The sequence below is a fragment of the Vipera ursinii genome (genome assembly GCF_947247035.1).
Source record: "Vipera ursinii genome assembly, chromosome: 1".
Classification (NCBI taxonomy): Eukaryota; Metazoa; Chordata; class Lepidosauria; order Squamata; family Viperidae; genus Vipera; species Vipera ursinii.
Window position 1 is genome coordinate 26,804,787 of NC_139512.1, and position 56,771 is coordinate 26,861,557.

Consider the following 56,771-nt stretch of genomic DNA (forward strand, 5'->3'; position numbering starts at 1 on the left):
GATTGCTGGGCTGTCAGTCACTCTTAGTTTGCTGAAAAATTGTGGGGCAGGCAAAAATAGCTATACCTAAGTTTGCCTGTTTGTTTCTAAGATCGCTATTGCTACTTCATTCTAGACTGGTTTTGGGTGATGGGCAGTCAATGACTGTTTTCTCCAGGGAAAGTTGATTAAGCAGGTTAAGATGTTTCCCCATTTTGTACTCCTGATTTCCACAATACTCTTTTGACTACGATTACAGAAAACAAGACTGATGCTCTGATTTGGTATCAAATAGTAAATTTGAACTCTTATAATTTCAAGTGTAAGCAATACTGAGTTAAGTGCTCTGATCTGGATATGCAGTCTATGCTCTAAGTACCAAAAAAGGCAGAATACCTTGGATTATTATGGATCAGAAGCAGAATGCCTATTTCTAGTTTTGCCCTAGAAGAGCTCTGGCCAAACCAATATGAATTACATTGTGATCTGAAGAAACTTCATTTTGGAATAGATTAGTCTTTTTTAGTATCAATGCATCCTCTGTATTTCTGGAAAAGAGTTCTTTATAATGTGAAATATTTGACTAAATAATTATTTGGGATGGTTTTTTTTATTAAATTACAACTTTGCAGTATTTAGCAGTACTTTGATTTTCTAAGGATTTTCTCTTAGATTCAGGCCTGATTTTTCAGAATAAAAATTATCTGTTCATCCCTAAATCATTTCCCCTTTCCTTTCCTTTCTCTAAAGTTATAAAAGTACTTCAAAAACAATGGCTATAGCAGTTATTATTACTGAGAAAAAGTCTTTCTAAATAAAAAGCGACACTATCTGCAGAATGGACTGGGAATTTTACTGTGGTGCATTTTGAAAGTGCTATGGTTTTACTTAAGAATTTTTATCTTTGCCAACAAAACTTGCATAACAATTATATGATTTTTTTCCCCTCACACATACAAAATAATGTCATACTCACAAAACCTGAAGAAACACATTTAAGCTTATCCATGTAGGGCCTCTTTTGAGAACAGTTATATTCACTGTATGTGACTCAAAGACTGCAAGCTAACATTGGCAATAAAATTTTCCCACATCTAACATTGGCAATAAAATTTTCCCACATCATCCAGATATTATATTTAAAACTGTAGCACCAAGTTGTAAACTGCCATTGTGTGCATATGTCATCAAACTGAATAAAAAATGTTTAAAAAATCATTTTTCCCTATATATTTAATTCAATTTAATGAAGGTGGGTTTAATTTTAAATTTTCTTTGTTAAAGAACAAACCAGCACTGTGGTAATTGGCATAAGAGGAGTTTGGTGTGCCGAAGGGGTATATGTGAATAGCTTGTCTTTCATTTTACAATTATCCGTCTAGGGCAGACATGTCAAACTCACAACGTCACGTGACGTTGCGCGACGTATCGGAGCTTTTTCCCCATTGCCGGCAATGGGGTGGGTGTGGTTTTGTTGTGACGTGTCCAGCCCGCGGGCCGGCAGTTTGACACCCCTGGTCTAGGGTTTGCAGCCTACCTTACTTCTAATGTAACCAAAATGAACTCCATCCAGTCTTTCAGATCAAGAACTTCAGGCAGCCATGAAAATTACAGAAGTAATAGAAAGATACATAACAGAAAATACCAAACTAAGCTGTTTTTCTTAAATGAAGTTCAAATACATTGAGGAAAAATCCAAAATAGAGCTCTCAAGCAATAAGGTAGAGAAAGATTTCAGTGTTTTATTAATTTAATCTTATTTCAGTGGTTTTCTTTTTCCAAACAATTTAGTAAAACTGATTTCCCGACAAACTACCCAAAGAAAGAGGAGACCCTTAACTCAGTGGGGGGAAAAACAGAGTTGCAAAGTTGTGTGCACACAACTGATCAAGTACAGCCCATTTATAGATTTATTTGTGTGTCAGGTCCTGTAGCAATCAATTCCTGCCTCCAGTGTTGCACAGATAAAATCTTTTCCATGCTTTTGGCAAGGCACCTTTTTAAACAGCTGTCCAATTTATCTCAATGGAAGAAGCAGATTGGTGAATCATTTGCTGAACTGAGGATCCCTCTGCAAAAAAAAACCCCAGGTCAAACCAACATCATTCCCCAACTCTGCTCAAAAATGTACGTATGTGCCACCCTATATAATTATAGTTTGTCTGCCCGGCAGTAAATCTGAAAAAGTCAGAAACAGGAATTTGCTTTTTTATCGAGTTCTTAAAAATCACAGCATTACAGGTCTGGATTTACTTTTAGAGATTAGTCCAATATTCATTAACTCCCTCATTCATTCATTCATTTATCTGACTTAGATGACGCCAGACTCCAACACACACTGACTTGTTATCAGCAGTACAAGAGTTCAAGGAAAGCACTCTGAACATGGCATCGTCCACATAAGCAATTTATTTATTTATTTTATTTTAATCCCATTTATATCCGCCCTTCTCCGAAGACTCAGGGCGGCTTACAATTTAAAGCACAAATCAATGTGCTTAGCAATAGCCTTCATTCTATGTATATGCCTGCTTATTAGGGCTTTCGCCCCCCCCCCAAGCGGCATTATTACAAAGTCAGCTTATTGCCCCCAACAATCTGGATCCTCACTGATTTCAGGCCCCACTGATTTCAATGGGAATTAATACACATATGGCTTTTGAGGAAACATGCACAGAATTCTGCTGCAAATGCCTCCTATTGAAATCACTGGAACCTTAATTGGTGTTAAAAATTTTGGTGGATAGTCATATTTATTTTTAATTGTACAAAATATTTTCTGAAAGTACACTAGCAATAAATTATCGCAATAAATTGTCAAAAAAGCACACTATAAACGAGTAAAATTTAGAAGAGCATTTTTTCTGTACTTAAGCTGTGATATTTCATTACTGCGAATGCTACTTCATCAACAGACCAGCTTACTCAACAGGGCTTGTGACAGCAGGCCTAATGATGAGTAATATTTTCTTTCACATATCCAGTCTAGTAGTATGATCCTGAAATGCTCATCTTTCCTCAAGCGATTCACCTCTTTTTTGTTATTATTATCTATTATCTATTATCTCTAATTTCTCTAGAATTCTTGATTTATCCTTTAGCTCAGTGCTAGTTAACCGGTCCCTCAGTTTATGTTTGCCCAGCATATTAAGCCATGATTTTCTCAATCCAATTTTCTAATTCACACAACACACTAGGTTAACATGTGCTTGGCTAGTGTGCAAGTCAGTATGTCATGGATACAGCTATAGCATTGTTAAATCATCACCTAATAAATGTTCAAATCTAACCTTATAGCTTTTAACTCTTGCTCTCAAGGAGGCCTTATATAGCAAAAATGAAACTGCCGTAAACCACTAAAAAGCAGATATGAGATTCATAAGTCTAGGAGTTAATTTGATCCCTTTGCTTCACATGCCCATTTTCCAAGTTCTATTATTCTCCCTATCAGGTAATATATATCTGATTAACGTTGCCATGTATCTTCCCAACAAACTAATTCCAATTCATGTAGCCATTTTGATTCAAAGGCAAGTATCAACATTGCCTGATTTGTGTGGCAAGCCCACGTCAGATGCTGAACCCGGTTGCGCATCACGGCAGAAAAGAACAGCTGGGTTCTTAAAAGCCCACATAGCCACTTCTCTACCAGTGCCTGGACTGGAGCAGGTCAGAGTATTCTTTACATTGCCGCCATTGCCATGCCCATAGCTGGCATAGCGTTCTGCCCGGCTCTTGCTCTCCAGCCGATGACCCTGAACAGCCGCCAAATAGGCAGCTACAGGTTTTTGAGTCCGATAGCCTCCTTCCCGGTTGCGCCCAAGAAGAAGAGAAATGTTAGGGTTGCGGGTGGCATAGATGAGAGGGTTAATGGCACCGTTGGCCCAGGCCATCCAGCTTACCACAGTGTCTACGGTGGGGGAAAAGGAGAAGCGTCCCGTTGCAGCAGCCAAGCCTAATATACAATAAGGGCCCCAGCAGCAGATGATGGAGATAATCATGATTAGAACAGTGGTGGCCGTGCGCATCTCACCATAGAAACGCAGGAGGTGCCCATAAGTGGTGAGTGGGCGCACCCTGCTCTCGCTCAGCCGCACTGCCCGGCAGATGTTGTAGTGGCAGAAGCACATGAGGGCAAAGGGCAACAGGTAGCAAAGGACAATTAGGGTTGCACTATAAGGGGGCCCCAAATGGGAAGAGCCCCAAGGCAGCACATACATACAATGGTAGGGGGTAGGGGGGCCTGGACCGACAGGCTGCTCCTCCTCTTCCTCCTCCTCCTGGGCCAGCAGGTACCAAGGCCCTGAGAAGCCCAGGGCGGCCAACCACACAGCAGCCAGGAGCTGCGAGGCTCTTCGGCGGCCCATTTTACGCAGTGGCTGGCGGACAATGGCACAGTAGCGGTCAAAGGAGAGCAGGGCCATGGTCAGGGTGGCAGCGATGCCCAAGCCAGCGTGGAGGGTGGCGCTGGCCAAGCAGAGGCGGCGCCCGAAGAGCCAGGCCCCGTGTGGGCGCCCGCTGAGGAGGCTGACGAAGGCCAAGGGCAGGCACAGAAGGGCATCCAGGAGCTCAGCCAGCGACAGCGACAGCACGAAGGCGTTGGTAACTGTCCGGAGCTGCCGGTGCCGAGCGATGATCACCACCACGGCGCCGTTGCCCAGCGTGGAAAGCGCGAAGATGGCGAGCAGCAGCAGGCCCTGCGAGGCCAGCGCCGCCACCGTCCAGCCCCACCGCGCCGCCTCCTCGAGGTCCGCGGGGGCCGAGGGCGCCGTGCCCTGCCCGCTCCCCGCGCTTACGTTGCCGGGGGCGGCAGAAGCGTTGCTCAGCGCGGCCACCTCCTCCATGGGCAGCTGGCGCACGAAGGCGCATTCCCAGCCCGAGCGAGGCGAGCCCCTTCCGGAAAGCGCCGAGGGGACGGTGAGAAGCAGCGGCCACCGCAGGGTTTCGGCCCGGCTTCCACGACTAGGGAGCCCCGGCCTCGCTGGGCCCTGGAAGGCTGGGTTCTCGCTGCATTTTCTGGACGGAGAAGTCGGCTGTCCGGGGAAGGGGCGGCTCCGAAAACGGCGGCGCAACAGCTGGGGGAAAAAGCGCCCCGCTTCCTCGCCGACCACGCTTCGACCCTGCGCGCCTCTCGCGGCAACCTGAACTATACAGGGATGCTTTGGGATCGCCGCCGGCTCTCTCCACCCGGGTTACGCGCGCTCCTTCCCGGGCAGGCTGCTTCTGCGGAGAGGCGGAGGAGGATGGGGTGGAACCGGCGAACGAGAGCCTTGGGGATGCTTAGCTTTCGCTGGTGCCTTCGCCGAGCGGCTGGTTCCCTCGTTCAGCCAGCCCGGACTCGGCGGAAGAGATACGGAAACCACGCGTGTGGTGCGCTGAATTGCGGAGCAGGAGACGTTCAAGGCCGCTGACGTTTCTGCAGACGGTTGCCCGGGGAAACCATGTTATCCCTATCCGACGGTTGCTCAGGGGAGAAAGCGATGCCGCAGCTCCCTCCCCCGCCCCCTAGCTCAGGGGTCGGCAACCTCGGCTCTTTTATGACTCGTGGACTTCAACTCCCAGAATTCCTGAGCCAGCTATGCTGGCTCAGGAATTCTGGGAGTTGAAGTCCACGAGTCATAAAAGAGCCGAGGTTGCCGACCCCTGCCCTAGCTGCATCTTTTCCACTTCATCCCGAGGTCTGACTGGCGACCTGACAGGGCTGCAAGTGGCCCCTTTTAACTGTTTTACCATCCACCAGTCAAAAACTCAGGGACACCATCTCCGCTGGCCCCAACGGTTAGCAAAATTATGGCAATTACTTTTTCCCACATTATTACCCTCAGTTCAGTTTCTCAGAACATGGAAAAAGAATCTGTTGGAACAGAAGTACCAACCCACTCTTGTTGGAGTGACAGAACAAATGCACAGAAGACAGGATTTCAGTAGCTGCAGCTTTTCTTAACTTTGCAAAATCTGAAACTACTGGTCTATACATTAAGTTTCTCAGTGACTATTTAAAAAAAATTATTTTAAAAAAACCAGAGTAGTAATATAACAATCGCATCTAAAATTCTTCGTTGGGTTTCCTCATCCACCACACTGTAGCACTGGAGTGGCCCTAGCATCCTTGCCTGGTCTGATACGCCTTGGTTCAGGAAGAGAACTTCCCAGCAACTCAGCCAAGATGGCCAGCACTGAGAGATATTGGAAACGGATGTTCGGCCACATCTGGGATAATTCAGCTTACCTACTTCCATTGCAATACATGGCTGGGCTTGGCAGACTTTTAAGGTACAAATGGGTGGGTTAATAGCAGTATGTACTTAAAATATAACAAAAATTACCTTTTCATTTGCACTTTATTTAATAAATCCATGTGTTAGCCATCGATCTTTACAGTATACTTAATTTTAAGAAGGTGATTGTTTTGCGTATCCAACATGGATAGCTGTACAGCTATGTACGGTAAGAAAAGGTCAAAATCAGATAAAACAACTTGTTTCATAAACAAGGGGGAAAACAAACAGTTTAATTCTGCATGGTTACTCAGCACTGAATCACAGTGAACTTAATGAGCTATATTCCCAGTAAAGGCCTTTAAGACTGTTTCATTTTTTAACAAATGTTAACCACCTACAATTGATATCCATAATGTAATTCTAAGAATAGGTATCCTTCCCCCCACATACACACAAAAAGTCTAGCAAAACATTCCCACATTTCAACTGTCAGTGAAAAAGTAGTTATCCTCAGAAATCCTCGATCAACTTCTTTGTAAGCTGTTTTTAAATATCTAATGCAATTCTAATTTATTACTTACAGCATTTTGCTATCATGTTTATTAATTATCATTATAAATTATTCTAATTTATTATTGCATTTGTCCCCTACAAGGTTTTTTAGATGTCAAGAAAAAATATTTATGACATACCATTTTGCCATCATGTTCCGGCTGACCAACCAAAGATTTTGTAGTAGATATGAAAAAGCTCAACTTTGGCTACACTGTGTTCTTATAATTATTTATATTAATTATCAATAAAAAATGAAGGCCAATACATTAATCAAAATTAAACAAAAATGCATCTTTTTCATTGGAGTCATTAAAAAAGCAATTACTTGAGAAAAAAACCATATTTCAGTGGATCATTTTCTTCAAAAGTGAATGTTGATGTTCCGGTATAAAAAGATTCTCCTGAGACTTCTACTATAACAGCATTGTGATCACCACATTTTGTTTCCTGGATTGGAAAAACAAGTGTTTCAGATTAAAAAAATAAACCTGCTCATTAGATCAGTAATACAATCTATAAGCTTTCGCAAATAACAAACATGTGAGGAGACATACAGTATATACCCAGAATGAAAAATTAAGTGATAATTAAAAACATAATTCTCAACACTGGACAATTCCCAACGTTATGCAACCAGAACAGCCATCAATATTTTTTTAACTTCCCTATTGTTTCATATTCTCTGAATGTTAAAAATTGTATTGGGCTGCACTGGGGAAAAATCCAAGTTGGGAATCTTGCACTGGTCCTTCAAAATCATTGCTCTTAATACTAGATAACTACTTCCTCCTCCTGAGGTAGATTTTGAGTCCACTTTAATGCTACCCACGGAAAAGCAACTCTTTCAGTCAACTAATACCATATTTTCTAAAAAATAACATACACAAACTCTTCCCCATTCCTCAAAAGAAAAGTTTGGTATTTACCTTTATTGCTTTTCCAGTGAACAAGGAACCAGTTGAACTGCTTCTGAAGGTCCTGGTCTGGGTCAGCTGAATTAATCCTTTATGATATTGTAAGGCAATGCGAGCAGTCACACCAGATCCTGTAGGACTTCGATCAACCTATTTTAGAAATATATGACCTGCTGTATTTTTGTTCATTGTTCCATTATATAAATCAACAATTATATTCATATCTATGCTTATTCACTTTCATCTTCACACTTTCCTTTGGAATTCACCATTCCAATTAGATATGATGGCAATAATTATGTTTTGGGGCTAAAATATTCTAGAATAAGGCTGACTGGGCAAGAATACACTGGCGGGCAACTTCCTGTAAATAAACAGAGCAAACCCCACTCCCTCTAGTACTGAAGTTGTTACCTAGGTTGTTAATGAAATGTCTGCACAATAACAATCAAGCTCAGAGAACACCAAGGACTCTGCCCTAAAATAATATTGACCAGCTTATTATTCAGTACTAATATGAAGAGGTTTTGTGCCCAGAAAAGTAGAATTCCGTCTTTATAAAGTATGTGCAGAAGGAAGACATCAGTGACACGCTAGATATTGCACATCAACCCCGACCATCATGCTGGGTGGGTTTTAGAAGTTGTAATTCAATATTTAAAGCTAGTGTATCATGCTCAAGGCCCTTAGCCCTACAGATAATCCTGTCCAGCCTGTGCCTCATTCAACACCAGCAGGAAAACCAGCTAGTAGTCCCAAAGTTGCTTTTTCATTAGGCATCTGGACTTTCTTTTTTCTCATTGAAGACGTTTCGCTTCTCATCCAAGACGTTTCTTCAGCTATGACTGGATGGTGGGGAATGGAAGGATTCCAGTCAGAGCTGAAGCTTAATTTAATTTAATTTATTAATATTTCTATACCGCCTTTCTCCCGAAGGACTCAGGGCGGTGTACAGGGCAAGAATAAAACACAGAGATTTACAAAAAATAAAAGATAATTAAATACATGCCTGATAAAAATACAATTAATACATGGTAAAAACCCCAATAAAAATAGTAAAAAGACCCCACTAATCCCCCCTCAGGCCAGGCCGGCTTGCTCGAACAAGTATGTTTTCAGGTCGCGGCGAAAGGAGCGAAGATCGGGCGCCGTCCGGAGCTCAACCGGTAACTGGTTCCATAGCTCCGGGGCGCCCACAGAGAAGGATCTCCCCCTGGGGGCCACCAGTCGACATTCTCTGACCGGTGGCACCCTGAGGAGACCCTCTCTGTGGGAACACACAGGGCGGAGGGAAGTAGACGCCGGCAGCAGGTGTTCCCTAAGGTACTCCGGCCCCATGCCATGTAGGGCTTTAAACACCATTACTAGCACCTTGAATCTCACCCGGAAGACAACTGGCAACCAATGCAGCTCACGGAGCAGAGGTGTGACATGGGAGTATCGGGAGACTCTCGCGGCTGCATTCTGTACCAGTTGGAGCCTCCGGGTGGTCCTCAAGGGAAGCCCCATGTAGAGAGCGTTACAGTAGTCTAGACGAGAGGTCACGAGCGCGTGAGTGACTGTGCATAAATCATCCCGGCTTAGATAGGGCCGCAACTGGCGCACCAGGCGAACCTGGGCGAAAGCCCCCCTAGTCACAGCCACCATGTGCTCTTCCAAGGTGAGCCGTGAATCTAGGAGGACTCCCAAGTTGCGAGCCCTATCTACGGGGCTGAGAAGCAAAACGTCTTCAAAGAGAAAAAAAGGAAGTCCAGTTGCCTTGTGAAAAAGCACCTTCGGGGACAATCATGACCTGGATAACTGAGAAACTCCACAGACATCTAGAAGTAAGGCAGCCACTGGTTGGTCCTAAACAGGCACTACCGTTCTTACACATAAGCTAAACAGGCTACACCACCTGCTCTGTCTCAAGGGACCACTCCAATTCACATGAAGGCAGTTGGGTTCACTGCAGGATCAAGGAGAAGCAGGCCTCCCCATTTATCTGCTGCCCGTTGCCCTTCTGCAACTTTTTCCAAGCTTATTCTGCTGTTCAGTGCTGAGGCTCCACACAACATTCCCTCCATTAGTTTTTGAATTTATCAGGTGGGAGTTGCACTTGGTTGGGGATCCCTGGCCTTTCCTTTAAAAGCTACTTGAAATTGATTAAATTTTCAGGAATTATAGTTTCTTACAAAGGATTTTTTTTTCTTAGAATTTTCCCACTAGTCTACTTTTTTTCGGATCAACCAAATATTGATCCATTGTTTGCGAAAAAAGCTTGACCAACTGGCTTGGAGTAGAACTCAGTCTCCTGGTGTCTTACCTGGTGCCTTAACCAATACACCAAACAGGCTTTGGCAATACTTGACTAATTAAAACCAAATTTTGCCTTTATTCTTTACAACATTGCCAATACCTGTTTTATTTCTTGGCAGAAATAAACTCAGGCATAGAATTCTTGGAAGATAAATTCTTATGATTAGGTTCAACTACACTGCTATTCAATATATTTTATTGATTTTTTTGATTACATGAAAAACATCACCAGGAACTGGCTGAAGTGAAATGGTGAAAAGGTAGCTCTTATTCACAGTACTGTTTTATAAAAGCTAGGGCAATACACCTTTTTTAAAATGCATTTTTATACTAGACAGTTTTGTGTTTGGTACTCATTCTAGAATCCTGAAGGATCACAACTCTTCTCAGCAGTATGTCCAATCTCACTTCCCATTTCATGGTAATTATCAGAGCCTTTTTTCAATAAGCATCATCCATGATAACAGGCATCTATGATGTCTTTCTTGTTATAACTTCTGGATTGTTTTCTTGAAGCCATGTGTTAGATTTTAAGCTAAAATTTATTTATTTATTTATTTATTTTATTTTTATTACATTTATATCCCGCCCTTCTCCGAAGACTCAGGGCGGCTTACAAGCTTAGCAGTGAATGAAACTACTGAGACATTTATTCTCTTATAACAGCTAGGACAAATAGAATTTTTAATGGTTAAAGCAGACATTAAGATCTGGCTTCCCTTTCATATTACAGATACTACATATTCTCCCACTCTAGGAAAAGTCATGGTGGGTACTTATAGTTTTCCCCCTGCTATTTCAGGACTCCGATGGACAAAGATTCAGTTGAGGCCTATTCAACTAAGGGCTATGGTTTAAAGATAACAGCTCAGGATATTACTTCATGCATGCTTTATTACCTGTGCATCTGCAAATACACATATATTACTCGTAGGTTCATCACTAAATTCATCTTTTCCATCTGTCAGTATAGTTCCATAAATGAAAGCCATCTCTTCAATAAGAGGGTGGTGAACTTTGAACTAGAAGAAACAAAATATTTTAGAGACTTTTATTAAAATATAACCAACGAAAGGATCTAACTGCTTCATTACAGTATCAATGTCCCTACTCTGACACAGATTTGAGTATTTCACTGCAATTTCTTAAATGAAAAACTAGTTGGAAATATTGTGAACCAGGTTTTACATTTGTATTAAAAAAGAAATCAGATATCAGAAGATTAATATAACAACCATCTAGTCAGAAGACTGGAAAAGGAATTATAACTGAATATACCATAGTTTCAGCTTTTGTTGGAACACTTTTAAGTTTTGATCTATTACTCTATATAAGAAGAGCTCTGAAAGATTAAATCCAAAGCCATCAAGTCAAGCACTGCTCATGGGTGACTGATCGATTAAATTTTTTGAAGAACTGTAGCTGATACGCCAATAGCAATCTTCTTCCAACATTCCCCACGAGTTAGTAGTTAAATAAGGTTATGATTCAGGCATCTAATAACTAATTCCCCAATTGTTCCTATTTTCAACACTGCATTTATTCAGAATGGCTAGAGTACAGAAATCTGTTTTTAAAGCAAAGTTATTTGATATATTATTATTCTGGAAAAATTATTTCTGACTGCTGACAGTATTTTGAAAAGGTTAATTAGATTTTCCTTTCATTTCAAATAACTCACTGATCTGCAAAATGATGCATTTAGCTAGTAAATACAATACAAAGCCATGTTAAATGTACCTGAGCCTTTACAGCTTCAGTTACTGCAGTTGCTGCATCTATAAGATCCCTAATTTTTGAGGAACATACATCAAGGCCTAATTGTTCAGCACTGAGAAATGCATAGAAAGCACCCCCATAGCCAACATCAAGGAGGACTTTTCCATAGTCAGGAACATCAATGGTTATATCTGATGATCAGGTAAAAACAAAAAGGAAGGGAGACAAGAGATAAAAGCTATATAAATATCATCAGTGTATTAGTTTTATATTTATTTTGTTCAATAATTTATTCTTAAGGCAACTCCCTCAAAAGAATGTTAAAATCTGGAATCCAGATTCCTCATCTACCCTAACAATTAATGCCTGAAGATTCCCCAAATATAGTGATACTTCCTTCCTGTGTTGTTATTTTTTTCCTGGTTTCAATCTTATTAGTGCCATTATTCAATCTTATTTATAGAGAAAATTACATTGGTGGCAGGATACCATATGCTACTTCTAATTTGTTATTGAGATACAAGATGTTTCATCTTCAAAAGAACCTCAAAATCAGAAAGTAAGTAAAAATTACTGTAGTGATCTATGGGAACTACAATCAAATGACATAACTATAATCACAATGACACAACATACGTGGGGTAACTGCGAGTGATTTGATTAATACAGGGATCTACATGAATTTAAAAATAAAACGTACAGGCTCACTAAGGTAATCATGAGAAGCAGTGTAGTACAGAGAAGCATTCCTTCCATGAATCAAAGTTAAAGCCTAAGGAATAGCAGAAAAGAGGTTAATTACAACAGATTTACATTATCAATCACCCAAAGCATGCAGGTCACAAAACAAGTTTTCAATTTTCCAACTGAGCTATACCATTTTATATCAGATAAAATTCATATCTGTGACCAAATAATTATTGGATTAGTTAAGGATACCAACATTTAAAATATTCTATTATTATATTATTCTACTCTCAATGTTTACCTCTTATGATTCTTTAGGGAAAAAAGACCCATAAGACCTATGTATAAAAACAAGGATGTCAAATGGCGGCCTGCGGGCCAGATACATCATGCGCAGACCATGCGCACCTCAGCTCTGCAAAGGCAAATGTCGAGTACGTCATGTAATGCAATCAAGTTTGACACCCGTGTGTAAGAATAACTTATAGAGGTATTTATACCTGTGTTTCTTAAACCATTTTCCCTCAGGACTTTTTCTACCTTTTATAAATAATGGAGGACCCCAAAAGGCTCCTGTTAGCATAGGTTACATTTATTGATATTTATCTTTAAAAAAAATAAAACGGATACATCTGATTCTATCATTTCTCTTGAAAGTTTGATGGGATATTTGATATTGTATTATTTTTTTAACAAATGGCAAACAATTTTAACTGCGGATCCCTGAGAGGATTTGGGGAGACCCTCTGAGATCCTAGGACCAAGAAACTGAATTTGACAAATTAGCTCAGTTCTAGTGATGACAATATATACAGCTAGTAAATTGGGAAAGATGACTAACATTTGGAACAATCAAGTTCTTTCTCTGGCTATTTTATATGCTTCAGATTTTAAACATCACCTTTTCATTTGAGCTTAATATCTGCTTTCTTCATAAAAAGGAAAAAACAGTAGATTTCTGTTGGCTGACTTGATCAGTATAGCAAACCCCAACTTAAACCCTGGTCATTTCCCAGATAAAATATTGTTAACATATTCTAGATGGGCCTGCCTTTGAAAAGCATCCAGAATCTGCAGCAAGTACAAAATGTGATGGTGCAGGAAGCTATGTGCACTCCAAGATCAGTATACATTACACCTCAGCTTCGTAAACTGCATTAGTTGCCAGTTTGCTTCTGGTTGCGAGGTCTTAGTTATTACCTATAAAGCTACATCTACCTGTCCCTTCAGATCTGGCAGAAGGGGCCACGTTTTCCATTCAATGGGACCCAGAAGAGCTTTTCCTGTTCTCCTGCCTTCTGGAACTCATGAGGTCACACTGGAAGCCCCTGAAGACATGGCTGTGTCATCACACCTGGGGATCCCAGGGACATGGGCAGCCTGCAAGATGGTTGCATTGTATTGTCTATAAACTGTTAAGCGGACACATTCCTACACTTTTATATTTTAATTTATACAAGCTATTTTAACTTTGCTATTTTAACTTGTGAGCTGCCTAGGCTCACATGAGATGGGCAGCTATATAATCTTAAATACACCACACCCTTAAAATGTCATTTAAGGATAAAAAGTTAAATTAACATTGTTCAGGCAACTTCCACACCTGTGGATTCCAACTCCCGACAACACCCTGCCTAGAATGCTGGGAGCTGAAGTCCATCTACTTCTGGAAGTTGCCCTACGGCAGGGGTAGGCAACCTCGGCTCTTTTATGACTCATGGACTTCAACTCCCAGAATTCCTGAGTCAGCATAGCTGACTCAGGAATTCTGGGAGTTGAAGTCCATGAGTCATAAAAGAGCCGAGGTTGCCTACCCCTGCCCTACAGGCTTAAGTCCAAGAGCTGGTCAGAGTAGCACCATTGCATCCCTACCGGTAGCCGCGGCGAAGGCAGGCACGCTGTGGAAACGAACGCGGCTTCCACTGCGCTGCCCGTCCCAGGATGCAAAAGCCTTGACGGGCCCGCAGGGGCAGTGAATGGTGACGGCGGTCTCGCCGGGGGAAGGCGAGGGCTGGCAGAGGCCGTAGTCGAGGGCAAAGCGGCCCAGGCAAAGGACGGCGTGGCCGCACATGGAGCTCGCGCCCTCGTTGTGCACGAAGAGGGCTCCAAGGGCGGCTTCGGGCAGCTCGCTGGCCACCACCACGGCGCCGTACATGTCGCGGTGTCCGCGGGGTTCGTGCATCAGCAGCCGCCTCACACCGTCCAGCTCCGGGGAGTCCAGCAGGCGACGCCGCCGACTCAGGAGAGGCAGCTCAGGCCCGGGTTCCAGCAGTCCCAGCCCGCCGGGCACCACCACGCGGAGCGGCTCCCCTCCCGCGTGCATCTCCACCGTACGGATGGCCTGGCTGCCTGGCTCGCGCGGAGGCAGCCAATCACCGCGATCGCCCGCCGACATTTTGAACGGCTTTTCTTTACAAAGCAACGACGACCGATCGTCCCTTTTAGACAGCGCCACGCCCCCCCCCGAGGCCCGCCCACCGACGCGTCACGAATGGGCGTCATCGGAATGAGAAAGGCGAACCCTTTGCGCGGTTTTGTAGCTGGGGAATTTGGGGAGTTTAACTCCAGGCGTCTTAAAAGTTGTCGATGTTTAGAAGCGCTATCAAAAACTGAACACGAACGGGCTAGTGATCCAAGATTATAAATATCCCTTTCCAACACGAAAAACTACTGCAATCCTTTTTGCTCGATCCCAGCCTTGGTCAAACCGTAGTTCTTTATATAGTTATAATTCGAATATTAGCTATTTAATTAAAAATATGTCCACATTTTCTTTAAAACTGCATTGGTTTTCATCATCCAGGTTTATGGATATTGGACCAAAGCAGGATAATGGAGAAGTAAGCCCATATCTTAAGGCAGATGTGCAGTTGCGGCTTTCCTGTTGCCAGTATTGTCACACTGCTTCCTGGTGCAGGAGCAGATAACATTCTTCTCTTTGAACTTTCAACCCATTGCAAATGCGCCTTGGAATCCCCAAAAGGTTGTTCCAGCCAGTCCTTTCCTGCTTGGCTGCTGTTCTCTACTGGTTGAGAGTTGATATTTTGCTTTTGTAATGTAGTTTGTAGTTGATCTAACAAGTTAATGAACTATTGTCAACTATAATAATAATAATAAACCTTTATTGTCAAAGTACAACATGTGTACATTGAGATTAGCTGAGCCTCCCCCCCCCCTCTCTCCCCCCAACACACAGTGACAATCACCTCCTAGTGCCCCTATGGGCACTCATTTGGCTGGGTAAAGTATGCTTCCTTCAAATCAAATCAAATCAAATCAACCTTTATTGTCAGAGTACAACATGTGTACAATGAGATTGGATGAGCCTCCCTTCGTGCTTCCCAGTGTTATTTCTTAATCCTGTGGATAAAATTATATTGTCATATTATGTTGAAATTGATTTAGATAGTTCCTAGTAATTTTGTTTTATACGATTATTTTGTGTCAAGCCAATATGGGGAATTAACTTCCTGTTTAACAACCATAAAGATATTATGTAATTCTGATATAAGTCACCCTGCATATGCATGCTAAAAAAGTTATAATTGGCCTAAAAACCATTTTTGACAAAGCATAAACCATAAAAAGCCAGTGTATCTAAGTGTCCCAAAAGTGCAGCACACTTTCAGAATATTCGTGTATATTTAAAAAACTTTCTAATTCTTTACATGTTTAATAACAAAGGCCCTTTATTAATCACATAAATGGGAAATCGTTTATAATATTATAATAAAAGATCTGACTGATATGACAACAAACATATGGCAACAAAAGCTACATCTTTCTTATATCCTCCCATAATTCCTAGCTGCTGGCATAGATTGTTGGGGAAGATAAATTAGTTAGATAGACTACACTTGAATAGATAGACTAGACCAGTGGTAGGCAATTTCGGCTCTTTTATGACTCATGGACTTCAACTCCCAGAATTCCTGAGCCAGCATGGCTGGCTCAGGAATTCTGGGAGTTGAAGTCCATGAGTCATAAAAGAGCCGAGGTTGCCTACCACTGGACTAGACTCAACTAGATAATCCGACTAGGCTAGACTAGTTTAAAAACTCTTTCAAATATTCTAACTTCACCAGACTACATTTTACAGATAAAGAAAAAATTGGCTGAGGTTGATTTTCCAGCTATTTCATATATTTAAGGGAGTGCGTCTTCATTATTTCTAGCTCTACGGGCAAAAAGAGCCGCATCTTGGCTCGGCATTTCCGTTCTCCAGGATTTAAGTTCCCTCCAGCGCAGGAAGTGAACATCGTCACACAACCTGGGAGGCGGAACACAAATAACAGCTTGTGGGTTCGGCTTCCCCACCTACTTTAAGGGCAAGCAGACAATTGAATCGGCAAGAAGTTTCGGCAGCTGATTGGCTGGATATTCGAGTGCTGTCAAAATCCCGAATCTTTGTCGTACTTCCGTCGCGGCCGGTCTGGAGTAAAATGGGTGAGTTTGAGTTGCGGAGACGGTCTCGCTCTGGTTATGGCCAGTATTAATGTCCCCTGTAGCCCGACAGGCCAGGCTTGAACGCCACTCACTTCCTCAGTTGAAAGAAGGCAGGGTTGGATCCCGAGCATCCTCCCAATATCCCTGGAGAAAGTCGCCTGACAGAAAAGGATCTCTGTCTCAAACTCTCTGTCTCAAATTTTGTCATTATTCCAGGGCTGCTTGTAGATTTTTTTTTCTTTTTTCTGATCTTTAGAATAGGATTCTATTATCAATCCGGTGTATACCCGAACATGTGAGTTTAGGGCAGGAGTCTTCAAACTTGGCCTTTTTATGACTTGTGGACTTCAACTCCCAGAATTCCTCAGCCAGTGTGCCTGGCTGAGGAGTTCTGGGAGTTGAAGTCCACAAGTCATAAAAGGGCCAAGTTTGAAGACCCCTGGTTTAGGGCAAGGTAATAAAATAAAAAAAACTGCATAAATTCTATCATGTTACTCCCTTTTTGCAACATCAAGCAAAATCTAGACAAAGGGTAAGAAATAATAAGCCAAAAAGGCTTATTAAGGAAATTAAGGAAAATAAATACTAATCTATGTCACAATGCTAGTCTATATTCGCAAACCATCCTTGCTTTCACTGCCTCCAGCACTGCTTCATGCATTCTTTTTTGTTCTTTAAACATCATATACTACCCACTGCTTTTTTGCAAAATTTGCACATCTTAAAAACTTCTCTATTCATTCTTTAATCCTTGATAAGCATTTCACCATGATAACAAATACATCTGCTTTTCTATTTTTTGCCATTCATTTACATGTATAATGTGCATGTATAATGTGCATTCATTTTTACATGTATAATGTGTATAATTTTAAGATCCATATATCTGTTTGGAAAGTGGCTCAAGATCCAAAACAAACAAACTCACTTGGAATTCCAGCAACAAAGTTTTATTTCAAAAGAAGCGTTTGCAAAGGCTTGGTGGACTGAAACACACACAGGAGTTCAGCCACACCTTACAGAGCTGTTTGACACATTTTTATATCCTATCCCCAACTCAGATTCCCCCTCCCCTATCTCACTCAACGCCCATTCCCTAATCATCCGATAAACTTTCCCGACCACCTAAAACCACTGTCCTTCCCATGTTCCTGGAAGCCCCTTTGTCCATATCCTATATTTCACCATCTAATTTTCTGTTTACCACAGTCCGTCTCCTATAGTTGTTTCGATATTTCCTCTTACAATTTGTAACTTCTGCTTTTCACATTTGTACTTGTCAATACTTAGATAAAATATTATTTCTGATCTTCAGTTGGCTTCTGCTTCAACCTTTAGACTCATTAGAAATTTCTGAATAATACTTTTGTTCCTTTCATATCTCATTGCACTGGCTCCCAGTAGATTTCTGGCTGAATTCAAGGCTGATTGTCACCATTCATGAGGCCAAGTTACATGTGACACTGTCTCTTTCAGATGGTTTCTGTCTATCCCATCAGACAGAGTAGAATGGGCATACTGCTGGTCCTATCAGTGAAGCAGTGTCATTTAATAGGCAATAGGAACTTTGCCTTCTTCGTTCTGTTGCTTGTCTTATGGAACAATCTTCCCCTGAGATACAGACAGACAGCCCCACCTCGATTTGCCTTCTGGAAGACTATGAAGACCTGGCTTTTTGCTTAGGAACTGAGATCGGGGTATTCATAGAAGTTTGGTGTTGGGTAATTGTGTTCTTTGAGCTTGTTGCATTCTAGCCAAAATCTACAAGTACTGTATTGTCCTTGTTAGCAGATAATGCAGCATATAGTACAGGATCAACCAAATATGTTAACTTAGTCTATGCTTTCTCTAATTTACTAAAATCATTACTGTATATGAAAGCCTTGCAATGACCAACACTATGAGTGCAATTTCTGTGGAGCTATCCAGTAATAATTATGGTATATGGAAAATTGCATAAAATCATGAGATTTTATAGATAACAGTCAAGAATTATACACTTTTTTTGTGTAAGTTGTAGATATTCAGCCAGACTGCCTTGGACTTTATTGTGGAAGAACAGTGGAAATTATAAATGGAACTGAAATTCATGGTGATTGTGGGGTAAGTTGTAATTTTGGCAATTTTTCTGAATATTTTAAACAAGGGTGTGTTGCATTTTATAACTGTTATTGGACATGACTAGGTAAAAGGTGCTGAATGTTTGCATGCACTGTTTTTATGTAAATAATCAAATAGGAAAACTAGACAAACATTTTAAATAAATTAAGTAAAGGCTTTATAAAATAGATTGTAATAAAACTTTCCAGGTATGTCCCAGAGGACAAAGAAGTGATGCCTATAAAATCTGCCGCGAATGTATGGGATCCCCAGAACGCTATGATTGGCTTTATCTTGGCTTTATGGCAATGCTACCTCTCATTCTGCATTGGTTCTTCATTGAATGGTATTCAGGGAAAAAGAGGTAAATATTTATTAAAATAAAATAAAGTTTTAGCTTAATAATATTTAACTTTAAAATACACTAACTTCTCATCTGAATATATAAAAAGTGTTATTTATAAAGAGATACATACATATCTGTACTGTTTGTCCTCTTGGATTTTAGCCTCTATTTAATTCTTGTTAATTTTAATCATTTTTACATTTATACTTTTACTATAATGTAAACTGCTCAGAGTTGATTAGACAGTGAGATGGGTAACATATAAATTAAATAATTAATAGATACATCCCACTATCTCCTGAAACATAAATTCAATATTGAAATACAAATATAAAGACATTTTTAGTTCAGCTCACCTGCTAGTTGCAGTTTTCTTGGCAACAGTGCTGAAGTAGTACTCTTGCACGAGTACTTCTGCAACAGTGCAGAAATAGTATTTATTGGCTTTTTCCAGATTTTTCTCAACTTTTCACTCTAGCCTACAATCCTGAGATTCCCTAATAGTTTCCCATCCAAATTCTAGCCTGGCCCAATTCAGCCTAGTTTCCAAGCCCAGACCAGGTGTCTCTTGTTCTGCCACCTGCTGGTACTATTATTTTAATGCATGAACTTACCCAAATCTATAGGTAGGCCTCGATTTATAACCAGTCGCTTAGTGACCGTTCAAAATTACAATGCACCTCTTTGGTGGTGCCTGTCACCCAATTGTGAAGATGTAATGGCTGCCCCCCCCCAAATCTGTTGGTGCTCAGCAACAAGCCCATATTTATAGCCATTTGCAATTTCCCATGGTCATGTGACCTTGTTTTACAATGGTTTGCTGAAAACAAGGGTTTATTTTCAGTTTAGACCGCAGCATTTGCTTAAACACTGCAAAAAAGGTTGTAAAATCGGGCTGGTCATGTGGGTGATGATTTACAACTGTTATTACTTATGGCTGTGATGTAATAACCTGTAGTTATTTTTATATGCATGTATTTATATGATGCAAGGTCACATTTGTTTATTTAAAACATTTACATAGCCACCAAACTTCTATCGATCTCTGGGCATTAGTGATTTTTTTAAAATATTGAGAGATTTTTCAAAAGTTAACTCAATCTCCAAAGTTCTCTACAATAAAACAAATAAATCTAGAAAGTTAAGGCACCCCCTTCAGATGGAGAATAAGCTCTTGGATTCTGCCTGCTGTCATATTGAAGGTTTTGCAACACTCCCTAAGAGTGATAAGAGAATTAATGTTTTATGGCACTCGGCTCTCTTATTTTGAGTACTTATTTTATCTTTTCTCGACAGTTCCAGTGCGCTTTTCCAGCACATCACTGCTTTAATTGAATGCAGCGTGGCAGCAATTGTTACCCTGCTTGTAAGTGACCCCATGGGCTCCCTGCACATCCGTTCATGCAAAGTGATGATGCTTTCTGACTGGTATACCATGCTTTACAATCCAAGCCCTGATTACGTTACCACCATTCACTGTACCCACGAAGCTGTCTATCCTCTGTGAGTGTATACTTATAACCTCCGGACTGATTTGATACTTTGAACAAAAGTCAAGACCTTTTCATTGTAACAGTCACGTAATTCAATTTTAATGGTCTATAGCAAAAGCAAGTTTTTTGGGGTTAAGTGTGGTTTATTTCTAAGTAAAATGGCATTGGTTTGTAAATTATTGTCACTAATATAGTTGATTTGCAGTGTAATAGCTGGTGGCCAGAGGAACAAATAGAAGGCTGTTTTTATTTTTAAAAACTGTAATTATGAGCAGTATACTACATATTTTTTGTTGTAGTACTTTTGTCTAGCAAAATTGGCACCCATCCTTGAGACTTCTCCCCCAATGGCTGTTGTATGGTGAGAGCTTTCTTTCCCTTACCCATGATCTGTTGTCTTTGCTGCCAGAGCTGGTTTTTTGGCAGCCTTGCCCCCTGAATTTTTGGACAGCTGTGGATGCACCCAAGAGGGGGAATCTTGAAGATTGCAACTCCTTGCAAGGGGGCAGCTGAAAAGTCAAGGGCCTCTTACACCTCTTCCTTTTTCATAAGCAGGCCAAGACGTTTTACTTTCTGAACTTTTGCTTTTTATTTTTAAATGTCAGTTGACTGACTGAAGGCTGATTTATTTCAACCACTGCTGGAGTCTTTCTATTTTTTTGTTTTGTTTTGTTTTGTTTTCCTTCAATTTATTTGACTGCTCTTATTAATTTCTGCCTTCTGGATTTATATTTATTAACTTGTAAAAACATTTTGATCAAATGGCCAGAAAATATCTTTCCTGTCTTTTTCACTGCCTCCCTGCTGCCTCCCTTCTTTGAGCCAACAACAGATGAGATTACAGAGACAAGGACGAGGCTGACACCCAAGGAGGAAAACAGACTCTGACTAACAAGATGCAATTCCTAGCTGATTTTTTTTTCCCAAAAGACTTGATGAACTTATAAACTGCACAGAACATGTTGAAAAACAGACATTACATTTTTTAAGCCTACAAGAAGAATTTATTTTTAAAGCAGCAGATTTGTTGGGAAGAAAAACAGATATGGAAATAATACAGATGGTGGAGAACATCGAGAATAAATGGGATTTTCCAGCTGTAAACTGGCCAGGAAGAAATACAGGGAGTGCAGAATTATTAGGCAAATGAGTATTTTGACCACATCATCCTCTTTATGCATGTTGTCTTACTCCAAGCTGTATAGGCTCGAAAGCCTACTACCAATTAAGCATATTAGGTGATGTGCATCTCTGTAATGAGAAGGGGTGTGGTCTAATGACATCAACACCCTGTATCAGGTGTGCATAATTATTAGGCAACTTCCTTTCCTTTGGCAAAATGGGTCAAAAGAAGGACTTGACAGGCTCAGAAAAGTCAAAAATAGTGAGATATCTTGCAGAGGGATGCAGCACTCTTAAAATTGCAAAGCTTCTGAAGCGTGATCATCGAACAATCAAGCGTTTCATTCAAAATAGTCAACAGGGTCGCAAGAAGCGTGTGGAGAAACCAAGGCGCAAAATAACTGCCCATGAACTGAGAAAAGTCAAGCGTGCAGCTGCCAAGATGCCACTTGCCACCAGTTTGGCCATATTTCAGAGCTGCAACATCACTGGAGTGCCCAAAAGCACAAGGTGTGCAATACTCAGAGACATGGCCAAGGTAAGAAAGGCTGAAAGACGACCACCACTGAACAAGACACACAAGCTGAAACGTCAAGACTGGGCCAAGAAATATCTCAAGACTGATTTTTCTAAGGTTTTATGGACTGATGAAATGAGAGTGAGTCTTGATGGGCCAGATGGATGGGCCCGTGGCTGGATTGGTAAAGGGCAGAGAGCTCCAGTCCGACTCAGACGCCAGCAAGGTGGAGGTGGAGTACTGGTTTGGGCTGGTATCATCAAAGATGAGCTTGTGGGGCCTTTTCGGCTTGAGGATGGAGTCAAGCTCAACTCCCAGTCCTACTGCCAGTTTCTGGAAGACACCTTCTTCAAGCAGTGGTACAGGAAGAAGTCTGCATCCTTCAAGAAAAACATGATTTTCATGCAGGACAATGCTCCATCACACGCGTCCAAGTACTCCACAGCGTGGCTGGCAAGAAAGGGTATAAAAGAAGGAAATCTAATGACATGGCCTCCTTGTTCACCTGATCTGAACCCCATTGAGAACCTGTGGTCCATCATCAAATGTGAGATTTACAAGGAGGGAAAACAGTACACCTCTCTGAACAGTGTCTGGGAGGCTGTGGTTGCTGCTGCACGCAATGTTGATGGTGAACAGATCAAAACACTGACAGAATCCATGGATGGCAGGCTTTTGAGTGTCCTTGCAAAGAAAGGTGGCTATATTGGTCACTGATTTGTTTTTGTTATGTTTTTGAATGTCAGAAATGTATATTTGTGAATGTTGAGATGTTATATTGGTTTCACTGGTAAAAATAAATAATTGAAATGGGTATATATTTGTTTTTTGTTAAGTTGCCTAATAATTATGCACAGTAATAGTCACCTGCACACACAGATATCCCCCTAAAATAGCTATAACTAAAAACAAACTAAAAACTACTTCCAAAAATATTCAGCTTTGATATTAATGAGTTTTTTGGGTTCATTGAGAACATGGTTGTTGTTCAATAATAAAATTAATCCTCAAAAATACAACTTGCCTAATAATTCTGCACTCCCTGTATAGGCTCAGAAGTTATAAAGCTAGCTCCATACACCTCTCGGAAGCTTAACATTGTGCTTTGATATAATAGCAGAGAACTCTCTGGGTCGACAAGTGGCAGTTTGATGGAGAATGGGAAACGGATTTAATGCACCTAATTGAGGGATGATTTTATTTGGATTTTTGAGGGAAGATACTGGACCTATTTAGTTCAATCAATCAGCAATTGAGAAGAGAGAGTATAAAGAAACAAACTTGGATATTTGATCCTGAACCAATTAAGGTTAATATTTAGGATAGTGATTGGTGGTAGATTTTCTACAAGTTGATTACAATAACAGCTTGTTAACAGAGGGTTTTGATGTCAATGCTGCAAACATTGACATGTTTTTGCACTGACAATATAAGAGGCAGCCTTTTGTTTAAACTACTTCGCTTTGAATCACAGAAGGGAGGGAAATGTCAAACGGCTATTTTGAGAAGATAAGAAATAGCCACGCCCAGAAAGGGAAGTGAAACTTCGTATGTAAAAGTAATTGGATAATGTGATTTATGACGTGTAAATAAGGATGGGAATTGTGTATGATATGCTGGGCTTAGGGGAGGAGATTTCAGATTCTGGCATCCATCCATGAGTGCCGATGCTGCATTTTATTATTAAGACTTTTTAGATAAAAAATGCCTGCATTTTGTTTGAACTGTCTCATTAATCGGAACCATGACATCTGAAACTTCAACTTTGTCTTTCTCTTATTAACAATTATTACTTTTCTATTGTTTTTTCTGTTAACTACTTTGTTATTCATATAGTTTACAGATGACAGACTTAACAGTTTTCAAGTAGATTTAGTAGTTTAACATTTTAATTATTTTTCTGCCTGTTTTGCAAGGGGTGGGAAATCAGCACTGCTGTACTATACCAATCAGCATTCAACTAGGGAGGATTTTATGCCTATATGTTTTTTTTGGGGGGGTGGGTTTCTAAGACACTTGGCTAATGTCTTTTTTGTTGTGTTTTGTTGTTTTTTTAAATATTTTGGTGTTTTGTATTTTAATCTTTTGATAAACTAAAAAAATTGGGAAAAATTGCCACCCATCCTCATCTGTTTAGGCTTGGCAGTTAAGGAATATGAATGAAGAGGGTTAAAAAACAAATAGGTTGGAATACAATAGAGATCCCTTCGTAGGAAACTTGACATCCTGTCTCATATATTGTCAGTGCAAAAACATGTCAATGTTTGCAGCATTGACACCCTTTCCCTTACAAGGGGACAAGAAGTGACCATATCAAGAATTCTGATCTCTTCTCTATGGATACAAACCTTCCTCTAGTATGAAAGCAGAATATTGATATAATGCTACAGGAAAGACCTAGAAAGCTCCTGAAAGAGAAGGAATGTGGTAGCAGGCTTTTAAGGCAAACTGGTTGTCTTCTTGCCACAATTTGAGAAGAAGTTGTCAGGGATTTTGTTATGCAACTGTTAGTTCTAGGAATTTTAGGTCACAATGTACTAATTTTGACAATCCTCTCTTTCAGCTACACCATTGTATTCATATACTACGCATTCTGTTTAGTGTTGATGATGATGCTTCGTCCACTGCTGGTAAAGAAGATTGCTTGTGGGCTGGGAAAGTCAGATAGATTTAAGAGCATTTATGCAGCTCTTTATTTCTTCCCAATTCTGACTGTGCTTCAGGCTGTTGGAGGTGGCTTGCTCTGTAAGTTGTTTTCTATTCCCTTTTGTATGAAACACACAGCCTAGGATGGAAGTGGCAGGATATAGCCTTGGTGGAGCAGTGGGCTAATGCCTCCTTAAGTAACACCAGCTGCCTGCAATTAGTGCAGGTTCGCATCCCACCAGGCTCAAGGTTGACTCAGCCTTCCATCCTTCCGAGGTAGGTAAAATGAGGACCCAGATTGTTGGGGGCAATAAGCTGACTTTGTAATAATGCCGCTTGGGGGTGTGTGTGAAAGCCCTAACAAGCAGGCATATACATAGAATGAAGGCTACTGCTAAGCTTGTAAGCCGCCCTGAGTCTTCGGAGAAGGGCGGGATATAAATGTAAAAAATAAAATAAATAAATAATAAATATAAACAACTTTTTAGGAAAAAAAATAGACTTGAGTTCACACAGGGTTTCTGCCACAACTTAAATCTAAACCAAATCTAAATCATGGAATGTTTACATATTTACCACAATGTGTAAACCGGGTAACACTTATAAAATGTATAGTAAATGTGAATGTAAATCTGTAACTGGTAGGTAGATTCTGAGTTTCACTGAATCCTAAAAACATGGAGACAGTTTTTACAGAGATTAGAACTTGTCTTCTTAAATCAAAGGATAAGAATGCAATGCATCACATGAGGACTGTTTGTATGTGTGCCTTGCTTAGACTATAACAGAATATAATGTTTGATATATTTTTACTAAGGGCAGTTTCACTAAATCTGGATTTCCTTTTCAATATAGTATTTTGAAGAGCCATGGTGGCGCAGTGGTTAGAATGCAGTACTGCAGGCTACTTCTGCTGACTGCCAGCTGCTTGCAGTTTGGCAGTTCGAATCTCACTGGCTCATGGTTGACTCAGCCTTCCATCCTTCCGAGGTCGGTAAAATGAGGACCCACATTGTTGGAGGCAATAGGTTGACTCTGTAAACCACTTAGAGAGAGGACTGTGAAGCGGTATATAAGTCTAAGTGCTATTGCTATTGAAAACTAATTGTTTGCCTATCTGTTCTACTTAACCAATATGATGTAAGTGTGTATAACATATTCCCTTTTCCTTCCAGACTATGCTTTCCCATATATCATCATTGTATTATCTCTTGTTACCCTGGTTGTCTATCTATCAGCTTCTGAAGTAGAGGTAAGTAAAGCACTGCAACTAGCAAAATTATTAATGGTCAATAGGCTGTGAAGTTCTGGGGGGGTGATTGGTTCAGTATCCTATAGGCACTATCTGAGAAGAAATGAATTATTGAATCTGCTGGAGCTATTGAACAGAAATTCTCTTTCTCTCCAGTTGTCAGGATTTTCATGAAGCTGCTGGATACCTTGCCTTGCCAGCATTGACTAGGAAAAAATCTGCTACTAGAGCAAACAGAAGCCTTTAAAATTCAATCAGTTTTCAAGAATGTAATCTCTTAGCCCGCTATGCTAAGTAAGATTGTGTATTCAGACACAATCTTCCATCAAAATTCCTAAATGAATAAAAGGTTAAAACGTTTTGCTGACTTTCCTCCTTTAGAGATTCTAGTTGATCAGTTTATATCCCTGTACCCTGGCTTTCTGCAGAATTGAGATGTTGCTTTGGGAGTATTGCTGAGATGCAGTTTGTTATCAGGATGAAAAAGATATTCCAAAACAATTCCTGAATCTCACATTCCATTTATACATATAAGTAGATTATTATAAAAATAGAAACTAATGGAAATATCTTATCTTCTATTTTCAAGACTTTTAAAGATCTGCTTGTCAGGAAGAAAAGGCTTATCGTTCTGTTTAGCCATTGGCTGTTGCATGCCTACGGAATTATCTCCATTTCCAAGCTGAGCAACATTTACCAGGACTTGCCTTTGCTGGCCTTGGTGCCTGCACCAGCTCTTTTTTATTTGCTAACTGCAAAATACACTGAGCCATCCAGGATATTATCTGAGGGAGCAAATGGACGTTAATTATAATTAATAACAGTCTGGGTAAGGAGCATATCCAAGATCCAGCCTTCTTGGATCCAGCTGTCCTTACCTTGGTTAGTTTGCTATGGATCAACTTTCAAATAAAGCTTTTCCTTTTTTGAGGCTCAAAAGTGGTCAACTCTGTACCAACTAGAAGGCAAATGTTCTAAACAATGTGTGGATACCCGGTGTGTGTAATGCCTTAAGAACCTTATCAGCTGTGGATTGATTTTAGCACTTAAGTCTAGGCTTTTCCTGTATATATGTTTTACATTTGTCTATTATGTATAAATAATTTGTACAGCATATTTGAAAACAGTATTATTTATTGATTTCACAGCACAGTATTTTCTCTTTGAATGTATATTCATAGAAGAATAAAAGATTTCAGTTTTCTAGCTTCAGTTTACAAGGTGTTGTAGTCTGTTTTGTCCTAGAGAAAAGAAATAGAACACTTTTTTCTGAACAAGCACTTATATGAGATAGAAATTATGTAGCAGCAGCATTTGTTCTGCATTAAAAACAAAATTTGTGAAACATTTCAGGTTTGGAAGTGTCAATGAAACATCCATCCCTCTTTTTATGACAAACACTTTGGCAGAATTTCCATTTAAAAAGGAACATTAGAATTCAGCTATGGATTGCAAACAAATGCCTGCCTTTTAGGTGATCTTTTTTTAAAGTTTTTCTTTTCTCCGGGCCGGGGGCTAGATAGCTTATGTGGTCCCCCTTTTAGTAGTGAATAACTAGATATGCCAGTTATGTTTTATATTATGTAGTGTGTTATTTTATTTGTAACAATGTATTTTTAATTTTGTGAAGCTGCTAAGAGTTCTGAATTTGGGCAGCCTATAAATCTGACAAATGAAAGAATAAATAAAGCATCTGTTTGAAAAGGCTGTTTCTTTAAAAGTTTATCATGGGTTGTAGGCTCCTTCATCTGAGACTCAGTCATCACATTCTTTTCACGTTTAAATCCACAAGCATTTTCACTCAGATATTTTTTTAAAGAAAAAAAACCTATTAAATATAATAAACAGGAAAGAGACTATTGTCTGCCACCACTAAATCAAACATTTTAAGATTGTTTTCAGCTATAAAAATGTTTTTAAAAAGATCAATAGATCTTGGAAGTCCACACAGATTCTAGGTATGTATGTGGAAATGATAATTTACTAATTTTAGGTTATCTAATGGTTAAAGCAGTTTGTCTCTTCTGTTTTTCCTTCTTTTTAAATAAACTCTTTATAGCTTAAAATATGATTGGCTTCCTGTAAGAAACTTTAAGATCCACATTTCAAAAATAAAACTGAGTATCTAGTACAGATTTTAAGTTAAATATATTGCTCTAAGGCAGATGTAAGTAAGGATTTTGAGGGCTAGCTTTGATTTGGGGGAGGGGGAAAGCTAAGCAGAGTTTGACTAATTAGTATTTGGATGGAAGACATCAGGAAATCCCAGAGCTATTGAGTAAACTAGAAAGTTAAAAAAAAACCCAGGGAAAGGATTTCTACAGTGCTGTTCAGAAAACTGCATAGATAAAATTGCCAGAAGTTGAAGGCATCATTATCTTTAAGAACTGCAATAGCTGCAGCAACAAGTTATAAATAGAACCAAGCTTTTTCATATAAGTAAGAGTTCTTTTTTATTCTATGATAACTTTTGATTGCATTTCTTACTTTAAAATTCCTTCAGACTCAGAAGAAACTCTGCAAATCCACAAAGCAACCATTTAAGCAGTTCTTGGGATTTCCAGAGTTTATAGTAGAGAAACTGTGTTGAAAACAGCTTAATCCTTAATAAGGATTTTATCTTTTTTTTCTTCTAGAGATGAAAAAATAGTTTTATTGGACAGGTAGATGATTTTTAAAACATTTAGTGTTCTTTTCTAAATGTGTTAATAAAGGATATGGTATTTTGTCCTAATACCCACTAGCATCTAGTGTTCCAAATTTGATAAAGACATTTTTTCCTGGTACTCTGACATATATAAGCTGTGAAGAATCTGTTTTAAAGAAAGTAATTTTTAATTTCCCAACACATACTTTTAACAAATATTTGGCACTTCCCCAAAATGCTTACTTTGTCAGCATCTGGCAAAGATTTGCTTCTTAACAGAGAATCCATCTCTTCATAGTTTAGCTGTAGCCCTTCATGAACATAGTCAAGCTTAATATTTCTCTTCGTATTTCTTCTGACATATTCTTCCAGAATAATCAAGAGCTCATGCTGGTACTTAAAAAATATCTGCAATAATACAAAAACAATAAGTAAATATTTTTTTATTGCAAAGAGACAAAATGGATTTTCTACCCTTTTTAAAAACATGCTTGGATTCTTCTAAAATATTTAACATGAATTTTAAATAAATTTGATATAAAAATAGTGGGAGAAGTATAGCTACAATGATTCCTTAAATTTAGAATGATATGAGATTCCAAGTCTTAGGATAGTTAAAAGAGCCTTCTATTTAACTAGATTAATCAGTTGAAGCTGTTAAAAAGAGAAAGAAGCTCTCAAAAATGGCTCGTTCTTAAACGAGCAACAGGAGCTCACCCCGTCCCACAGTGCTCGGGTCTTGAACCTGGACTGTCAGCTTTTCTGTTGACAAGCTCTGCATCTGCTGAGCCATCACAGGCTACCAAATTGGCAGAATTAAATTTTACTGGGGTTTTTTTCCCCATTCAAATGGTATTCTAGCCTTAGTTTATGCTAGTTGCCATCAAGCCGATGTTTATTTTTAATCACATGACAGGTTGCCATTTGAAGGGAACTATGGTTCTTATTTTTTTCTTTTTTAATATAAATTGTTTTGCATCCTTGATACTAAATACATGTAGTACCACAGAAATGGGATTGTGCATTTTAATCTAACTGGGATTTTATATCACATCCTCATGATTGCCATCTATAAAGTCAGACATTAAACAAAAAAAGTCACTTAACCATAAATTATCCCCCATACAAACCCCCACAGCTTCCAGGTAATATCACAATATACCTTTTGTAGATGTTCATCCTTTATCCATTTCTTGACAAACAGTTCTAAAACAAGAATTTTATAGTATAAATGAAAATAGATGACAATATATATTTTAAAAGAAGTAAATAACACATTTAAATATGCAATAATATATTAAATGATATTTTAAACCGCATTTATTTAAACATGTAGGACAGGGGTGTCAAACTCAATTTCATTGAGGGCCGCATCACCATTGCGGTTGCCTTCAAGGGGCCGGGTGGGTATGGCCAGGGTGGGCGTGGCCTACTGGGTGGGCGTGGCTAGAGTGTGTATGCCCTACTGGGTGGGCATGGCCAGCTCTACATCGTTCACATCAAGGGTCCCTATGGGGGCCTGGGCAGGAGTGGGACAGATCTGAGGGTCTCTGGCAGAAGGAGGGTCTCTGGGCCAGGGCCAAAGCAGTGGGGGCCGTTCCCTCACTGTTTCCAGGATGGCTTCGCGGGCCGCATGAAACCACTTTGCGGGCCGAATCCGGCCTTGTGTTTGACATGTCTAATGTAGGACATCCAGAATTTTTAAAATGCAAATTAACTTAAGCCGTGTTTCTTAAATGATATCAGAGTCTATAGGAAGACATCTAATTGCTTAAAGCACAGTTAAAGAGAGGGTTGTTCTGAGAGACTGAAGGCACCATGAGGAACCTTAACTTCAGTTCCTTTTAACACCTTTCACTCCTTCCTGTAGGGAAAAACCTGTCAGTGATGTCTTTTTTTCTTAAGATTCCATAACGGTATTCAGATTAAATATTATTTGAAAACAAGTATCTAACAGCCATGATAATAAAAGTAATTTTCTTTTTTAAGTTTTTTGCTTTATGCAAAAGATTAAAATACATCCAAAAGAAAAGAAACAATTTAACAAGACAAAACAAAACTAGACAAAACATTAAAAATATGAATTAAAAAGGACAAAAAAAATAAAACCATATTATTCCCCCCTAGTTGAACACTGACAAATCTATTGTAGCAATAATAGCTTTCCCTTTGCAATGCAGGTCCAAAATTTATAAGTTTCTACATCTATTTGCAATCCAATTGACCTGTCTTTTATATATATGAAAGAAAAATAGTTAAGAGGTTAAACAACAGCAAAGTTAAAGTTCATGGCCCTCTATAACGGTCTGTTATTGTAATTTATTTCTAGAAAGTCTACAGTGTTTTCTTATTTACCTCAAACCACCCCAATCATTATCTCTGATCTGTCCAGGATCAAATATTCTTGTTTGGCTCTTAATAATGAAACCTTTCCTTACATATTTAATTGGAAACTTTTCCAACAATTGCATATGTGTATATAGACCCTGTACTTATTCATTAAGTCTCTGCTTTCCACAATTTCTTTATGTTAATGCAAGATATCCATTAAGGAACCATCATATCTCAGAAAGAAAAGGGGATGCCACAGCACTGGCAATCATCTGCCACCACTCATATATGCAGTGTGTCCATTTCCCTTTGGGCTAAAGTTCTATGGGTACAGGAGCTGAACCTCTATTAAATTTAGGAACAATAGTGATGAAACCATATCGTAGCATTTTCTGAAGAAAGCCCTATGTATGTCTCTATTGTTATGGATTGTTTTAGTTCATTTTCACACACAAAATTAATCATTTCCGCTAGAGTAGATATTCCTGCTAAATAACACTTACCATAAAGAACATTTTTATCACTCTGGGTTTGTTGTCTCTTTGACTGATAGATCTTTGCCTCCCCATCTATTGTGGAGATATCTTCTTTGAGATATGCAATGCCCTATAAAGATATAGCCAAAGAAATAAAACATTCTTGTAAAAGCTGTTGATGCAGTCAGCCTGGCAAAATTCTTGTAAGTAGGCAAGCAACCGTAAAGAATCTATTCTGATCAGTCCACAGTTCTGCTCTGGTTCCTTGCACCTGATATTAAACTTGCCAGACTGACTGCGTTCTCTTGAGAACAGACAAAGGTTTCAAGGATTCTGGTCAGGTCTGTGTTACTTCCTGCTATGCCAGGTCTTTAAGCTTCCCAGTCTCTTCTCTAGCTGGAGATTTCACTATATTAGCTTTTATAAAATACAAAACTGACAATCTATCCTGCAACTTCAAATTTAAAAATATATGTTGTGTAGTGAATAAGAATTAGGGATGGTTGAAGAAAGCAAGCAAGGAAGCAAGCAAATCAGATTTAAAAAATCTCAACCCAAACTCAGTTATTGGCAACTACCCCCACTGGCTATGTTTTCTTGGAATTAATTTAGAGGTGACTTGCCACTGCCTTCTTCCAATTGTTTTTTTCTTACTTTCCAATCTAGTCTAATTCTCTAATCAAGACCAAGCTTTTTTTCCCCAAGCTTTTCTGTGATCAACCAAAACTAGCTGGGTGCTGCTACCAACAAATCTAACATCTGTTGTTAAAGCTATAATTTTATTATTGTTAAATTTATATGCCACCCAATTCCAGATAAATTTAATAATACATACAATTTCTTAAAACAACATTTAATCATCATCATTTAATCTTATTTTTAACTTTTGTATATTGTATTTTTATTGTATTTTTATTGCCCTGTACACCGCCTTGAGTCCTTCGGGAGAAGGGCGGTATAGAAATAAATAAATAAATAAATCATGGAAGATCACCTGACATTTTAAAATATATTGTAGAATTAATTTACTTGGAAAAAGAGCATAGATTATCTGGTGTCATAACACACATAAACCATTATGTCATTTTAGCCAATATTTCTAGTGTGGCAACCCCATGCAAAATACAATTTTTTCTTACATAATCCAAACCACTGAAAGGTAGCAATGGGTACAAAATGGCATTTTTACAATGTCTTCCTGCTGTCTACAGCCATTCCAGAATTGGCAGTGTAAAGCCTTGCTAGATTACTATGCAAAAGTACTCCTTTCTCAAAATACTCACAGCTCTTAACCGGGCATTCTCTCCATTCAAAATGAAGAGCATTCTATCTATTTCATAGTTGTCTCTCTCAATAAACTTAACAGAAAATGTAGAACTTCTCAGTTGCTCAAATGCTTTATCTCTGCTCCTCTTGAGTTCAGTCTTTGCAGTTACCTGTTAGCAAGTATTGATGAATCTGTAGTTATAATCTTAGGAACATGATACAAAGGAAAGATTGCCAAGAACAAAAGTCGGACAAATTCCAACCCTAAGATTTCATAATATTTACAAAAATATTTATATCATAAATCTTTTAAAAAGTTGCTGACTGATGATTGCTTGGGAGAAAGAAGAAAAAACTGAAACATTACTAGGTGATTTTTTTGTGTGTGAAAGCTTCATTTTCAAAAGCAAGAAAGTACACCAAATTAGAATACTGAAGAATAAAACAAACTAAACAAAAAAACAATAACAATACCAACTGAAAAGAAAAGTAATGCCAGCAGCAAATTTAGTATTATTGCACAGAAGAAGTCTTGACAATTCAGAGCCATACATTCATGCTTGTAATTCTTTCCCTGAATGCTAATTACCTGAAATATGAATTAATCTAAATAATTAATTGATTAATGTAAAAAAAAATAGCGTATGGTGTACATAGCCAGGAAAGTCGACAATGCTTTTTACCACAGAATAGTTTGGGCAGCCTACGATTACTAGTTCCTTTGTTCACACATGCGCACTATCCACGGTGCATCGTGGGGAGTAAACTAGCTTTGTACCAGCTGACTAGCAGCGTTTGAGAGATGTCAGTTCATTCGGGCTTTCTTCTGCTGACCTCATCTCATATCTGGGCAGGTTTGACGCCAGCTCCTGCTTCCACTTGGAATGCTGCTAGCTTTTCCCACCCGAGTGGGAAGTCCCACCTATTTATCTACTTAGATTTTTACATGCTTTCAAATTGCTAGGTGGGCAAGAGCTAGGGGCAAATGATGTGACCTCACTCCATCATGCGGTGCCATGGGTTCAAAGCGCTGGAGTGCCGACCATCTCTGGCTAACAAATCCAACATCTTTAACCTGCTGCACTACCATATCCTTGATTAATGTAATAATTAACACAGAACTTAGTTTTAATCACCATTGATACAATTTCCCAGTACTGTTCCATGTCAGTTTTTCAGTCAACACAGTTAATAGCAAGTGACAGAGTACAAGGGTGAATATCCTCTCCAATAATTTGCCCAGCTTTAGCTTGCAACCAGCAAAAAAAGTTATTTACAGAATGGATGCTACCCTGAATTCTATTTAGTTTATAGAATCCTTGGTGCTGTCCGAAGTTTTTGCAGACATTTCATTATTCAAACTTGGTAATAACTGCCCTGCCAGTTTTGATGGGAATATGGTTTTCTCCTTGGTTTTCTGCCTGACTGTCTTATGTTAATCCCTATTTTATCTGGGGGCAAGCTGCTAGAAAGAATGTGTTCTGTCTACACATGTGCCCTGAGGCCTGTTTGGAGTCTCTCAGAACTGTTACTGACCCACTATTATTGAAAATTTGAGGCAGAATTTCTAATCTTTTGGAGGCATAAAAATTGTGGAAGTTCTACAGTAGATTTAACTTAAAGAAACCACACATGCAGTAAAAGGGAGAACAGCCTCACATAATTTGCATCAATTTAATTTAAAGAAACCACACATGCAATAAAAGGAAGAACAGCCTCACATAATTTGCATCATTATTCTACCTTCTGAGACCCCCTTGTTTTTCAAAAAGTGTAAATGGAGCCAACTTCCAAGTCACAGAGTGGCAAGGTAAAATGTTTCTAAAGGAACAGAAACAACACTGTAGCCAAGAACAATGACAAACCTGGTCCAGTGGAGTCTTTCTGAATAAAGAGAGGATGAAAAATTGCCCACCTGTGGTCCATATGGCTGCTCCATATGAGGAGACCGTAGGATAGCAGTCAATTTATGGGTTTGAATGCCAGGAGACAAGGAAAACAAGCTTTCAACCACAGTGCAGAGTGTATGGACCCTGTATTTGTCAAGCTTCAGTTTGTTATGTTTTGAACATAACATTTAAAGTTCAAAAAGATTTTCTAAGCAGTAATGTGATATCAGGTGAGTGATCCTTCATTTCAGAAAGAAGGGAAAAATTAATTAACAATTTAACTTTTAAAAGTACAAAGAAAGCGGCAAAAAACTAGATAAGAATTAATCCAGGAAAGTTTGAAATGAACTAAGGGACCAGACAAATTGGAAATATTTAATATTTGAAATATTGTGAATTTTGCAATAAGACTTTTGCAATAATTAACACAAAACTAACTTTGTGTGAACAACAATTGTATAGTCTTTCATGAAAGAGACAATAGGCTGTTTTTTTTAAAAAAACCAAGCAAAAAAATATTTGAGACAGACTATATGATACAGAAATGAGACATTAGTGTGGACTAAAGACCCCAGAAAGGGGGAGAGGAAGAAAAGTCTGTTTTTTACTTTTGAATTTGATGATCAGCAATGACATTTACAAAAATACAAAAATAATAATACTACATTGCAGTCACTTCAAAGGATTTGGGAAGAAATGAGAAAGAAGCTCACAGTTACACTGATAGCAACAATATCTGCTTATGCAAATGCATTATTCAAAAAAGAAGAAGACATGAAGGAGAATAAGTTGGAAAAATGTATAGGCTGACAGGATGATTGATGAATGCTAACCTATTCAGCAGAAATATCAGAAAGTAAAGTAGAAGTTGTGGACTATAAGACAGATATGAAAACTAAACTGGAAATACAAATAATAATCCAAGTGGTAATGATAATGAGCAATTATTGTATTTGCAAAAGAGGGTTGTTAAAGCCATAAAAAAATTCTGAGATGAGAGAAAGAAAATTTGGGTGGAGGGTAGCATTTTAATGAAATAAAGGTTAAGATTGTTAGAAGCAAAACAAAGGAATGTAGAATTAAACTATTTTATCAGGGTTGAAATAAATTATAACATTCTGAGTACCTTTTATGGATTGTTTGCTGATCCTAAACAAAAATATTTAATGATTTTAGAATTTATTTATTTATTTATTTATTTATTTATTTATTTATTTATTCAGTTTATATACCGCCCTATTCCCAAAGGACTCAGGGCGGTTTACAAGGCAAAATTTAAAAACAATCCAATATAAAATTAGAATAAAATTAAATTAAGTCTAGCCGCAAAAATTAAATCACAATTTAAAAACATTAAACCCCTCAGTCCAGACCAGATAGCTCAAAGAGCCAGGTTTTTAGGTCCCGGCGAAATGAACGAATAAAGGTTAGAATATGGGAAGAAGTGATTTATGTAATATAATATCGAAGGAGGTAAATAAATACTAATTATGCTTATTCAGAAGAAGCAGCACACTTTATGCCTGCTTACCTTTTGTCTTTCAAGTCTCGTAATTTCCCTTAATGATTGCTCTATGCCTGCTTTAAGTGCGCTTTCTTCATCTCGTAATACTATAAATAAGCAGAGGAGAAAAAGTTAAATTCATATAAGCTACAGTAACACAGCTTGTTAGAAGAGTTCAGGAAGCGACCCACAAGATTAGAAAGAAATTAATTAGGATACCTATAAATTACTTACTAGTGAAAATTATTGGCCAATCTATTAAATTCGTGCCCACAATATCTAACCTAAATATAGAACTTGCTGCAAAATCTAAAATAAATGAAGTAAAAACATGGAAATACAGCCACTTTTTTAGTAGCTATCTGATTTAGCACTATCACAAATCTCACAAATTCTAAATATGTTATAAATTCTATTAAAAAGGAAGGAGGACAGATTTTCATTTGGCACCTAATAAAAGTAAACAGACATCAGACACAACCAAAGTCTTCTCACTGGAAACTACCCAACTTGTTTCAGAAAGGGAACACTTTCTGAAGTGTGCATTTTAATGTCCTTAATATTTGGGTTCATATTTATTCATTTGTTGACTTGAATGTCACCTCCATCACAAAATGTCTCTAACTTATATAATAGGCTTAAAATCTCAAGTAAAATGCCACCAAAATAAAATACCAATCTTCCATAGAATATATAATGAGCATCAGGGGATAACAACATAGACACATTTTGTACTTGATACCTAATCAGGGAGCAAGCCCCTCCTTGTCTCTCTGAGCCTGAAGACAGGTTAGGCTTTACAGGTTCAACAAGGATGGAGCCATATGGATCTCAGGGAAGACAGTTCTGTAGGGCAGACACACAAGACATGCCTCTTAGGTCCTACAAGATAACAGTGGTTTAAAGCTGGGACCTAGACCACAACAATTCTTCCATAACTTATCAGTTAAAAGAAATCAAAGAAAGACAGTCCCCTAAAGTAATGGGCAGAAATAAGAAATTTGAGGAACAGGAAAAAGAGCTACAACAATACAATAATCAGATAAAATAAATCTTGAGACTAGAACAGATATGTAATTAGCAAAAATGTCTGGGACCTGACTCTCCCCAGTTCTCATGAAGAGTGTGGAAGTGCATTCAGACTTGCAAGGTCAGCCATCTTAAGGTAGACCAAACTTGGTACCAAAGACACACAAGCTAATACTGTTATTATTATTATTATTATTATTATTATTATTATTATTATTATTATTATTATTATTATTATTATTATTATTATTATACCGCCCCTCTCCCAAGGGACTCGTGTACAGGGCAATTAAACACTATAAACAACACATAATATACAAAAATTAAAATGAAATTAAACCAATAGCCCTAAACATTAGGTCATAGTAGCATAATCTTTATCATTAGGTCATAGTAGCATAATCTTGCAGAAGTAGCTGATCACTTCCTGGGAAGCCCTGACCAGCTATGATTGGCATGGGTCTACAGTATAACTTTTCTCCCTGATATAATCTAAATAAAATACTCAATAAACCCTAATGTGCCATAAAAAATAAAATTACAACTCTTAAAACAAACTTGTCCACTATGCAAAATCTTAGGTTTATCATTGAGAGATAGCAACTCCAACACTCAGGAAAGTAAGATTAACAGTTGGAAGAAAACAACTACTTTAAAAGATGGATTCTTTTCTCTTTTTTTGCATTTTTTTGCACTCTGATGAATTACACAGGAAGACATCCTACAATCCATGCACATACCATTATACATTTCCTTTTGTTTTGTATAATTGGTGCTTGTTTCTTCTAATTCTTTTTGCAATTCATCAGCGAGGGGAATATTCTCTTGTAGTTTTTCTTCCATTTCTTCCATACATTTTGTTTTAGAGTTGTATTCTTCCTTTTAGGAAAGAAAATGTAATGAAGAATGTATACATAAAGTGGTACTGTAATGAGTATCCTAGTATTCTAACATGATACTACAACAACTGATTAATATTTACTCTGTCTATCACCTGATTGACTGATTTAGAAAGCACTCAGCAGAATGGCTGGGTGGCTTATGCTTGAAGTAGGAAAACAATAAAAGAACCTAGGCATCTGGACAATAACACAACAACCAACCACGCAGGACTCTATATACACTTTATCCTAAAGGGAGCATGATCAGGTTTTGAAGATTTATGGAGCATCGTCGGGATAGGATACACAGATGTCTGGGGATATTGTTTCTAAGTGTAGCCATCACAACAGAAAAGGCATGCCTTCAAGGAAATCCAACACATACCAATATTATTATTATTATTATTATTATTATTATTATTATTATTATTATTATTATTATTATTATTATTATTATTATTATTTATTAAATGTATATGTCAACTCCCAGCAACTCTGAGCAGTTTACAAATGATTTAAAACATGAAAACAAGACCAAAAACATCCACCAACTTTGATTTGATTTTACTAGGCAGGCAGAGACCATAGGAAACAGGCAGTCCCTCAGATAACCGATGATGTAATTGATAACCAGCACTCTGAAGTGCATTTGGAAGCCTATTGGTGTGCAATGCAATCATCTGTGAGGTAAATTCCAGCCTACAGAACAGTGCTAAATTCAAAATCTTGGAACGCTCAACAAGATTACCTAGATTTCATAGCTGTATCTTCTTCCAGAAGATGTCTTGGATACAAACCCAACAAGCCACCACCTCTTCACTTCTCCACCTAGAAGCCCTATAACTTCCCCACCTGTCATCAGGTTTAATATTTCCTTATCCACAAGCAAATCCTTGTCTTCTAAAAATATCTTACACGACCAATCAAATTTCTCCTGCCATTTTAACACCAATTTGATTTTTTTTATCATTGACTCCATTGTCTCTCCGTTCCATTCCGTGTTGGCTGCAAATCTGAGTCAGTTATTATGCTTGACTTGTGTGCTAGGAATTGAAATAAAAAACAAGCATTTGTTTCTGACTTATATGTTAGAGGAATAACCTGGAATTGAAATGAAACAGAAAAAAAATGGAAGTCACTCAAAATCCAGTTGTGTGATTACTGCTATTATCTATCTGTTATTCTGACCTAATTTAGTAGCTCTTTATACCTTCTTTTCTCTACTTCTCTCTCTGGTCATTTTGAATTTAGGGTCAACTTGGTATCTAAAAAATGCTTGGCTTTTACTTTAAAGCTTCTATCTAAAGGAAGTCTCACATCAAAATGCTTCAGAAAACTGAATTCTTCTTATCTTAGCAACCCACAGCAAACAATTCAAGCCACTCCAACCCTAACCAATGCAAGCTCTTGGTCACAAGTGCATTCTCCCACCACTTCCTTTAGCAATCTGATTTTTAAAAAACTATTTCTATTCCCTTTTGATTCTAAATGGGCTGGCTACTTATGTACTTATAGTCAAATTTATTTCATAACATAAGACAGCTGCAAAAATGTATTAAAATACAAATCACTTGCCTCAATTTTTTCAATTTCAGTTGTTAAGTCAGCATCATGTTTCTTATAATAGGTTTCTTTTTTTTGCAGTTTGGAAGTGAGATGTTTCAGACGCTCAGTATACTTCTTTATGTCTTTATTGAGACGTTCATTCTATTTGTAGGAAATATGAGAAAGAAGAAACATAAATCTCTTCTAATAATTTGCAAGTGTATATGAATGTGCAGATGTTGAGATTTCAGTTCAGTTTGGCATTTATGGAAACAATAGTTAATAAAAAAATTGCTATGAATTCTGTTCTGTGTTGCAGTTTTCATTTCAATGATCAAATCTTGGGAGGAAAATATACTCTAGTTTTAATGTACCAACTGAAGTATTTTACTAAATAGCTATTTGTGCTATCCTGGCATTAAGTTTTTGTTCAGGCATATTCAGAAGCCTGGCAGACAATTTGAAATGAAGACAGGCTTCCGAAGGGGAGCAATGCCTACTTCTCATATGGTTATTCCTGAGAAAGCAGGTCTCTTCCTTGATTCAAATGAAAGATAATTTTGTCTCTTCATTCCCTAAACTATTTTCGTTCAACTTAAGAGTCGAGCAAACTTCTCCAACACTGCACACCAAGTTTGTCATTCAGGGTTGGTTGCATAGGTGTTCCATTTATATTTCTGCAAATGTAAGATTCTAGCTAGGGGGGCACTCAAATAGCAAAATACAGAACAGGAAATTGGATCAACCAATCAGCAGAGAGGACATGCATCTACGCACTTTGGGATTTGGGAGGTGTGCGCATCAGGCCATCTGCAGCCATCTGCAACCTACACTTACTCATCAACTCCTTTGTAGTGTAGGTATGAGGCAACGGCTGCATGCAGTTGCAGACAACTCTAAATCAATCTTCAGTTTAGTTAATTTATGTCAGAAATCAAACTAGCATTACAGAAAAAGTGCAGAGGGGGCTACAGCTATAATCTTGTCTACCTCTCTCTTTATTCCAATAATAAATGCTTTTCAAATATCAGGATCTATTTTTCTTTATTCAGGGGCTTACATTAAGCCCTCTCCACTGGATCCAAAATCAATCCCAACCCTTCCCTGAAATCTTTTCTTGTGTGTTACATCTACTAATGTGATTGTAACCTTTCATCCACAGGTTTTTTCCAACCTTCCTTAAGCACAAGGTTCTCTCCGCCATCCAAGGGGATTTCTCAATACCTTTCAGTGAGCAACACTGAGATGAGGGCAGATACAAGACTCCATTTGATGAATATGTAGCAATATTTGAAGTAGTGGCAATGATACTTACCAAATCCATAAATTCATGTATGTATTATCTATACAGTATATATAAAATGGCTCCAAAATGCCATATCTGTAGAAAATCGATATTACAGTGTGATTTGGTGTTAGTATAGGTATAACAGGGATTATACCTCCTTTTTTAACTGATTATAGGATTTTTTCATAGCTTCAAGGCTTTGCGTTGACTCGCTCAGAAATCGTTCATTGCCTTCCAGTAAATTTTCATATACAGTTGTAATTTTGTTAAGTTCGATCTGAAATGCGTCTCTAGTACCAAAGGAGAAAACACATACAATTCACAATCACTGAATAAATGAAAAGAGACAGTGACATCAAGTTAACAATAGGTCAATAGTGGGCATAAATTTTTCATTATTCTTTTTGCAACTGAATGAAGGAGTATCTTAGAAATGCTATTAGAATGGTACATACACTTCACCTTTCCCTAAGCTCACAGAGCAGAGAGATTCAGATGTTTTATCATTCCATGCCCCCATGTATGGGATTTTATATGATTTTTGCAGTGTATATCTTGCATAGTACAGGTAGTCCTCGACTTACAACAGTTTATTTACTGACTGTTCAAAGTTACAACAGCACTGAAAAAAGTGACATGTTTTTCACACTTACCACCTGTTAGAATATGTTGTTGAAAAAATGGTTTGTTTAACAGAGTATTATTAATACACAGTGGAAGTTGTACTGGGACTTTTAGGCAAACAGTAATGCACTAACACGAGTTTTATAACTTATTTTTACTCAGACAACAAAAAGAAACACAGTAAGAAATAGTCCAAGTATCAATCCAGTATCATGCACATAAAAGTCAGTCCATAAAAAACATAGTATCAAAATACAAAAGCTGCTTACCAATATCAAAAACAATATACACTGTAGCAAGCAGTTGATTCTTGAGAGAATAAATATCAAGTTAGCAAACAAGAGAACAAGAGGTATCCAAACACTAACATCAAACACATATACAAGAGCAACTATGTGTAACATCTAACTCTCTTTTATGTGGAATAATTACAGCCACACCCTTAGGCCGTTTAACTCCTTAAAGGTGCTTTTACTCCATTATATAATATTGTCACCCAAATCAAGTTTAATCTCTAACAATCTCCCCTTTTGGGTGGCATATTATACATATATTTTTACAATCTCAAATTACACATATCACAAACAGATTTATGCTTTATAGCACCCTGAGCTTTAGTAAACTGGTCAGCAATATTACCTTCAGTTGCACAATATTCCAGTTTAATCAAGTTATCTTTAACACATTGTCTGACATTTAGATACCGTAGATCCGTATGTTTTGATCTAGTTTTCACTGCAGCATTAGTTGCTAATTTTATAGCTGCTTGATTGTCTTCATACACTTTTATTGGTTCATTACAATTTAAACCCATATCAAACAATAATTGTTTCCATACCAATAGCTCAGTACATAATAAAGATAAACAAGAAAATTCGGATTCAGTTGTTGATAAGCTTATATGCTTCTGTCTGTTAGACCTCCATCCTACTAAAGCGTTTCCCAATAATACAACCAATCCTGAAGTGGATTTCCTGGTTACAGTATCAGATGCAAAACTAGCATCTGCAAATGCTTTTAGTTCCAATTCCTTTGTTGGCTCTAGATATAGAGAATAATGTATGGTGTGCTTCAAATATCTTAAAACTCTTTTCGCACCTTGCCAACATCTGGTTGTAGGATTCTCACAATATCTAGCTAAATGATTAACTGTAAATGCTATGTCAGGTCTTGACCAGTTACATAAATACATCAAGCTGCCTATTAATGATTGATATATCTTTTTATCAAAGACATTGCTGTTATCTGCTGAACTCTCAAAACCTTGAACCATAGGTGTTTTTACTGGTTTACAGTTTTCCATATTATAACGTTTCAGCAAACCATTAATTTTCTTAGCTTGAGACAGTTTAAATCCTTTACTAGTCCTGACAATATCCAGCCCTAGATAATGACTAATAGCTCCTAGATCTTTTACTCTAAATTTTCTTTTTAACCCTGAAATTATTCTTTCAGTTTCTGTTTCATCTTTTGCTATAATAGCAATATCATCAGTGAATAATAATAACAATGATAATTCACTATTTTGCTGTTTTATAAATAAACAAGGATCTGCAATACTAGCTTTAAATCCCAAACTATTTAACTCTTTTACTAAACATCTATTCCACTCATAACCTGACTGTTTTAAACCATACAAACTCTTATTCAGTTTCCAACAGTACCCTACCTTACTTTCTATTCCTGATGGAACTTTCATATATATATCATGGTTTAATGTTGCATGCAAATAAGCAGTTTCAATATCTACATGTTTTATACTATAATTCTTATTTGCTGCCCAAACTAAAGCAGCCCTAAGAGTGGAAGCTCTTAACGTTGGAGAAAATACTACATCATAATCACTATTATTCTGTGCAAATCCTTGAGCAACTAATCTTGCTTTATGTATTACCTCTCCTGTAACACTTTCTTTCAGTTTAAAAACCCATTTACATCCAATTAACTTTTCTGTTTTAGGTATTTTAACCTCTTGATAAACATTAAGATCTTGCAAAGACTTTATTTCTTTATCTATAGCTACTTTCCAATTCTTTCTTTCATTCTCAGGATACATTTTTATTTCTTCAACATTAGAAGGTTCAATGTCTATTTGACAAATTAAACCTGCCTCGAAACGATCAGGCTGTCGCCTTTCCCTGTTAGACCTTCTGAGAATTATTGGACTTATAGGTACATTTACATTATTATCTTCTTCCTCTCCTGTCTCCACTATCAGTGGTTCTTGTTTGATCTCTCTAGCAGGTTCCTCCTCTTCTTTATCACTTTCATTTGAGGAGTTAGTTAAATCTTGTTGAGGAATATATACAATATCTTCTACCCTTTCCCAGCCTGACTGTTCTTGAAAAACAGCGCTAGAACTACAATAAATGTTTTTAGTACCTTTCTCCCAGAACCGATAAGACTTATGGTTTAACTCATAGCCAACAAAAAATAATTGTTTAGCTCTATGTTCTCCTTTATTTCTTATTGAACTTGGAATATGTACCCAAGCAGGTGTCCCAAATATGTGAATATAACTAAGATTTGGTTTTCTCTTATACCATAAGGTATAAGGAATTTTACCTGTAGCTGAACTAACCACATTGTTTAAAATATGATTAGCACATTTTGCTGCTTCTCCCCATAAGCTATCAGGTAAACCAGAATCTTCAATCATAGATCTAATCATAGCTTGCAATGTTTGGCCCCTCCGTTCAACAAATGCATTATGCTGAGGTCTATAAGGAGCTGTACGTCTATGCTCTATTCCCTCTGAAACTAACAGCTCATTAAACTGTTTATTAACAAACTCAGTTCCATTATCTGTTATTATGGTTTTTACATTTAACTGAGTTTTCCTTTGTACAAACTTGAGTCAATTAGATATTGTTTGTATAGTTTCAGTTTTTGACGTAAGGAGATAACAGAACCCATATCTGCTATAATGGTCTAGAATATTTAATATGTAGCAAGCACCCCCTAAACTGGGTTTCATAGGACCTATCAAATCCATAAATACCAGTTCTAATGGAGTTGTGGTTTTAAATCCATCTAACCTATTAGCTGGTGCTGCCCTGCTCTTTTCTCTACCACATACGTTACACTGTAGATATTTCTTACAAGCCTTTAACTTAAACCCATTAGACAAAGCTACAGTTCTTTTTAGTGTATTAAAATTCACATGACCCAATCTTCTATGTAATAAATGAATACATTCATCATGTGGTTTTTGATTTGTACAAGTAGTAGCCATTATAATAGGATCATTGCTAATTACAAACAAACCGTCTTTCATATTAGCTATTAAGTTCACTTCATTCTTTTGAATAAGACATTCCTCCCCTTGGAAAGTAACTTTAAAACCTGCTTCCAATAATGCCTTAACTGATAATAGATTATAATCACATCTGGGAACATATAGCATTTCCAAATTTTGTTTTAAAAATGAACAGTAAACCTTACCCTCTCCAGAGACCTTGACTCTCCAGCCATTAGCCATAGAAATATATTTTTTACTAGACCTTATATTCTCAAAATCCCTTTTTATTTTTGAAATACAGTGTGTAGCTCCACTATCTACCACCCACCAATTGTGGTTATTAGTAGTTCTATTAGCTACAGCTATATTAATCAGCTTTTTATTCTTTCTATGGCTTTCCTTTCTCTGACAATTACTATTCTGACAAAACTTAGCAATATGTCCCTTTAACCCACAATTAAAGCATTTCCTTAAAATATAAGCAGATTCAGTCTTCTTTATTTCTTGTTGCAATGGCTCTCTCAACTGTTTTCTCTCCATACGACATCTTGATTCTTCCAACAACCTTCCAGTTATTGAAGAAACAGTTAGGTCTTCTTTGGACAAAACCTCCAAAGACGATACAAAGGCATCGTAGCTCTCATCCAATGATGATAAAATGATGTAAACCTGGTGAAGCTCTGAGAAAATAAGTTCTTTTTCTTGCAGTTCCAACAAAGTTGCTTTTATAAAGTTAAGGTGAGCTAACATATCGCCATTCTTTTCCAGTCTAGCTTTAAATAGCTTTCTGGTAAGATTTATATGAGCACTAACACTGTCCCGAACAAAAATCTTTTTCAACTTAGCCCAACATTTAGCAGCAGATTCTTCTCCACGCACATGGACTAGCTGTTGGTCTCCTAATGTTAGCCCAATGATAGATAAAGCCTTATCATTGTCTTTATTGAAGTCTACAATCTTCTTGTTATCTTCTTCATTAGTTGGATCCCAGGCAGTTACATCAGGAGGATTATGGACTATTTTCCAAAGACCTTGATTTTGTAATAGCAAACTACATTGTGTAGACCAGGATACGTAGTTTGACCCATTAAGCCGGGTAATGCAGAATGGATTGAATAGTCCTTGTGCCATTGTCTGAATTTGAAAACTCAGTTAGGAAATATAAATACAATACTGTGCCTGTCCTCAGCACCACACTGGATCTGGGCCCATAACCATTGTTAGAATATGTTGTTGAAAAAATGGTTTGTTTAACAGAGTATTATTAATACACAGTGGAAGTTGTACTGGGACTTTTAGGCAAACAGTAATGCACTAACACGAGTTTTATAACTTATTTTTACTCAGACAACAAAAAGAAACACAGTAAGAAATAGTCCAAGTATCAATCCAGTATCATGCACATAAAAGTCAGTCCATAAAAAACATAGTATCAAAATACAAAAGCTGCTTACCAATATCAAAAACAATATACACTGTAGCAAGCAGTTGATTCTTGAGAGAATAAATATCAAGTTAGCAAACAAGAGAACAAGAGGTATCCAAACACTAACATCAAACACATATACAAGAGCAACTATGTGTAACATCTAACTCTCTTTTATGTGGAATAATTACAGCCACACCCTTAGGCCGTTTAACTCCTTAAAGGTGCTTTTACTCCATTATATAATATTGTCACCCAAATCAAGTTTAATCTCTAACACCACCTTTGAAGCATCGCCATGATCATGTGATCAAAATTCAGATGCTTAGCAACTGACTCATACTTTATGACCATTGCTGTGTCCAAAGGTCATGTGATCCCCTTTTGCAACCTTCTGACAAGCAAAATCAATTGGGAAGCCAGATTCACTTAGCAACTGTGTTACTAACTTATCAAGTGCAGTGATTCACTTATCAACAGTGGCAAGAAAGGTTGTAAAATGGGGCAAAACTCACTTAACAAATGTCTCACTTAACAGAAGTTTTGGCTGTTGTTGTAAGTCGAGGACTACCTGTATTTTCACTGCACAAACTATGTACTACTTGCCTTGAAGGAGGCAATGGACCCTTGGACCCAACAGTATTAGACAACTTTCATCTAGTCTCTAACCTTCCCTTTTTAGGTACTGAGAGGGTGGTTGGTGCTCAACTACAGAGAGCCCTGGATGAAGCTGGTTATGTGGACCCCTTTCAGGCTGGAGGATAGCATTTCTTGCACTTGTAGATGACTTTGGAGAGCTTGGAATAGGGGCCTTTCTGAATCTCTTATGGCTTCCAGTATCATCAATCATGATATCCTTCTGGGCTGGCTTTGAGGTTTGGGGATGAAAGGCCCATTTTTGCAATGGTTATTCCTGTAAGGCTGGTTCTAGTGCATTGGCTACCAGTTTCCTTCCAGGTGCAATTCAAAGTGCAGGTTATTATCTTTAAAGCTCTACATGATATGAGACATCTGCCCATCCCACCAGATGTGATAGGACAGGAAAACGCCTGGTTCCCTTAAATGTTGCTATCTTTTGGGAGGTACTAAGCATGTCTTATCCACAGCAGTTCATGCCCTATGGAAAACCCTTCCTGCTGAGATCTGGTAGGCCTTCACTCTCTTACTTTCTGAAAAGCACTTAAGACTGCACAAACTATGTGTTGTTTAACTGTGTAAAAATAATTGTACGTTCATAACTAAATCTGCACCTTCACTTCCATTCATCAACTCTATTCTACATGATCAGACCACTTTCACTTGCTTCTCTTAGTTTTGCAAACAACTTTATTTGTATTTTATTTCATTCTCTTTACACTATACTCCTCTAACACTTCAAGTCACAATTTTCACATGTCATGGTTATCAACAGACAGGCCCACGATATTGGGCTCCACCATGTATTATGGCTTTAGTCAATCAAGCCTTTCCTTTTAAGTAAGATGAAGAAAGTTGTAACCTTTGTCATACCAAGCCACATACAGCATTCCCTTATAAGGGTGCATACCATCAAAGAACAGTTGCACCCCAAACAGGCTCATGCTGCTAGGATCTCCAGTTCAGGGGGTACCTTGCAAACTATTATTATCTTGATTATATTTCGCCAAACTGGGATATGTAATCATTGTGCTGACATGCTCAGGGCACCAGGATTCCCTCCATTTAAATATAGGTCAGTTTGTGATCTTGGTCAATTGGGTCTCTCATGATGAACTCAGTTTTGAAGAAGCTATTTTTGCAAACGTGCACAATTATAAACAAAACAGGCTCAATTTACTTCATGTTCTACTTGGTAGTTCATTATTAAAGAGTAAGGTTGCTTAGTGATATTTCTGATTGTTAGCTGCCCAGAACTTTTGGGAACAGAAAGCATACAAATAAAGTAAGTAAGTAAGCAAATACATATTTGCATATATCAAGAGAATTTATTTGGCAATATGTGGGGAATTGGAAATGTATACATTTTTCACCATACTAGCAATTGACCCCAATTTTGCTTGTCACTTCATAACAATTTTCACAGAATATTGTACCTTTTATCACTTTCCTTTTTCAACGATGCTTCTAAAAGTGCCAGTTCTCTTGTATAGTCACGATGTGTAGAGCTGAAAAAGTATAATTTTTTCAATTTTACTTAACATAGTGTGATCAACAAACATTGAAAATTAAAGAAACAGATTAAATGAATAAATAAACAGAAATCAAACTAAGCCAAACCAACACAAAAAATTAAACATAATCAATATACAGTGCTGCTATAAAGTCCCTTTCATAGAAATGAGTTAAAATATTTGTTGGTATAATTAGGTGGAGGTATGAATTTTAAAAAATCCTTAAAGGATTCCCCAATACTATTTATACAGTAATATTTTGGCCACTCCTATTCCCCACATTTTCCCCTTCATGGATTACTGCCTTGTCGTGGCGAAGGGGCTTGTGTAATTCAATGAAGCTATGAGCTATGCCGTGCAGGGCCACCCAAGACGGACAGGTCATAGCAGAGAGTTCTGACAAAAAGTGATCCACTGGAGAAGGAAATGGCAACCCACTCCAGTATCTTTGCCATGAAAACCCTATGGACAGTACCAAAAGGAAAAAAGATATGACGCTGGAAGATGAGCCCCTCAGATCGGAAGGCATCCAATATGCTACTGGGGAAGAGCAGAGGGCTAGTACTAGTAGCTCCAGAAAGAATGAAGTGACTGGGCCAAAGCCGAAAGGACGCTTAGCTGTGTCTGGTGGTGAAAGGAAAGTCCGATGCGGGAATGTAAGAACCATGAATCAAGGAAAGCTGGACGTGGTCAAACAAGAGATGACAAGACTGAACATCGACATCTTAGGAATCAACAAACTAAAATGGACAGGAATGGGTGAATTTAATTCAGATGACCATCAGGTATACTACTGCGGGCAAGAATCCCTCAGAAGAAATGGAGTAGCCTTCATAGTCAATAAAAGAGTAGGAAAAGCAATACTGGGATACAATCCCCAAAATGACAGAATGATATCAGTTCGAATCCAAGGCAAACCATTCAATATCACAGTAGTCCAAGTCTATGCCCCAACCACCAATGCTGAAGAGGATGAAATTGACCGGTTCTATGAAGCCCTACAGCACCTTATAGAACTAACACCAAAAAATGGTGTCCTTATAATCATGGGGGATTGGAATGGTAAAGTAGGAAATCAAAAAATAACTGGGATAGGCAAGTTTGGCCTTGGAGTACAAAATGAAGCAGGGCACAGGCTGATAGAATTTTGTCAAGAGAATATGATGGTCATAGCAAACACTCTTTTCCAACAACCCAAGAGACGGCTCTACACAAGCTAGACTCCAGCACTATGTGGATCGAGAACTACCAGAAGTACAGGCAGGATTTCAAAGAGGCAGAGGAAGTAGAGATCAAATTGCCAACATACGCTGGATCATGGAGAAAGCTAAGGAGTTCCAGAAAAACTTCTGCTTCATTGACTATGCTAAAGCATTTGATTGTGTTGATCACAACAAACTGTGGCAAGTTCTTAAAGAGATGGGAGTACCAGACCATCTTATTTGTCTCAAGAAACCTATATGCAGGTCAAGAAGCAACAGTGAGAATTGGACACGGAACCACTGATTGTTTGTGAATCTGTGTGCATGTTTGTGTGTGTGTGTGTGTGTGAAAAAAGACAGATTGTGATGGCAGATCTACTGTTCATATCAATCTCTCTAAAAGTAACAAAGAAAATGAGTTTCTGAAAAATTTTGTACTGTAGTTCAGATTTAGGCAAAAAAAATGGCTTAAATTACAAAATCTTAGGAACTGGACATTTAGCCCATCTTTTACCAATGAGGATGTTAAGGAACTCCTCCTTGATCCTGAGAGACTGTGGGAAGGAGGAAAGGAAGGAACTCAGTTTATATGAGAAGAGGCAACCCAACCAGATATGTGGATTATGAGAAGAATTTGAAAAATATTCGGACTAAACTGACTCACTGTAAGTTTGTCTTTGAAGTTAAAGTTTTTAAAATTCTGTTTTTAATACCTGACTAGCATTGGATGCCTTTCACAATTCTGTATGCTTCTTTGGTTTGCCAGTTATAGGGTTTAACAGATGCTTTTGATTTTTTTTACCTCTTAAATAGCAAAAACAGAAAGTTGGAATTGAGGTACTTTTTTCAAAAACAAAAACACAGAATTAACCCTCACTTCCTGAGGAGGAAGGGACAATGGAATGATATTTAAGTCCTGGGTGTCTCTAAGAAAAATGCTAAAGAGCCACTGGAGAGACATATGAGCAGTAGGTTGCCTACCTCTGATTTAGAACAATGTAACAACATTTTCATACTGTACATAGGAAGAGCTGTCTGCCTAATTTGTCAGATGTCTGACTAAAGTCCTTCATGGTAAATGCAAATCTTCATTAACTGCAATGAGATATCCAAGGCTGGATCCTTAGATAGATGAAGTGTATAGTATCTTTCTTTTTCAACAAAAATGGTTATCTCACTTTACCCCTTCCTGCAACTATAATGATGCAATACAGGGAGTGCAGAATTATTAGGCAAATGAGTATTTTGACCACATCATCCTCTTTATGCATGTTGTCTTACTCCAAGCTGTATAGGCTCGAAAGCCTACTACCAATTAAGCATATTAGGTGATGTGCATCTCTGTAATGAGAAGGGGTGTGGTCTAATGACATCAACACCCTGTATCAGGTGTGCATAATTATTAGGCAACTTCCTTTCCTTTGGCAAAATGGGTCAAAAGAAGGACTTGACAGGCTCAGAAAAGTCAAAAATAGTGAGATATCTTGCAGAGGGATGCAGCACTCTTAAAATTGCAAAGCTTCTGAAGCGTGATCATCGAACAATCAAGCGTTTCATTCAAAATAGTCAACAGGGTCGCAAGAAGCGTGTGGAGAAACCAAGGTGCAAAATAACTGCCCATGAACTGAGAAAAGTCAAGCGTGCAGCTGCCAAGATGCCACTTGCCACCAGTTTGGCCATATTTCAGAGCTGCAACATCACTGGAGTGCCCAAAAGCACAAGGTGTGCAATACTCAGAGACATGGCCAAGGTAAGAAAGGCTGAAAGACGACCACCACTGAACAAGACACACAAGCTGAAACGTCAAGACTGGGCCAAGAAATATCTCAAGACTGATTTTTCTAAGGTTTTATGGACTGATGAAATGAGAGTGAGTCTTGATGGGCCAGATGGATGGGCCCGTGGCTGGATTGGTAAAGGGCAGAGAGCTCCAGTCCGACTCAGACGCCAGCAAGGTGGAGGTGGAGTACTGGTTTGGGCTGGTATCATCAAAGATGAGCTTGTGGGGCCTTTTCGGGTTGAGGATGGAGTCAAGCTCAACTCCCAGTCCTACTGCCAGTTTCTGGAAGACACCTTCTTCAAGCAGTGGTACAGGAAGAAGTCTGCATCCTTCAAGAAAAACATGATTTTCATGCAGGACAATGCTCCATCACACGCGTCCAAGTACTCCACAGCGTGGCTGGCAAGAAAGGGTATAAAAGAAGGAAATCTAATGACATGGCCTCCTTGTTCACCTGATCTGAACCCCATTGAGAACCTGTGGTCCATCATCAAATGTGAGATTTACAAGGAGGGAAAACAGTACACCTCTCTGAACAGTGTCTGGGAGGCTGTGGTTGCTGCTGCACGCAATGTTGATGGTGAACAGATCAAAACACTGACAGAATCCATGGATGGCAGGCTTTTGAGTGTCCTTGCAAAGAAAGGTGGCTATATTGGTCACTGATTTGTTTTTGTTATGTTTTTGAATGTCAGAAATGTGTATTTGTGAATGTTGAGATGTTATATTGGTTTCACTGGTAAAAATAAATAATTGAAATGGGTATATATTTGTTTTTTGTTAAGTTGCCTAATAATTATGCACAGTAATAGTCACCTGCACACACAGATATCCCCCTAAAATAGCTATAACTAAAAACAAACTAAAAACTACTTCCAAAAATATTCAGCTTTGATATTAATGAGTTTTTTGGGTTCATTGAGAACATGGTTGTTGTTCAATAATAAAATTAATCCTCAAAAATACAACTTGCCTAATAATTCTGCACTCCCTGTATGTGTGGTACAATACAGTGTTGTTTTACATTTTTCAAACTTACCACCAACCAGAAAATTAAAAAAAGATTTTAAGCAATGAAAAATCAAATGTATATTTTCTGATTTCAAATACAACAAGAATGTTTATTTTAATCTGGAACCACTTACACACAATATTGTAAACCAAACATTTATTTCAGTTCCATGATACTAAATTATACTTTTGCCTTAGCTTTTATCTAATTTTATAACAACTTGGTTTGCAAATGTTTTCCATAATTACAGTATATCAGTTCTTATTACATTTCTGATTCGCAGAAGCTTAACTAGAAATAAAAAAATCACTTTTCAACAAGATACATTGTATACATGAAATGAAATAACCTACTCATATACATCCTGGATTTCATCCAGCTCATCCTGTGTATTTTTTGTCTCAATTACACGCTTTGCCATATAGTCAAGTCTTTCTGTGAGCCAATTGGATAACTTTTCAAATCTATTTGAAAAAATGAGACTTAATTAAATATTTATAACATATTTATAAATAATTATTTACATGTGTTCCATTTTATTAAACAAATGGCTAGCCAACCATGAAAAATGTACTTTTCTAGGGTATCATAATTAAAGATTAAAAAGTTTTAAAATTATAAAAATATAAAAATAATAAAATTATAAAAATAACATTATAATTATAGGATATATATTTCCTAACAGAAAGTAGGAGTGTTTGTTTAAATTGAATTACTGACTCGCTTAGTATAAGACACAGAATGGCTACCCCTGGATAATTTGAAGTGAAAATTATTTTTTACTTATTTTTTTCCTTAAACAAGATGGATATATGAATGGTAAAATAATTATGGTAAAATATTTTTGACAACATCAGACATATAGGTTTTAAATAAAAATATCACTCCTTGTACTGTGGTGAGATCCTATTTAGGTTATCATGTGATTCAGACGTGGGCTGTTTACTCCAAAGCACCTAACAATTGGATTATAATTTTAAGTATTATGGAATTAAAAACAAGTTGAAGGATTAACGTACTCTGCTGCTAGCTTGTCTCTTTCAGAACGAAAATGATCTTCTTCACTTGTTAACATTTGGTATTGTGTATTAAGAATATCGTTTTCCTCTTTGACTTTTTGATAGACTTCCTGAAGTTCTTGTAGTTTCCGGTCAATCTACAAAAAATCCCACAATGATTTATTTAACAAAAAAGCTTAATGGTTCTAAAAACGTTATGACATTTCTATGACTTCCAAATGGTTATAAAATATGATTAAAGCAGATCTTACCCATTGAAAAATATCATAGTCAATAAATCATTTAAGTTTTAAATTAATCCACTTCTATATATGAAAAAAATAAATGTGAATACATTAAATATCATTAAATATATATCTTTACAAAGGTATCTGCATGTTATAACAAATGATTAACAGATGTCCCGTTGCCTGGAGGCGGTTCGGGTTTGGATGGGGAGAAACAGGCTTTGACTAAATCCTGCCAAGACTGAGTGGCTGTGCATACCGGCATCTCGGGTGAACCATTTTTGTCCATCGTTAACGATGGGGGGTGAGGTGTTACCCCCCGCTGATAGGGCTCGTAACCTGGGCGTACTCCTGGATTCACGGCTCAGTTTGGAAGATCATATAGGAGCCGTGACCAGGGGGGCTTTTGCCCAGGTTCGCCTGGTGCGCCAGTTGCAACCCTATTTGGACCGAGATGCCCTACGCACAGTCACTCATGCGCTCGTGACCTCCTGGTTAGACTACTGCAACGCTCTCTACATGGGGCTGCCCTTGAGGACCACTCGGGGGCTTCAGCTGGTGCAGAATGCAGCCGCGCAAGTAGTAATGGGAGTTTCCCGATACTCTCATGTAACACCTCTTCTCTGCGAGCTGCATTGGCTTCCAGTTCCCCTCCGGGTGAGATTCAAGGTGCTGGTGATGACCTATAAAGCCCTAAATGGCATGGTTCCAGATTATCTCAGGGAGCACCTGCTGCCAGCATCAGCCTCCCATCGTCCTGTGCGCTCCCACAGGGAGGGCCTCCTTAGGGTTCCGCTGGTTAGGGAATGCCGGTGGGTGATTCCAAGGGGGAGGGCATCCTCTGTGGGCGCGCATGCCCTATGGAATGAACTGCCGGTGGAACTTCGGACAGCCCCGGACCTTCGCTCGTTTCGCCAGGACCTGAAAACTTGGTTATTTGATCTTTCTGGCCTGGACTGAGGGGGTTTTAATTTTAACTTTAAATTTTAAATTTTAATTTGTTTTAATTGTGGGCTAGTCTTAATTTAATTCTATTTTAATTGTATTTATTTGTATTGTTTAATTCACCCTGTAAACCGCCCTGAGTCCTTCGGGAATAGGGCGGTATATAAAATAAATAAATAAATAAATAGGAATAAAACTCCCTACAACAACAAACCTATGAAGTAAGTTGGACTAGGTAAGAGTGATTTAACAAGCCATTAAGGGAGGACTAGAACTCACAGCCTCCCATTTCTAGTTCAGCAACATCAAGTTTTCTCTACCAATCAATCAATCAAATATATTTGATTGGTCTAAGTAATTTTAACTCAACATGACAACCATACTTCACAGTATTTTAGAAATGTTTTAATTTAGAAATAGACATTTAAACTTAGGAATTGCTTAAAAATGTTTTTCATGACTTTCAGTTGAAAGGTTCACATTTATAAGGTTGTCCAGTTTCTTTGATGACTCTGGGTGGCAGACATTTTCATACGTTAGACATAATATTACTTAATTTCCTAGTTTTACTGTTTTGGACAATTGTACGCTGAAAACATCAGCCAATAAAAAAGCAGTGTTCCAATATTTAAAGGGCTGCCAAAGTACCTGAAGGCAGAACAAGAAGCAATGGATAGAAACTAATCAAGGAGAGAACCAACCTAGAACTAAGGAGAACTTTCCTGACAGAATAATTAAACAATGGAATAGCTTGTCTCCAGAAGTTGTGGGTGCTCCAACAATGGAGGTTTTAAAAAGAAATCAGCAACCATTTGTCCAAAATGGTACAGGGCGTCCTGCTTGAGTAAGAGGTTAGACTATAAGACCTCCAAGTTCCCTTCCAACTCTGCTATTCTGTTAAACTTATGAATTATAAAGGAACTTGTATTAATTTTAAAAAGTAAAAACACTATCAACTTTTAAGCTAAGAATATATATTAGGAACCATGATCAATACAGTATAACTAACTGACTAAAATTATAAGCTAAAATAATCCAAATTAATACTGAGAATCTATTCTAATTGGAACATCTCATGAGTTAACATATAGAATTAAATAGAAAAAAACTCTAATTTTGGATGAGGTACAAACCCATGTATTAAGTTATAATACACAATGGTTTCCAGTTAAAACTGAATTCTATATCTGTTTTATTTTTAAATTATGAAAGAATTCTGGACACCAAAGAATACTCCCATAATTTGTTTAGCCATCCTTCGAAGGGAGGAATTAAACAGACTTTCCAGTAAGAAACATATCATACTTCTCACAGTTCACATATATGAAGCTAATTTAGTACTTTGAAGGGATGTATGATGTAATAAAATTCAATAAAAATATACTTAGTTGAAATGGGAATTCAACTTAAAAATCTGTTTCTTTATAATATGTTGAATAATTGTGAACATGACATTGTTAGCAAATAATGTCATTACTTTCATCCCTGTCATTTTGATAGTTTGACTATCAATGTTTGTAAAGCCACTAACATTATATAGTTGATATAGAAGTGAGAATATCAGTATATATTTTAAATGATTCCATAAGAAAGTTGCCCAGTCTTGATGCTTTATCATTACTCATATCAAAATAACTTTTTTGATCTTATCCATGATCAAAGGAGTACTACTACTGCATTTTTTGTTTTAGTTCTATTTTATACTTTCTGTTTTATTAAATAAATAAAGCAAAGAAAAAGATCAACTTATGGTACAATTTATCTTGCTTACTTTATTTTAAGTTGGCTGTCTTCTGTGAATGAAAATGGAGTAATGGCATTGAAAGGAGCAAGGAAAGTATTTACTTTCATGGAAAAAATTAATTTGATTATAGAATTAATTTTCTTGGGTGAAACCAGCCACTTTTTTGCTTTCTTGAAGTGTACTGAGAACCAGTCTCACTACAAGAAGACAAAATAGCAATGTAGCAATAGCAATATAGCAAAGCATCTAA

General features: G+C 37.9%; 3 protein-coding genes across 4 annotated transcripts; 1 reads left to right on the top strand and 2 right to left on the bottom strand.

The window, feature by feature from the left end:
- Positions 1-3,503: 3,503 nt before the first annotated feature.
- Positions 3,504-5,148, bottom strand: GPR135 (G protein-coupled receptor 135; the record flags this gene model as incomplete). The annotated part of the gene is made up of 1 exon (XM_083354237.1): positions 3,504-5,148. The coding sequence occupies exon 1, from the start codon at positions 4,821-4,823 to the stop codon at positions 3,504-3,506; it is 1,320 nt and encodes a 439-aa protein (XP_083210363.1). The 5' UTR covers positions 4,824-5,148.
- Positions 5,149-6,470: 1,322 nt separating this feature from the next.
- L3HYPDH (trans-L-3-hydroxyproline dehydratase) lies at positions 6,471-14,842 on the bottom strand. The gene is made up of 5 exons (XM_083348682.1): positions 14,246-14,842; positions 11,708-11,877; positions 10,867-10,989; positions 7,682-7,819; positions 6,471-7,202 (listed from the first exon to the last, which is right to left on the bottom strand). The coding sequence occupies exons 1-5, from the start codon at positions 14,766-14,768 to the stop codon at positions 7,077-7,079; spliced, it is 1,080 nt and encodes a 359-aa protein (XP_083204808.1). The 5' UTR covers positions 14,769-14,842; the 3' UTR covers positions 6,471-7,076.
- Positions 14,843-16,594: 1,752 nt separating this feature from the next.
- Positions 16,595-27,999, top strand: JKAMP (JNK1/MAPK8 associated membrane protein). 2 transcript variants are annotated; one of them, XM_083370323.1, is made up of 7 exons: positions 16,595-16,819; positions 18,834-18,922; positions 19,129-19,283; positions 20,562-20,768; positions 24,961-25,142; positions 26,219-26,295; positions 26,885-27,999. In XM_083370323.1, exons 1-7 carry the CDS (start codon positions 16,816-16,818, stop codon positions 27,101-27,103), a joined length of 933 nt encoding a protein of 310 aa, XP_083226449.1. In that variant the 5' UTR covers positions 16,595-16,815; the 3' UTR covers positions 27,104-27,999. The 2 variants fall into 2 exon arrangements, with proteins under 2 accessions (XP_083226449.1, XP_083226450.1); XM_083370324.1 differs by having other exon boundaries at positions 18,840-18,922.
- Positions 28,000-56,771: the final 28,772 nt, after the last annotated feature.

Excerpts from the sequence above, each read along its gene's own strand:
- L3HYPDH (XM_083348682.1), bottom strand. The coding sequence starts at position 14,768 with ATGTCGGCGGGCGATCGCGGTGATTGGCTGCCTCCGCGCGAGCCAGGC. Across the intron at positions 7,820-10,866 it reads GTGTATTTGCAGATGCACAG|GTTGATCGAAGTCCTACAGG; the intron begins GTAATAAAGCAT and ends TTTCTAAAATAG. Across the intron at positions 7,203-7,681 it reads TCACTGGAAAAGCAATAAAG|GAAACAAAATGTGGTGATCA; the intron begins GTAAATACCAAA and ends TTTCCAATCCAG.
- JKAMP (XM_083370323.1), top strand. Across the intron at positions 19,284-20,561 it reads TGGTATTCAGGGAAAAAGAG|TTCCAGTGCGCTTTTCCAGC; the intron begins GTAAATATTTAT and ends TTTTCTCGACAG. Across the intron at positions 20,769-24,960 it reads CACGAAGCTGTCTATCCTCT|CTACACCATTGTATTCATAT; the intron begins GTGAGTGTATAC and ends CCTCTCTTTCAG.